We start from the raw sequence: 72,089 nt of genomic DNA on the forward strand, positions 1-72,089 counted from the left end.
AAAACGCGCCCAGATTCAGTCTCAGACTTTGGATTCTTTCTTTGCTGACAAAGAAGACCAAAACATACAGCCTAAAGAAGACAACAAAGTCATAGAGCCTACAACCAAAGCCTCCAAGAAAAACATGAACTGGCCCCAGACCATAGAAGAACTCAAAAAGGATTTGGAAAAGCAAGTTAGAGAAGTAGAGGAAAAATTGGGAAGAGAAATAAGAAGGATGCGAGAAAACCATGAAAAACAAGTCAATGACTTGCTAAAGGAGACCCAAAAAAATACTGAAAAATACACTGAAGAAAACAACACCTTATAAAATAGACTAACTCAAATGGCAAAAGAGCTCCAAAAAGCCAATGAGGAGAAGAATTCCTTGAAAGGCAGAATTAGCCAAATGGAAAAGGAGGTCCAAAAGACCACTGAAGAAAATACTACTTTAAAAATTAGATTGGAGCAAGTGGAAGCTAGTGACTTTATGAGAAATCAGGATATTATAAAACAGAACCAGAGGAATGAAAAAATGGAAGACAATGTGAAATATCTCCTTGGAAAAACCACTGACCTGGAAAATAGATCCAGGAGAGAGAATTTAAAAATTATTGGACTACCTGAAAGCCATGATCAAAAAAAGAGCCTAGATACCATCTTACAGGAAATTATCAAGGAGAACTGCCCTGATATTCTAGAGCCACAGGGCAAAATAGAAATTGAAAGAATCCATCGATCGCCTCTGCAAATAGATCCCAAAAAGAAATCTCCTAGGAATATTGTTGCCAAATTCCAGAGCTCCCAGATCAAGGAGAAAATACTGCAAGCAGCCAGAAAGAAACAATTTGAGTATTGTGGAAACCCAATCAGAATAACCCAAGATCTGGCAGCTTCTACATTAAGAGATCGAAGGGCTTGGAATGCGATATTCCGGAGGTCAACGGAGCTAGGATTAAAACCTAGAATCACCTACCCAGCAAAACTGAGTATCATGTTCCAAGGCAAAATATGGATTTTCAATAAAATAGAGGACTTTCAAGCTTTCTCAGTGAAAAGACCAGAACTGAATAGAAAATTTGACTTTCAAACACAAGAATCAAGAGAAGCATGAAAAGGTAATCAAGAAACGGAAATTGCAAGGGACTTACTAAAGTTGAACTGTTTTGTTTACATTCCTACATGGAAAGATGATGAGTATGATTCATGAGACCTCAGTATTAGGGTAGTTGAAGGGAATATGCATATATATATATGCATATATATATATATGTTTAAGTATATATATAAGTGAATGTGTATGTATGTATGTATCTATGTGTATATGTATGTATGTGTATGTATGTGTATATATATATGTAAAAGAGAGAGAGCAGACACAGGGTGAGTTGAGGATGAAGGGAAGATATCTAAAAGAAATAAAATGAAATTAAGGGATGAGAGAGTAACATACTGAGAGAGGGAGATAGGGAGAGATAGAATGGGGTGGATTATCTCGCATAAAGGTGGCAAGAGGAAGCAGTTCTATGGGAGGAGGGGAGAGGGCAGGTGAGGGGGGAATGAGTGAACCTTGCTCTCATCAGATTTGGCCTGAGGGGGAATACCATACATACTCAGTTGGGTATCTTACCCCACAGGAAAGAAGAGGGAGGAAGATAAAAAAAAAATAAAAGGTGGGGGGATGATGGAGTGGAGGACAGATGGGGGTGGAGGTAATCAAAACAAACACTTTGGAAAGGGGACAGGGTCAAGGGACAAAATTCAATAAAGCGGGATGGGTTGGGAAGGAGCAAAATGTAGTTAGCCTTTCACAACATGAGTATTGTGGAAGGGTTATACATAATAATACATGTGTGGCCTAGGTTGAATTGCTCAACTTCTTAGGGAGGGTGGGTGGGAAGGGAAGAGGGAAGGGAATTTGGAACTCAAAGTTTTAAAATCAGATGTTCAAAAACAAAAAAACTTTTTGTATGCAACTAAAAAATAAGATACACAGGCAATGGGGCGTAGAAATTTATCTTGCCCTACAAGAAAGGAAGGGAAAAGGGGATGAGAGGGGAGGGGGGTGATAGAGGGGAGGGCTGACTGGGGAACAGGGCAACCAGATTATACGCCATCTTGGAGTGGGGGGGGAGGGCAGAAATGGGGAGAAAATTTGTAATTCAAACTGTTGTGAAAATCAATGCTGAAAACCAAATATGTTAAAGAAATAAATTGCATTAAAAAAAAAAAAAAGAAAACAAAAAAAAAAATTATGGGCAAAATGCTCTCAGAAAAACATAGAAAGACTTACATGAACTGATGGAAAGTGAAATGAGAAGAATGAGAAGATTATTGTATACATTAACAGTAATATTGTATGATGATCTACTATGTATAACTTAGCTATTCTCCGCAATACAATAATCCTAAACAATCCTGTAAGACTTATGATGGAAGGTGCTGTCCATCTCTAAAGAAAGAACTGATAAAGCCTGAAGGCAGATCAAAGGTACTGTTTCTTTACTTTATTTTTCTTGGGGGTTTTCCTCTGTGTTTCCTTTCACAGAATGACTTACATGAAAATGTGTTTCACATGAATCCATATGTATAACCTACGTCAAATGGCTTGCTTTCTCAATGAAGGGGAGGAAGGGAGGGAATTTGAAACTCAAAACATAAAAAATTTAAATTGTTTTTACATTTAATTGGAAAAAAATAAAATATTAAATAAAAAAAGGAAAAGAAATATGTCCTCCAGTTGCTGCAATTACTTGTTTTAACATGATTTGGCAATGAGTTTACAAGATTCTGATATATATTCTTTAATTTATCATGAAACTTTACTTTTATCTGGATATTAATTGGATTTTATTGGATTAACTGGATATTAATTGCCACTTTGATTAACAGACCATTTTTCTAAGATTTGATTAGAGCCCATTAATTTTTCTGTGGAGTTTAAATGAGGCAAGTTCCTAGGGCACTGAAGTATGTGTATCTCTTTCTCTTAAATAAATATCTTAACCTTTCCTGATACGTGGCATGATGCAAGGGTGTGGTAATACTCCATATTCAGTTGGGAATTTCTAAAATTCCAAAATTATTCTGCTTTTTAGTATACCAATATATTTGTCAGAGTTATCATTCTGTAAAAGACTTCCAAGCCATTCGAAGTAAAAAAAATCCCTTAAACAGTTTTGGGGAAACATTGTTTTAGAGTCTAAAGAAGATGCCCACATCTTACAGGTTTACCTGGACTTCTGACAATGTGTTTGGTATAACTGTGAATGAAAAAGTGACTTTTGTCAACAAAAATAATCTTTTACCAATTTTCAGTATTCTGTTGTGGATTATGTTGTTTTGGATATGACAAATATTTCTGTCTTGGATATGACAAACATCTTTCCCCTTCATAGCAATAGTTAAAAGCTTTTTTAAAATAGGTTTTGTTCTTGTTCTTCCAACTTTAAGAAGAGTAAGCCTGTACAGAAAAATCAGTAATAACCCCTGTAGCCATCAAATTTTCCTGAAGGTTGTTGCTTGTTTTCTGACGATTAATTAGACAGCCTCAAAGCAATGATTTGTCAGTTCTTAGTTCTTTTTTTGTTTCAATTATCCTGTCCTTTAATCTTTGGTATGACATATTCTATTTTGTTATGTCAGTGAATGATTCCAGAAATGCATGATTTTACTATACCAAGAGCCATTCCAATAGTTCTAGTAATCATTGAAGTGCTATAACTATTGAATGTTTCACTGGAGTAAAATACATTCTTTAAAATAGCAGCATTAAAAACACACAAAAAAGAGAGAAACTAAATGCTATACTTCATATCAAACAAAATCCAAAATTCTACTGGCAGAGAACTGAACTAAAATGGGAAAACCAGTTTAAATCATGGTTATCTAGTCATGATCAAACATTCTTAGTCATTCTAGAGTGTCAATAAGATCATATACATGTGACCATTTGGCTACTACAAAATAAAATCATATCAAAATTATTCTTTTCCCAAGTGAGCTACACCACACTGAATAAAAGCTTTTTGTCTGACATCTGATGAATTGATCAATTTCAACTTGGTCTTTAGTAAGGTACTAACAGATGTGGTCACAACTGTGATATACTGGCCACATTGTTCGAATACCAAATGTACACTTTACTAAAAGAGTGTTTTATGGAGAACTCAAAGAGAACAAGCACTCACATTGTGATGAGAAGACATGATACAAGGACACTCTCAAAGTCTCTCTTAACTACTTTGGAATTGATTCCGTGACATGGGAGACACCAGCATGGTGTGCCCTCATCAGAGAATGTGCTGTGCTCTATCAGCAAAGTAGAATTAAAGTAGCTAAAAAAAAAACATATGATGCACTAATTTAGAGAATCCACCATAAATGTTGACAAGGACTATTTGTGCCCAATCTGTGATAGAACATTCTAAGCTCTTATTGGTCTGATCTACAGTTGAACACACTGAAACTTGACTCTAGCATAGTGATGTCACTTTGGTCCTCTTTGAGAATGAAGGACAACAACCAAACAACTGATATGGTAATATATGGACATTACCAATGTATTAACAGGATAAAATAAAGACCTCCAGTATATTGGGGAAATGCTATAGAAAGATATGAAAAATTCAGACAATTATCAAGCAAAATGAGAAAGCATTTAGGGTTAGTAGTTGCTAGTGGCTGCCATCTATATCAAAGTATTAACAACAAAAATTAAATCGTTGCTCTACCAAAGTATTAAATGATCAATAATAGAAGACTATTATATGTGAATAAAAATATGAAGATTCAACATATATGATGTTTCATTTTATAACTAAGTGTAACATGAAAGTTAATGTTGTTATAATCTAGTTGATCCAGTATCTAAAATTTTAAAATGTCATAGTTGGAAAAGACCTGTGTAAAGATACAATCCCTGGGGTAGCTAGGTGGTGCAGTGAGTAGAGCACCATCTCTGGAGTCAGGAGGACCTGCCGCCACCGACACTTACTAGCTGTATGACCTCGGGCAAGTCACTTAACCCCAGTAGCCCTGCCTTCCCCCCTCAAAAGAACAAAACAAAGCAAAAAAAGATACAATCCCAACTCCTGATCAATAAGCACATTCTTTTCATAATATTCCTTTGAGATTATACATCATGTCTAAACATCTCAAGTAAGCGGTACTTTCCATGAAGTCCATTCAGTGTTGGGGCACCTGAAATTTTTATAGCATTATTCCTTATGTCGAATTAAAACTTGGTTTGTACAGGACAAGTCTAATCCTTCCACAAAATGACATTCCAAGTATTTGAAGACAGATGTAATGTTCCTCCTGTAGTGCCCAACTATGTCAATAATGTTCAAAATCAAACAAATTAAAAAATAAATAGAAAAACTGGGGGACATGAGAAAGATTCTACAAGAACTTCCTATTGCCTTCTTTCCACAAAAAGATATTTATTTCTGCTGGTCTAGGGCACTATGGATATCCCTCCTTTAAGACAATGCTTTATCTGCTTCAGTGAGTTCAGGAATCTCTGCCTCAGCTTAATGTTCCCCCAAATCAAGATAAATGAGTGACCTGAGGGGTAGATGGAAGCAATGATCACACCAAAAATCACTGCAAGTTCTCTCTGTGGTAAAAAATAGTTGGATATTGCTATGAGACAGGCCAAACAGTAAATGACAAAGAGGATGAGGAAAGAAATCACAGCTTTCATGGCTCTAAAATGGATCACCGTTTTAGGATCTCTAGCATCCATAGCATTGAGCTTCATCTTCCTGATATGTTTCCACACAGAGAGGATTAACAGGAAAAATGAGATCAGGGACACGGTAAAGGGAAAGAGAGTCCCCAGACTGGGGAAAATCAGAGTGTTAAAGTAGGCAGAGTTCCTTGTATTATTTCTCTTGTTCTTTCTGCTTCCCCAGTTCTTGACATCTTCATTATATTGCTCTGTTACTGAGAGGCTAATGGATACAGATATGAGTAAAGATGCCAGTAGGATTATGAGAATCACTCTGTTCATTCTCCACTTCAGCCAGAGAAAAAGGGGGTGGGAGAAATTGGCTATCTTCAAACAATAGAATACGCTAAGGCAGGTAGCAAACCAAACACTTAACTGGCTGGTGATTGCCCAGAAGCTATCTATAATTTTCACAATGTTTTCACAGTCAAATACCTCTGGGTAAAAAATAACTATGAAGATATTTAATAGCATCATAAACAACAGGCCAATTCTTGAGATAGCTAGACTGGTAAGAATTAAATCAACCAGGTAGATTTTCCGTTTCTTGACCCAGTCAATGAAGTTCACCAGGGCAATGAATCCATTCCCCAAAATCCCCATTATGAACTCTCCAGTTATCATGATCAGAAAGAAGGTCTCCATTCCATCTAACATGTCTGCAGAGAAAAAAACTCCAATGTCCAATAGCACGGCTTTTGGATTAATTTTCAAGCAACCTGTTGAAGAGAGGTATCTATGTCATTGAGCTTTTGCAGTGATTTCTTTTTCTCTGCCTTTATTGTGTCCCCCGTCTCCAGAGAGAAAGCTTTTCCCTTCATTTTTGTACAGGGTTAAAGTCAATTTCACAAAATTTCTTTATTCTTTGCATGTACATTGAACTCAGCTTCTAGAAGGAAGCTATGTGTCCTTTTATTAGCACTGAAACTTGTGATTTTGCATGCATGGTGAGAACTGAAGGGTTGGGCTTCTATCTGTTTACATGCAAATAGGAAAAGATTCCCTTTCATCACTTTGCATATTCCTTTTGGTGATGCTTTCCATACAGTTCAGATTTATCACCAGTTTGAGCTATGAATCACATGACCCCCAAAATAATCCACATTCTTGACAATGAAACAACTCTGGAGATGGTATAATCCATCCAAATAATTCAAGCAGAAAATGGAAGATTTTCTTCAATTACAGCTATAATTTAGAAAGGAAAACATTCAAATTCTGATGCATTATGAGAATTCACATTGTCATCAATCAGTGATTATTTCCTCAACAGTGATTTTTCATTAGACATTATCCACAATAAAAATAAATCATCTAACTGAATTTGGTGTTCTTTTCACAATACAGAAGTAGTTTTCTGGTTATTATTTAATCTGCTTTCTGAGAAATATGAGACAATTTTTTTCATTTTATCATTCCTATTTCACTATCTCAGTTCTTTTTAAATGTTACTAGGCTCAAAGCTATTGTCTCCAGTTATTCAGAAAATTAATGCTTGAAGTTCCTCCAATTTTACCAGTGAATTTCATTCATTAAGAATGCCTGTACAATTCTGAAAGATTCATGATAGAAAATCCTATCCACTTCCAGAGAAGGAACAATGGATTCTGAAAGCAGATCAAAACATACTATTCTCACCTTTTTCGTTGTTTTTTTGTTTTTTCATTCTTATGATTTTTCCCTTTTGTTCTTATTGTTCTTTCACAACATGAGCAATGTGGAAATATGTGACATTGTACATGTATAATCTTTATCAGATTGCTTGCTGACTTGGGCTGGGTGGAGAGAAGCGGGGTGGGGGGGGCAGAATCTAAAACTCAAAATCTTACAAAAATGAATATTGAAAACTATCTTTACATGTATTTGGAAAAAAACTCTTAAGTGCAACAAAAAAGATTGTCTATCTCTCATACTTTACTCTGACATATGTCATATTAAAATGTTTATAATGTATGAAAATTTTCAGTTGACACCCCTCAGTGTCCACAGGGACAAAAATCCATGAAGGAAGACAGTAGTAAGTCAATCAATCAACAAACATGCATTACTGTCTGGTGATTCAAAAACAAAAATTGAAACATTCCCTGGGGAAGCTTACGGTCTAGTTTAGAGGGTAGATAACATGTGTCTAGATAAGTATTTACAAATAGATATATAATCAATACAAGGTAATGGGGAGGACTGAAAGCACTAGAAACTAGGGTGATCAGAAGAGACATTTATTCCCTTCATTTCTCACCAGGGTCTTCTTGCATGGCCCAGAAACCTTTTCATCCTGGAAAATCACTTCTGCCCCAAAATTCACTCCTGGGAAGTACTCTTAGTTCCTGAGGGCCCACTGTATGACTGCATGGTTCCTCTACTTAAGGACAATTTTTAGAATATAAGCTCCTAGGGCCCAGGGGGCGGAGACTGTTTTTTCTTTGCTCATATTTATATTCTCAAGGTTAGCACAGGGTCTGGCATGCAGTTAGCTTAATAAATGATTGTTGACTGACTAGATGGCTTTATGCAGAAAGCAGTGCTTAAGCTGAATTTTGAAGGCAAACAGGGATTCCAAGAGGTAATGGTGAAGATGAAGTACATTTCAGAGACAGGAAGCACAAAGGCAAAGAAACCTTTGATTTCTTTATTCCTACCCAAACAGATCTTTTTTTTTTCAAACTAAATTAAAAATAATTTTGTTAAAAACTATGGGAAAAATGCTTTAAGAATCACTAAATACAAATTAAAATTTGTATGTCTATTAAAAAAACCATTCCTGAGATTACCAACTGTGTATTTCTTTCTTTTTTTTTTAATTTAAATTTATTTATTTAACATATTTAGTTTTCAGCATTGATTTTCACACGAGTTTGAATTACAAATTTTCTCCCCATTTCTACCCTCCCTCCCACTCCAAGATGGCATATATTCTGGTTGCCCTGTTCCCCAGTCAGCCCGCCCCTCTGTCACCCCACTCCCTTCCCATCCCCTTTTCCCTTCCTTTCTTGTAGGGCAAGATAAATTTCTACGCCCCATAGCCTGTGTATCTTATTTTCTAGTTGCCTGCAAAAACTTTTTTTTTGTATTTGAACATCTGTTTTTAAAACTTTGAGTTCCAAATTCTCTCCCCTCTTCCCTTCCCACCCACCCCCCCTAAGAAGTCAAGCAATTCAACATAAACCACATGTGTATCATTATGTATAACCCTTCCACAATACTCATGTTGTGAAAGACTAACTATATTTTGCTCCTTCCCAACCCATCCCCCTTTATTGAATTTTCTCCCTTGACCCTGTCCCCTTTCAAAAGTGTTTGTTTTTGACTACCTCCGCCCCCATCAGCCCTCCCCTCCATCGTTCCCCCCCCCCTTTTTTAATCTTCTTCCCTCTTCTTTCCTGTGGGGTAAGATTCCCAATTGGGTATATATGGTATTCCCTCCTTAGGCCAAATATGATGAGAGCAAGTTTCACTCATTCCCCCCTCACCCGCCCCCTCTCCTCCTCCCACAGAACTGCTTCCTCTTGCCACCTTTATGCGAGATAATCCACCCCATTCTATCTCTCCCTATCTCCCTCTCTCAGTATGTTCCTCTCTCATCCATTAATTTGATTTAATTTCTTTTAGACATCTTCCCTTCATCTTCAACTCACCCTGTGTCCGTGCTCTCTCTCTCTCTTTCTCTCTCTCCATATATATATATATATATATATATATATATATATATATATACATATATATATATACACATATATATATATACATATATACACACATAGATATATACATACATACACATTCACTTTGTATATATACATAAACATATATATATATGTATATATATATACATATATATATATATGCATATTCCCTTCAGCTACCCTAATACTGAGGTCTCATTAATCATACACATCATCTTTCCATGTAGGAATGTAAACAAAACAGTTCACCTGTAGTAAGTCCTTTGCAATTTCTTTTTCTTGTTCTTTTTCTTGATTACCTTTTCATGCTTCTCTTGATTCTTGTGTTTGAAAGTCAAATTTTCTATTCAGCTCTGGTCTTTTCACTGAGAAAGCTTGAAAGTCCTCTATTTTATTGAAAATCCATATTTTGACTTGGAGCATGATACTCAGTTTTGCTGGGTAGGTGATGCAGTGGAATAGGATAGGTACACAAGTAGGAGAAATCAACAAGTTTAGCAATCTACTCTTTGATAAACCCAAAGAGGCCAGCTTCTGGGCTAATAATTCACTATTTCACAAAAACTGTTGGGAAAATTGGAAAATGGTAGGGCAGAAACTGGGCATAGACCAATATCTTACACCATATACCAAAATAAAGTCAAAATGGGTTCATCATTTAGGAGTAAAATCTGATACTATAAGTAATTTGGGAAAGCAAGGAATAGTTTACTTATCAGATTTATGGAAAAGTAAAGAATTCATGACCCAACAAGAGACAGAGAGCATTACAAAATGCAAAATGGATAATTTTGATTATGTCAAATTGAAATGTTTTTGTACAAAAAAAGCCAATGCAACAAAAATTAGAAGGGAAGCAGAAAATTGGGAGAAAATCTTTGCAACCTGTACCTCTGATAAAGGCCTCATTTCTAAAATATACAGGGAACTGAGCCAAATATATAGGAATACAAGCCATTCCCCAATTGAGAAATGGTCAAAGGATATGAACAGGCAGTTTTCAGAGGAAGAAATTAAAGCTATCTATAGGCATATGAAAAAATGCTCTGGATCACTACTGATTAGAGAAATGCAAATCAAAACAACTCTTAGATACCACATCTCTCCTGTCAGATTGGCTAAAATAACAAAACAGGAAAATGATAAATGCTGGAAAGGATGTGGGGAAATTGGAACATTATTACATTGCTGGTGGAGTTGTGAGATGATCCAGCCATTTTAGAGCAATTTGGAACTATGCCCAAAGGGCTATAAAAATGTTCATACCCTTTGACCCAGCAATACCACTTCTAGGGTTGTATCCAAAAGAAATCACACAAGTGGGAAAAGGACCCATATGTACAAGGATATTTATAGCGGCTCTTTTTGTGGTAGCCAAGAATTGGAAATCAAAGGGATGCCCATCAATTGGGGAATGGCTGAACAAGCTGTGGTATATGAAGGTAATGGAATACTATTGTGCCATAAGAAATGGGGATGATACGGACTTCGTAACAACCTGGAAAAAGCTACATGACATAATGCTGAGTGAGCGGAGCAGAGCCAGGAGAACATTGTACACAACCACAGATATATGGATTCCGTGAGGACCAACCCTGACATACTTCGCTCTTCTCAGCAACGTAAGGTGCAAGGACAACTCCAGGGGACTCACGATGGAGAATGCTATCTTCATCCAGAGAAAGAACTGTGAAGTTTGAATGCAGATTGAGGCGCATTTCATGCTCGCCTTTTTTCTTCTCTTTTGTTTTTGCTTTTGGGTTTTTTTTTTTTGGTTCTGTCTCTTCTTTCTCATGATTCACTCCATTGGTCATAATTCTTCTCCACAACTTGACTAGTGTATAAATTAATTCAATGTGAAGATATACATGGTAGTTATATGAGATTCCATGCCATCTTGGGGAGGGAGGGGGGAGGAAGGGGAGAAAATCTGGATCTCAAAATTATGTAGAACCGTGTGTTGTAAACTAAAAATAAAAAAAAATTAAAAAAAAAAGAAAGTCAAATTTTCTATTCAGCTCTGGTCTTTTCACTGAGAAAGCTTGAAAGTCCTCTATTTTATTGAAAATCCAAATTTTGCCTTGGAGCATGATACTCAGTTTTGCTGGGTAGGTGTTTCTAGGTTTTAATCCTAGCTCCATTGACCTCCGGAATGTTGTATTCCAAGCCCTTCGATCTCTTAATGTAGAGGCTGCCAGATCTGCGGTTATTCTGATTGTTTTGCCACAATACTCAAATTGTTTCTTTCTGGCTGGTTGTAGTATTTTCTCCTTGATCTGGGAGCTCTGGAACTTGGTGACAATATTCCTGGGAGATTTTTTTTTGAGATCTATTTGAGGAGGCTATCGATGGATTCTTTCAATTTCTATTTTTCCCTGTGGCTCTACAATATCAGGGCAGTTCCCCTTGATAATTTCTTGAAAGATGATATCTAAGCTCTTTTTTTGATCTTGGCTTTCAGGTAGTCCAATAATTTTTAAATTATCTCTCCTGGATCTATTTTCCAGGACAGTGGTTTTTCCAATGAGATATTTCACATTGTCTTCCATTTTTTTCATTCCTTTGGTTCTGTTTTATAATATCTTGATTTCTCATAAAGTCACTAGCTTCCACTTGCTCCAATCTAATTTTTAAAGTAGTATTTTCTTCAGTGGTCTTTTGGACCTCCTTTTCCATTTGGCTAATTCTGCCTTTCAAGGAATTCTTCTCCTCATTGGCTTTGTGGAGCTCTTTTACCATTTGAGTTAGTCTGTTTTTTAAGGTGTTGTTTTCTTCAGTGTATTTTTCAGTATTTTTTTTGGGTGTCCTTTAGCAAGTCATTGACTTGTTTTTCATGGTTTTCTCGCATCCTTCTCATTTCTCTTCCCAATTTTTCCTCTACTTCTCTAACTTGCTTTTCCAAATCCTTTTTGAGCCATGGCCTGGGACCAGTTTATGTTTTTCTTGGAGGTTTCTGTTGTAGGCTTTTTGACTTTGTTAACTTCTTCTCTCTGTATGTTTTGGTCTTCTTTGTCACCAAAGAAAGAATCCAAAGTCTGAGACTGAATCTGGGTGCGTTTTTTCTGCCTGGCAGTATTCCCAACCAACTAACTTGACCCTTGAGTTTTTCAGTGGGGTATGACTGCTTGTAGACTAGAGAGTTCTACGTTCCAAGTTTGGCGGGGATGTGCCGGCTCTGCCACACCAGCACTCCTCCTTCTCCAAGAACCCCCAACCCGGACTGGGCTTAGATCTTCAGCAGGCTGTGCACTCCTGCTCTGATCTGCCACTTAATTGCTCCCACCAGGTGGGTCTAGGGCCAGAAGCAGCTGCAGCTGTAGCTGCCCCACCTCCGCTGCCCCTCGGGCTGGTAGCCTAACCGTGAACTCCTTCCACTCCCGCAGCTTTTCCCACTAACCTTCTCCGCTGTCTTTGGTGTTTGTGGGTTGAGAAGTCTGGCAACTGCCGCAGCTCACTGATTCAGGGTGCTAGGGCCCCCTCCGCCCGGCTCCTGGCCTGGTTGGTCCACGCCGCTCAGGCTGGACTCTGCTCCACTCCGTTCCCAGCTCCCAGCTCCCAGCTCCGAGCTCTGTGTGGGATAGACCTCACCCAGAGACCATCCAGGCTGTCCTGGGCTGGAGCCCTGCTTCCCTCTGCTGTTTTGTGGGTTCTGCCATTCTAGAATTGGTTCAGACCCATTTTTTATAGGTTTTTGGAGGGACTAGGCAGGGAGCTCACGCTAGTCCCTGCTTTCCAGCTGCCATCTTGGCTCTGCCCCCGCACCAACTGTGTATTTCTAACAGTTCCATTTACATACACTGAAAACAATGAAGTTAGTATAACCTGTACATTAGTTTAATTTAAGCTTGATCAAAATCTTACATTTGAAAATCACTCATATTTGAAAAATTCCTATGCCTTTGAATAAAACAAAAACAAAATTTAGGTAACTGCCAAATTATATGGTGGCTAGCTAAATGATAAACACAAATCAGTATTTAAAATGGCAAGAAACCATAGTTGTTTTGTCTAAAAAGTGTTGCTACATTTGTTTGGCTGCATAAAAAATTCCGGTCTTGATAATAGTATAATGGAGCTCAGGTACTTCTGATTACAAAGGTCTGCTGACTTCATGTCACATTTTGTCCCAATTTATATTTTGTTTTTAAAATAAAGAGGCAAGATCTCATGAAATATTTCATATTTTAAAAGGTAAAAATGCATTAACAATTATTTGAAATTACATCTTTAAAAGGAAAGGAACATGGCCCTTTCATTTTCTCAAGATTCACCCAATAAATAGCAGCCTAAGCATATAGCTAAGTCTGTGAAACCAGTACTGCTACTATTGACTAATGACACATAAATGATTTGTGAGCAGACACACAAAAGTCCTTTCCAGTTAGCCATTTTGTAAATGCTTTAACTCTGGTTCCAAGTCCATAAACATAAATAACCTAAACTATAATGAAAAATTTTTAATGCAACAATTATTTTGCTGTATGGCTGACCACACACTCCTTAACAAAAAGAGATTTTGCAAATGAATAGGAGATTTTCCCTAAATAGAGTTTGTGTCATACAGAGGCAAATGGATCTAAGTTGCTGTTTTCTGTGTTCAGTTTTATCCCAGGCAAGTTTTGGGTCACTGTAGTCAAGGAAAAGAGGCTTGGGCAGACCTGGCTAGGAATGAAGTGAGCTGAATCCATTTTGCACCATTGACACATCTCCATGTTGAACATCATGATTAGAATTCAAAACAAGTCAATCCCCAAACCAGAAATATGCAGCCAAAAAATTATTCAACTTTTAGGTGTTCCTATGTGATGAAACTGTTTTTTTTTCTTTACAGTTTTAATCCTAGCCCCATGATTCAGAAATACTGTAATAAAACTATTCTTGGCCAAGCCAAACTCAGCTTTCATGATCACATTTTCTATAGATTCATGTACAGAATGTCAGTTTAAAATATATATCACTTTTTAAAGAATAGCCTGCAGAAAATATAAAAATACTATAGGTTTAACAAAGCGTGTACATTAAAACTTGTCTGAATAAAGGTGTAATACTAATGTATTAGAAAAATTTGCTTACTGTGAAACATTAGCAAATATAGGAATACACAAAATACTTTGGGAGACATCTGGTTATAGTATATGACAGATCAGTGGTTCTCAAAGAGGTTCTTGCAATTTTCAGTGGAGTTATGAGGGGGTTTCAGGATGTATATCTGTTCTTCTGAGGAGTGCTGCAAAGGTCTTTGATGCTGCTATATTAGCTGACAGAAACGTTCCCTTTGGTCCTTAAAGCCCCCCTTTTTCTCCCACATAATTATGATGGGATTTTTGTTCTATATGAAAAAAAGTTTAAGAACTACTAGTAAAAGCAGAAAAAATATACCTTATATGCTACAAACTTCTCTAAAGTATGAAATCAAGATATTTAAATTCTACTGTTTTGCATTTAATTTTACACCTTAGCAAACATTAGAATCAGTAACTTGTCAATTTGTTTTAATAAAAATTAGAAAAGAGTATAAAATTTGATATCACCTATTTTCAATAAGTACATACACAGTATGTATGACTGTTAAGCAGGTGAATAAGAATGTCATATAAATTACATTAACAAAAATAGAACTTTTTTTACATTGTCCACATTAAATAAACTAACCATATTTAAGATTTCTCAACAAATTAAATGTTAGTCCTAAATTGATAACACTTACACATTCAAAAGCAGCATTTTCATAACTAAACTTAAGTATGTAAGCTCCATGGGGGCAGGGATGGTATTTTCTCTCAAGTTTTCATCTCTCCCAGTGCTTGGCATAGTGCTTGGCACAGTTAGTGCTTAATAAATGTTTGTCAAATGAACAAAAACCCTAATCCATAAGTAGTTTTGTTTTCCTCATGGGTATAACATCCAACTACTAAGCACTGATATTTCTGACTAGTCTGTGTAAGATCTACTCTTGTGACCCTGTGTTTACCCTTTCACATTAATGAGCATCAGTAAGGTCTTTGGCTAATGTGGTTTTGCAATGAATTGTAAATTAAGAAAACATGAGGCATAACAACCTTTATTTATCATATATAAAAATATCCCAAATACTTAAATATAAAAAAATTCATTTTCTAAGATGGGATTTATGCAAAAAACAAACAAAAAGAACCATGACATTTATCTTTAGACCTATATCCTGAATATTTAGTTGAGGTAACCTCTGCAAGACACAGATCCGCACTTGCACACAGTTCTGACCCTCCTTTTGGCTGGGCTGAGGTCAATAGACTCTGAAGACATATCTCCAGAACTTTTCATCTGATAATCAAAAGTAAGCTCTTCTCCAGGATGTATCATTCTTGTGGAAAACAGTGCTATTCGAGGAAGGCGAGTATCAAGGTTATCAATGAAGACATTGAACACCTGAAGATTTGGGTCACAACTATGATTCACAAAATGAGACACATTTCCATATTGAGCTGCATCCACTGTGAATTCATCAGATTCATAGTCCAGATCAAAGAGATACGTGATTCCTTTATTATCATAGAGTTGCCCCCGTCTCTCAGCTTCTTCACTTGTGATAACCTCTCCAACATACTGCATGACAAAACTCATTCTTTTGATTTTCACAAGGGTTTTCACTCCCCAGCCATGGCCATTGCTAGTTCTGAAGATGCAAAGGGAATATGGTGTACCTTTCTGAACAATCCTATTGGGGTAATCAGGCCCACACTTACACTGTGAGTTGCACTCATAGATTGGCATGCCCGGTTGGATTTTTATCTGCCTTTTTTTATTGTAAGCCAAATGAACTCCAGCTTCTGCAGGGCAGCACTTCTCAAAGAAGCAATCTGTGCACATACAACCAACTATGGCTTCATTTGTTAAATTGATTCCAGGAGCAGGTTTGTATTCATTAATGTAATAAAAGTCTAAAGGTGGACCTTCCAGATCAACAGTATTTTCAACAAAGATCATTCCTTTATGGTTCTTCTTTCTGTTAAGCTCTTCTTGCCATCTCTGCAGAGCTACCCTTTGCTTAGCTTCTTTACAACATACTCGGCAACAGTAGGCTTCAAATTTTTGATATCATTTTTCAACATCACTGATTTTCCTTGCTTCAACTGAGACACATAATCACGCTGGTCACTATAAAACTGTTCAAGAAGTAATGGACATTTGAGATTTCTTGAAGGTTCCCAAGTATTTGTAGTTTCTGGCCATCCTTTCCATTTTATGAGGTAATATTCCATATCCTTTTCTATCTTGCAGTCACACAAGTATTCCACCTCATAATTATTTAGATTCCTTTTGGTGATTCCAATCGGTTTACATGTGAGCTTTTCCTTTCTACATAATTGCTGAAGGGTATCAAGTGAAGCTAGGCAAGGCACACACCAAGATCTTCGTGCTCCGGCCGCGGCCGCCGCCATCTTGTGGAACTTCATTCAAACTGGCTCACGCTCTTATCGAGCCGCTCAGGTGGAGGGCCGAGGCCCCGCGCCCTTACCCGGCTCCGAGCGCCGAGCTGGGAGCGGGGATGGAGGAGACAGGCCCACGCATCAGGGCATGACGGGCGCCGGTGGAGGAGCGCGCGGGCTCCCAGGATCCCGTGGCCGCTGCGGCTGCGGGCTTCCCCAGGGCGCGGAGGAAGGCGCCGGAGGGCGGCCGAGGCAACGCGTGCGGAGCGGCCGAGTCGCGGAGGGAAGCCCGAGCTTCTCCCCAAACAGATCTTTATTTGCTTTTAAAGACATGGATTTTGTCAGCAGAACTTTGGAGCCATTGATTGAAAGTGCGGAGCAATACTGTTTGTACAATCCAACCTGACTTCCTCTTATCACTTCATTTGGAGTCTACCTCGGTTTTTATCTGTATTACTTGTTCAAGTTTCACCTGCTAACGAATTAAATACCTATAAACCTAAATATCAAAGTCTGGAGAATATGCATTTTTCATACATTTTGTTGCTTTAGTGTAGATATTAGATCTGATGAGACTTTATAATTGCCCACAAGTAGAGACATTTGGAGGACCTCTGACATCTGCCCTGCTGCTGTCTCTCTTCTACCCACTAGGAACAGTGACCCCCTAGGACACACTTGCAGAAACCATACGCATCCTTCACCAGATCTCATATGCTCAGCTTTAGAGCTCTGTCTTTGGGATGTTCCTCCTTAGTAGATGAATACAAACTCACAACCAAACCATCTAGATGGTTTCACACCATACTGTACATGTTTTTTAGACATTTGAAGAGAAACCAAAATCAAGCCTACTTAGGCACTTGTCATCTGCCTCAGAGCTGTGTGTTGAGCCACCTCACCCTTGATCCTCTTACTTTAACAACATTAATCACATTTATACAACCATTGGTATAAAAAGGGAGTAAAAGGTGCCTGTCCCATGATTCTACTCATAATCCTGTGATTCCTCAAAGCAAAACTCTCTTCCTTAACCACTGTTCTCCTTATTACTTCCCCTATTGGAATAAAATCTCCTTGAAGACAGAGCCTGTCTTGGTTTTGGATTCGTATGCCCCAGTGCACAATCTGGCAGAAAGTAAACACTTAATATTTTTTCATTCATTCATTCACCTCACCATCAATAGGGAATATCTCCTTAATTTGGACTTCATTTTGGGCTGTCTCCATGACACCTCCATGGAAAACCATTTTGGTGAGTATATATCTCTCTGTATAATTCTTTCCTCCATTCCAATGCTCAGTGAAGAGAGTAAAGTTATCTCAGTAGTTTTATCAGTCCAGGAAGCTTGGATGAATTTGATGTATATACTCATAATCATTAACTCGGCCTCAGTCACATAGCACTTTGTCTATCTGCTGTCTATCCTTCCAGAACACTTCTAAATGAATCTTAGGATTCACTTCTACTCAGATCACTACGTCAAACATAACTGGTCTATGTTTTAATGTCAGGATAACTCTTGGTCTGTCAAAAAGTTTCCTGATGGCTTGGTTCTATGCTTTTGTTACTATATATCTTAGCTAAGTATACACTTAGCTAAGTTCCCTTTCTTGTGATGAATGAATGAATGAAGAAGGTAATGAAAACAGGTCAATAAAACATTATTCCCATAACCTCAAAAATCAAAATATATGAACCTTATGTATAAGCCAATGCCGTAATTCACAGAAGACAATATCTTCCTTTACAAGAAGCTTTACTTAAATGGGAGAGTAGAAAAGGGAAATGATAGAAAGAAACTACTGGCTTTCTCTTCTGGTTGAAGTATTTGGGTAAAATGACACACACAGAGGAATCTCCTCATTTGAGATGAAGTCATTTGTTTTCCTAGAAAAAAAAGCCATACCTTTTAGAAGATATGTGTGTTGAGGGGTGGGGTAGAGACTCCCAGGAGCCAAGATGGTGGAGTAAGCAGGAAATCTCCCATATTCACCTCCAAACAACCAGAAAATAGTGCCCCAAAACAAATCCTGGAACAGCAGAACCACTGAAAAGATGGGGTAAACCATTCTTTTAGCCCACAAACTTGGAAGTCAGCAAGAAAGATCTGTCTCATTGGGGTAAAAGAAGAGTATAGTCCAGGATAGGAAGCATTCCAGCAACCCAGCAGCAAGCCCCACCTCAGTAAATCAGCAGGAGGTCCTGAGCCACTGTGTGGTGGAGCAGGCAAATGCCAACACCACAACCACCCTTCCTCCTGTCCCTGCCCCCTGCCTCAGCATAGCCAGGGGAACAGGCAGACACCAGCTCCTAGAACCACTATGTGTTATAGCAAAGCCATGGGGAAACAGGCAGCCACTGATAGCTAGATTGTCAAGTGCTTGAGGGTAGCCCCCACAAACAAGTAGACATCAACACAGGACCCCACAGCTGCCTAACCAAACAGGCAGACACCAGTGCTTGGAGCCCCCACATAACCCAACATAGCCAGGTGAACAGGCAGCCAACACAGGGGCTGCCACATGCTTCAGTGTAGCCCTGGGCACAAATATTTCAATGCAGTGATAGCCCATGAACCTAAGCACATGCCAGACACCAGTAACTCAAGTGTCCCCTCTCAGAACTTAATAAATCCAACCAAGAAATAAACAAAAAAGACTCTGAGGAGACAGAATATTAGAGAAGTTACATAGAACTTTGGAGAAAATTTAATGGGAAAAAGAGTAAAACTTCTCAGCAGCACATGGCCCCTATAAAAAAATTGTTCATGTATTTGGGTATAAAATTTTCAAAATCAAATATAGAAAGAGAGAAAAATTAAATTTATCCTGTTTAGATCATAATGCAATAAAAATTACATTCAGCAAAGTGAGGCAGATCGATAGATTAAAATTAATTGGAAACTAAATAATCTAATCCTAAAGAATAAGTAGGTCAAAAACAAATCATAGAAATAATCAACAATTTTGACAAAGAAAATGATAACAATAAGGCAACGTGCCAAAATTTATGGTATATTATAATACTCAGGGCAAATATTATTCTCTATATTTTTACATCAAAAAAGAGAAAATCAATTAATTGGGCATGCAACTAAAAAAAAAAAAAACCTAGAAAAAGAGCAGATTAAAAATCTCCATCTGAGCACCAAATTGGAAAACCTGAAAATCAAAAGTAAGATTAATAAAATTGAAAGTAACAAAACTAGGAGCTAGTTTTATAGAAAAAAAGATCATAAGTCATTAGTTAATTTAACCTTTTTTTTAAAAAAAGGAGAAAAACAAATATCCAGTATCAAAAATGAAAAGGGTGAGATCACCAGCAATGGAAAAGAAATTAAAGCAAGCATTAGGAAATATTTTGCCCAATTACGTGCCAATAATTGTGACAATCTTAGTGAAGTTATTGCACATTTTTAAAAACATATATAACACCCAGATTAACACATGAAGAAATAAAATGTTAGATAATTCCATCTTAGAAAAAAAAATTGAACAATCCATTAAGGAATTCCCTAAGAAATAATCCCCAGGGCCAAATGGGCTCATAAGTTAATTCTACCAAACATCAAAAAAAAAAATTCCCATAATGTATAAACTATTTGGGAAAACAGGCAACAAAGGAGCCCTATCAAATTCCTTTTATGAAACAAATATGGTGTTTCTTCCCCAAACCCAGAAGAGCTAAAACAGAGGAAGAAAACTATATGCCAATTTCCCAATGAATATTGATGTAAAAAAATTGTGCTCTTTCCTTTTCCGGTTGGTATGGGAGCAGCGGCAGGAAAGCGTGACTCTGGGCCAGCCCTTGCTCTTGGGCCGAGCCCAGATGTTGATAAAAAGAACCTGTGCTTTCCCGGCAGCCCCCTGGGTCCCGGCAGCCCCCTGGGTCCCGGCAGCGGGGGAGGGATCTTACGCCCCCATCGAAGCTGCTAGCTGGGTTGTTAAAACACCTGGTATGGAAGATATAAAGTGAGGAAACTGCGATTCTGACAGTTCAAGTGACTTACTCAAGGCAATAGAGCAAGTAACAAGGCACAGAAATCAGTTGATAATGTATAATGCAGTATGAGCTCACAAAAAGACTTCTTTGGCTTTGGAATATTATTTTATGCTTATTTTGGACTATGCCACTACCTTGATATATGGGATATTCTGAGAGTTGATTTCAACCAAAACAACAAAGCCATATGGTGAATTCTTGATAACAGAGGAAATGTGAAGCTGCTACTTCCACCACCAAGCCCATTCAACAATCCTGTATAAGCTAATCTATGATGCATAGACAATGTTTTCTTGAAATTTGATAAGACTTGCCAGACACATATATTAAAAGCCAAGAATGTCTCTAAAGAAAGAAAAAAAAAACACCTGAACTATGAGTTGAATAAATCTTTCCCCTTCCATTCATTTGCATGGGAGAACAAATAATTTTTGGTTCACCAAAAAGATTTCAAATGATCAGATCCATAAATATCTTTGGTTTTCTTTTCTTTATTTTTGCTGTGACAAAATCTCCCTGAAATATTTTGAGGGCACATGACCTCTATTTAAGTACTAAATTGTAAGTTACAGTAAATGATTATACATGTATTATAGATAGATATATATCTATAATACGTGTACATGTATAATCATTTACCATACCTATTTATTATACATACTTATTAAAGTTATACTTTATTTAGTACTTGTATAAATATTTTGTTAGTATCTGTATATGTATATATATATACATATATATATATAAAACCATAAATAGTAATTTACTATTTTGAAGTCATGTGTAGATCATGTACAATACACATAGGCATATGAAAACACATATGTGTTTTTACTTATATAAAAACACACACAGGGGCAGAGCCAAGTTGGTGGCAGGAAAACAGGGACTTGCTTAAGATGTCCCCCAAATCCCTCCAAACACCTGCAAAAATTGGTCTGAATAAATTCTAGAGCTACAGAACCCACAAAATAACAGAGAGAAGCAGGTCTTATGCCCAAGATGGCCTGGATGCTTGCTAGGAAGTGTTTATCACACCATGCTAGAAGTGGAGCACAGCCCAGTGTGGGCCGCATCAGGACAGACCAGGCTCTAAGGAAATCTGGCGGAGCAAGCAGTAGGGCCCTGAATCACTGAGCTGTGGCAGCTACCAGACTTCTCAACCCAGAAATTCCAAAGACAACCTAGCAGATCAGTGGGAAAATTGCTGCATCACAGTGAGAGGAGTGCGTGCTTGGCCCCCAGCCCCAGGGGCAGCAGAGGTGGAACAGCAAGGTGGCTGCAGCAGCAGAAAGCTCCTGTGGCTGCTTCCCATCCCTGGCCTACCCAGTGGGAGGAATTAAGCAACAGATCAGAGCAGCAGTGCAGGGAGCATTTTGTGGGTGCAGAGACAGGGTTCTCTTGCTTTGCTCTTCTTGGATCTGGGTCACAGTCCTGGTTGGCTGTTCTTGCAGGAGGAGGAGTGCTGGTGTGGCAGAGCTTGCCATGTAGAAGTAGCTCCGAAAATAGCAATGCAATGCCCCTGAAGCTTGGGACAAAGCACTCCTCATTCTGAAGGCAGTCATTCCCTGACAAAAAACCTCAATGGTGAAGTAATTGGCTGGGAACATGAGTAAGCACTAAAGGAAACCCAAAAAACGCTGAAGAAAATAACACCTTAAAGAATAGACTAACTCAAATGGCAAAAGAGCTCCAAAAAGTCAATGAGGAGAAGAATGGCTTAAAAACTGGATTAACCAAATGGAAAAGGAGATCTAAAACACCACTGAAGAAAATACTACCTTAAAAATAAGAATGGAGCAAATGGAAGCTAGTGACTTTATGAGAAATCAAAAAATTATAAAACAGAACCATGTTGCATGAGAGTATGAGCCGGATTATCAGCAGCACAGTCTCAGTTCCGTCTTTCCTTGTTCCAGCAAGGGGCTCCAGGTTAGGGTTGTGTTTGACACTGAGCCTAAAGCTACTGAAACTTTGGTTTGATCTTCTGAACGCCTTCAGAGTGAGAACAAAACCATTACCCCTCTATGGGACCACCTCCAGAGAGTGAGGACCTATCTCAGATTTGATCAATGCTATCATTGCTTTGTTCTCAAATCTGGACATTCTCTTACTGGTAGGGGCATTGGCTCTACTGGGTCAGACATGGGAAAAATGACAAAGAACACTTATTGGCCCAGCAATGAAGAGAGGGTGTCAAGGGCACCCACATGAAAAACCTGAAGCTTCCCCTTGAAAAGTGGCTCACCTAAACCCTACTGCCCCCCCCACTTTCACGTTCCACTCATGGCATTTGAACCCAGCTAGCACTGGTCACCTATCCAGTATGACATCTCCCTTCAACAGGCATTTGGACTAACAGTGAGGGCCTCAAATGCTAGCAGCAGTGGCACTGAGTAGCTTAGATGCCAGGGGATGTCAGGGATTGATTAAGGACACTAAGTTTCTAACCACATCCACTTTTAATGCATGTCCAAGTCTGCTTTTAACTTTTGATTTTTGCCTATGGCCCTTGGTCTAGATCTGGTAGTTGCTGCTTCTTCTGTTGGTCATACTTCATACTGCTTCCACTTTACCTTCTCTTGCCATTTAACCCCATGCATCCCCCTGTCTTTGAGATATTTCATGTAGCTGAGGCAGCCCCAGGCCCAGGTCCCCAGTATTGAAAGGACAAGACTTCAAGCTGTGATCTGTTGGGATTAGGATGAGTGTAAGGGGCTAGCAATCCCTTCTTGGGGTCAAGGGAAGGAGATCAGAAACCTGTTTCACCTATGCAAGAGATATTGAGACAGTGAAACTGGGCACTCACTTGCAGGCTACCGTCGTGTGTTCCTTCACCTTTCTAGAATGAGGTTAGACCTACCTCCTGGTGGCTAAGAATAAGTATTTGATCACTTGGAAAGGTTAAGATAAATGCATCCAGAATACCTCCTTCCTCACTTTTCCAGAGTCTCTCCCTTTAGGATATTTTGTCCTATTCCTCCTAACTCTATCAGAAACAGGCTGTTTGGTCTATACTTTTGCTTTTGTATGAAGACAGTCATAAAGGAGAGAGACAGAGACAAAGAGAAAGAGAGACTGAGAGAGAGAGAGAGAGAGAGAGAGAGAGAGAGAGAGTTTTGTCAACAATCTTTTCTTTAAGAGATGGTTATCAAACTTTCTAACCCAGGTAAAGTTTATTTTCTTTTCTGTCTGGCCGCATTTAAAATTTTACAAGGTGGCAGACTCAGAGATTTTCACAAAGACACAGCGCAGGCAAATACAAACAGAAAACACAGATAGTGATAGCTTTTATTGCTCCTCTAGATTATATTGAGACCAGTCTCTATTACAGATTACTAGTCTCATGGGAGAGGAGCTGGGACTGAATGCCAATAAGCCTAAGGAAATTCCCTCTATAGCCACGTTCATCTCTTCAGTGATGTCCCACCAGAAAGATGAGAAAAAATTGAGTTCAGAAAGAAATCCCAGTGAAATTCCCAGAATGTCTTCTGTCTAGAAAAAATTTTCTGGCTGCCGGGGCTGTGGACGCTAGGTCCCAAGCAATTCAGTCAAGCCTTCCTAGGTGCTTGAAGGACCTCCCAGGTAAAAGAAGAGAAAAGATAGGCTTACCTTTGGTTTAGATGAAGTCTGAATCAAAGACTCTGTTCCATGTGGAGGTGGGGTGGTTCAGAGTCAGAGACTGCCCACTCATGGATGCCAAAAACTGTTGCAGTTTCGTGGTGTGTTGTGGTGGTACCATCTCAAAGATTCAGTGTCGGATCACTTCTAACCCAAGTATAGGCATTTATTGAGGACTGACACCCCTCAAAAGTGAGTTAGTTTCCAAGAGGAACCAGCAACTTCAGTGAAATCAAGATGGATTTTTATAGGGTAAAGATGAAATTACGTAACAGATATTATGAATATCAAAAAGGCAGGAAGGATTTTTAAAAGAGTAGGTAAAGGGGAGGGGTTTGCTAAGGGATTAGGTAATTGGGGAGGGGTCCCAGCCTCAGTGGAATTGTGCATGTGGTTACCCACAAGGCATACAAAAAAAAAGATTCAGGGGGCTCCTATGTATGATAATGATATTATAATAAGCCTCTCTATGTCGTAAGTTCACCTAAAGAACAGCTTTTGCTGTTACTGTGCATGTGCCTACTTAGGGAAAGTCCCTTCCATTGTTTTGGGTCCACATCATGGTTGGGTGTCCAGGTGATGCTGCTTTATGATTGGCTGACTATTATGGTCCTGTCTGAGACTAGTAAGATGTGGTTGTTGTGGTTGAGTGCATAGACACACCTGCTGTTTCTGTGAGAATTATAAAGAATAGGTCTGAGGGTAGTGGCTAGCTAGAGGCAGTAGCTGGGAGCCCATCACATGGACATGGCTGCTGTTTCTGTGAGAAATATGAATTTGTGGACACACCTGTTTTTCAGGGTTGGCAGTGAGGCAAATATGAAGAGGTTAAGATATTGAATGGGGGGAGGGAGGGAACTAGCTAGGTAGGGACAGTGGTCTTGCTGTTCAGTGGAGCCTGTGATTGAATTAGGGGCCTGTGTTGTGGTTAAAGCCAGACTGTGTGGCTAAATCTAGACATACCTGTTGTTCAGGGAGGCCCATAGGGAAGTTTGAATGTTAGGGCTGGAGGCAGCTTTGTTAAGATAGGATGGAGGGATATAAAGAGTTGGTAATTATTACCAACCAAATTTTTACAGTGACTTTCTCTGATAAGGATTTCACTCCTCAAATAATAGAAAAGTGAATCAAGTTAATAGAAATAAGTGCCATTCCTCAATTGATCAATGGTCAAAGGATATGAACAGGCAGCTCTGAGACAAAGTAATCAAAGCTATCTTTGGTCATTTGAAAAAACAATGCTCTAAATCACTATTGATGAGAGAAATGCAAATTAAAAACTACTCTGAGCTGTTATCTCACATCTGTCAGATTGGCTAATATGACAGAAAAGGAAAATGACAAATGTTGGAGGGGACATGGGAAAATTAAAACACTAATGTACTATTGGTGAAGTTGTATACTGATGCAACCATTCTGGAGAACTATGCCAGAAAAGCTATAAAACCATGCATACCCTTTGACCAAGCAATACCACTTCCAAAGAGACAAGAAGCAAAAAGGAAAAGGACCTATGTGCTCAAAAATATTTGTAGCAGCTCTTTTATTGGTGGCAAAGAATTGGAAATTGAAGGGCTGTCCATCAAATAGGCAATGGCTGAACAAGTTGTTGTATATGATTGTGATGGAATACTAGTGTGCTTTAAGAAATGATGAGCAAAATGCTCTCAGAAAAACATGGAAAGATTTACATGAACTGATGGAGAGTGAATTGAAAAGAATCAGATTACGGTATACAGTAACAGCAATATTGGATGATGATATACTATGAATAACTTAGTTCTCCTCAGCAATACAATGATCCTAGGCAATTCTGTAGGACATATGATGAAAGGTGCTGTCCATCTCCAGAAAAAGAACTGATAATGTTTGAATGGAGATCAAAGGCACTGTTTCTATACTTTATTTTTCTTGGGGGGTTTTGTGTCTGTTTTCTTTCACAGAATGACTTACATGGAAATGCATGACTCCACATGTATGAACTATGTCAAATTGCTTGCCTTCTCAATGAAGGGGAGAAAGGGAGGGAATTTGAAACTCAAAACGTGAAAAAGAATCTTTACATTGTTTTTACATTTAATTGGGAAAAATAAAATATTAAATGAGAAAAAAGGAAAAGAAATATGGCCTCTAGCTGCTGCAATTATTTATTTTAACATGATTTGACAAGGAGTTTACAAGATTCTGATATATATTCTTTAATTTGTCGTGAAACTATGCTTTTATCATACTGGATATTAAGTATCGCCTTGATTAATAGACCATTTTTCTAAGATTTGATTGGAGCCCATCAATTTTTCTGTGGAGTTTAAATGAGGCAAGTTCCCAGGCCACTGAAGTATGTGTATCTCTTTCTCTTAAATACATTTCTTAACCTTTCATGATATGTGGAATGATGCAAGGTTGTGTTGTACTACTCCATATTCACTTAGGAAGTTCTAAAATTTCAAATTTATTCTGCTTTTCAGGATACCAATATATTTGTCATAGTTTGTTATTCTAGAAAAGACTTCCAAGCCAATGCGAAGTAAAAAAAATCCCTAAAATATTTTTGGGAAAAGGTTGTTTTAGAGTCTAATGTAGATGCTTAGCTCTTACAGGTTTACCTGGATTTCTGACAATATATTGGTATATATTTGAATGAAAAGGTGACTGTCATTAGCAAAAATAACTTTTTTCCAATTTTCAGTATTCTAGTCTTTATATTGTCTTAGATATGACATTTTTCCTCTTCATAGCGATGGTTGAAAGCCATTTTTAAATAGGTTTTTTTCTTGTTCTTCCAACTTTAAGAAGAAGAAGCCTGTATAGAGAAATCAGTAATAAACCCTCTAGCCAATAAAATCTTCCTGAAGGTAGTTGCTTGTTTTCTGAGGATTAATTAACAGCCTCAAAGCAATGTTTTGCCAGTTCTTAGTTCTTTTTTTTGGTTTTAATTATCCTGTCCTTTAATCTTTGGCAAGACTGATTCTATTTTATTATGTCAGTGAATAATCCCTGAAATGCATGATTTTACTATACCAAAAGCCACTGCAATAATTTTAATAGTCACTGAAGTTCTATAACTATTGAATATTTCATTGGAGTAAAATTCATTGTTCAAAATAACAGCATTATAAACACACAAAAAAGAGAGAAACTAAATGCTATACTTCGTATCAAACAAAATCCAAAATTCTACTGGTAGAGAGCTGAACTAACGTGGGAAAACCAATTCAAATCATGTTCATCTAATCATGATCAAACATTCTTAGTCATTTAAGTGTCAATAGAATCATATACATGTGGCCATTTGACTACTAAAAATAAAATCATACCAAAATTATTCTTTTCTCAAGTGAGCCACACTATACTCTAGGTGCTGAATAAATGCTTTTTGACTGACTGTTGGATTGATCAACGTCAACTTGGTCTTTAGAAGAGTACTAACAGATATAGTCACAACTATGATGCACTGGCCACATTGTTCAACTGCCAAATGTACACTTTACTAAAAGACTATTTTATGGAGAACTCACACAGAGGAAGCACTCACATGGTGATCAGAAGAAATGATACAAGGACACTCTCAAGGTCTCTCTTAACAGCTTTGGAATTGATTGTGTGACATGGGAGACACTGGCACAGGACCACTCAGCATGGTGTACATTCATCAGAGAAGATGCTATGATCTATGAGCAAAGCAGAATTGAAGTAGCTCTAAAGAAATGTAAAATGCACAATTTAGAGAATTCACCTTAAATGTTCACATGGACCATTTGTGCCCAACCTGTGATAGAACATTCTGAGCTCATATTAGTCTGATCAGCCATAGTTGGACACACTGAAACTTGACCCTAGCATAGTGATGTCATTTTGGTCCTCTTTGAAAATGAAAGACAACAACCAATCAACTGATATGGAAACACATGGGCATCACCAATGTATTAACAGGATAAAATAAAGACCTCCAGCATATTGGGGAAATGCTATAGAAAGATATGAAAAATTCAGACAATTATCAAGCAAAATGAGAAAGCATTTAGGGTTAGTAGTTGCTAGTAGCTGCCATTTGTATCAAAGTATTAATAACAAAAATTAAATCATTCCTCTACCGAAGTATTAAATGGTCAACAATAGAGGACTATGATATATGTGAATAAAATAGGAAGATTTAGCATATATGATGTTTCATTTTATAACTAAATATAACATGAAAATTAATGCTGTTATTAATCAAGTTGATCCAGTACCTAAAATTATAAAATGCCATATTTGGAAAAGACTTGTGTGAAGATATAATCCCAACTCTTGCCCAAAAAGCAAATTCTTTTCATAATATTCCCTTGAGATTATACATCATGTCTTAACATCTGAAATAAACAGTGTTTGCCATGAAGTCCATTCAATTTTTGGACACTTGAAATTTTGCAGTATTATTCCTTATGTTGAATTAAAACTTGGTTTGTACAGGAGAAGTCTATTCCTTCCACAGATGATGTTCCAAGTATTGGAAGACAGATATAATGTCCCTCCTGCAATTCCCAGCAATTTCAATAATGTTCAAAATCAAACAAATAAAATAAATGGAAAAACTGTGAGAGGTGAGAAATATTCTACAAGAATTCCCTATTGTCTTCTTTCCACAAAAAGATATTTATTTTTGCTGCTCTAGGGAACTATGGATATCCTTCCTTTAAGACAATGTTTCATCTGCTTCAGTGAATTCAGGGATGTCTGCCTCAGCTTAATGTTCCCACAAATCAAGATAAATGAGTGGCGTGAGGGATAGATGGCAGCAATGATGTCACCAAATATCACTGCTAGTTCACTCGGTGGTAAAAAGTGGTTAGATGTTAATATGAGAAAGGCCAAACAGTAAACGACAAAGAAGATAAGGAAAGGGATCATAGTTTTCATGGCTCTAAAATGGATCTCTGTTTTGGGATCTCTGGCATCCACAGCATTGAGCTTCATTTTCCTGGTATGTTTCCACACAGAGAGGATTAACAGGTAAAAAGAGATCAGGGACACAGAAAAGGGAAAGAGAGTCCCCAGATTGAGGAAAATCAGGGTATTAAAGTAGGCAAAGCTCCTTGTATTATTTCTCTTGTTCTTTTTGCTTCCCCAGCTCTTGACATCTTCATGATATTTCTCTATTATTAGGTGGCTAATGAATACAGATATAAGTAAAGATGCCAGTAGGATTATGATAATTGCTCTGTTCATTCTCCACTGCAGCCAGAGAAAAAGGGGGTGGGAGAAATTGGCTATCTTCAAACAGTAGAATATTCTAAGGCAGGTAGCAAACCAAACACTTAACTGGTTGATGATTGTCCAGAAGCTGTCCATAATTTTCACAATGTTTTCACAGTCAAATACCTCTGGATAAAAAATTATTATGAAGATATTTGATAGCATTATAAACAACAGGCCAATTCTTGAGATAGCTAGGCTGGTAAGAATTAAATCAACCAGGTAGATTTTCTGTTTCTTGACCCAATGAAGTTCACCAGTCCCATGAATCCATTCCCCAAAATCCCCATTATGAACTCTTCAGAAAGAAGGTCTCCATTCCATCTAACATGTCTACAGAGACAAAACTCCAGTGTCCAATAGCACAGCTTTTGGATTAATTTTCGACCAACTTGCTGAAGAGAGGTATCTATGTCATTGAGTTTTTGCAGTGATTTCTTTTTCTCTGCCTTTATTGTGTCTCCCGTCTCCAGAGAGAAAGCTTTTCCCTATATTTTTGTACAGGGTTAGAGCTGATTTCACAATATTTCTCTATTCTTTACAAGTACATTGATCTATGTATGGGTTTCTAGGAGGAACTATGTGTCCTTTTACTAGCACTGAAGCTTGTGTGATTTTTGCATGCATGGTGAGAACTGAAGGGTTAGGCTTCTATCTGTTTACATGCAAACAGGAGAAGATTCCCTTTCATCATTTTGCACATTCCTTTTGATGATACTTTCCATACAGTTCAAATTCATCATCAGTTAGAGCGATGAATCAAGTGACCCCCAAAATAATCCATATTCTTGATAATGAAACAACTCTGGAGATGAATTTCATTATTGCTACCGGCAGTAAATATTCACAAAGGCTCAAAGGTCACGATTAGAAATAACTGGAACAGTGAGCATAATCCATCCACATAATTCAAGCCCAAAAGGAAGATTATCTTCAATTACATCTATAATTTAGGAAGGAAAACATTCAAATTCTAATACATCATGACAATTCACATTGTCATTAATCGGTGACTTTTTATGAAACACTACTCACAATAAAAAATAAATCATCTGAGTTTAATGTTCTTTTGACAAGATAGAAGTAAATTCCTGGTTATTACTTAATCTGCTTTCCAAGAAAGATGAGGCATTCTATTTTCATTATATCATTCTCATTTCACCATCTCGGTGCTTTTTAAATGTTACTTGGCTCAAAGTTATTGTCTCCAGTTATTCAGAAAACTAATACTTGAAGCTCCTCCAAATTTACCAATGAATTTCATTCATTAAGAATACCTATACAATTTCAAAAGACTAGGGATAGAAAATGCTATCCATATCCAGAGAAGAAACTATGGGGTCTAAAAGCAGATCAAAGCGTACTATTTTTACTTTTTTTGTTGTTATTGGTTTTTTTCTTTCTCATGGTTTTTCCCTTTTGTTGTGATTTTTCTTTCACAACATGAGTAATGTGGAAATATATGACATCGTACGTGTATAACCTTTATCAGATTACTTTCTTTCTTGGGCTGGTGGAGAAAAATCTGAAACTCAAAATCTTACAAAAATGAATGCTGAAAACTATCTTTGCATGTAAATGGAAAAAATGCCAATAAGCACAACAAAAAAGAATGTCTCTGTCTCGTACTTTACCTTGACATATAATATGTTAAAAATATGTATGATGTATGAAAATTTCCAGTCGACACCCCTCAAAGTTCACAGGGCCACAAATCCATGAAGGAAGACAGTAGTAAATCAATCAATCAACAAGCGTGCATTACTGCCTGGAATTGTACTAAGGATTGGTGATTCAAAAACAAAAAATGAGACATTCCTTTGGGAAGCTTGCAGTCTAGCTTAGAGGGTAGATAACATGTATATAGATAAGTATTTACAAATAGATATACAATCAATACAAGGTAATGGGGAGGACTGAAAGTACTAGAAACTAGGGTGATCAGAAGAGACATTTATTCCCTTTATTTCTCACCAGGCTCTTCTTTCATGCCCCAGAAACCTCTTTTTTCCTGAAAAGTCATTTCTGCCCCAAAATTCACTCCTGGGAAGTACTCTCACTTCCTGTGACTGGATGGCTTCTCCTAGAACCTCCACTTAAAAATAATTTTTAGAATATAAGCTCCTGGAGTGCAGGGGGCAGAGACTGTTTTCTCTTTGCTCATATTTATATTCTTGGTCTTTGATTGAAAAGCCATCGATTGAAAGTGCGGAGCAACATTTCCTGTACAATCCAACCTGACTTCCTCTTATCACTTCATCTGGGGCCTAACTCATTTTTTATCTGTATTACTTGTTCAAGTTTCACCTGCTAATGAATTAAATACCCATTAACCTAGATATCAAAGTCTGGAGAATATGTATTTTTCATACACTTTGTTGCTTTAGTGTAGATATTAGATCTGATGAGACTTTATAATGTTCTGAGATTTTATAAAATCATATTGCCCACAAATAGAAACATTTGGGGGAACCTCTGACATCTGCCCTGCTGCTGTCTCTCTTCTACCCACTTGGAACTGTGACCTCCCCACCCCCACCCAGGATACACTTGCAGAAATCATACCCACCCTTCACCACATCTCATTTGCTCAGTTTTTGAACTCTGTCTTTGGGCTGTTCCTCACTGGTAGGTGAATATAAACTCACAAACAAACTAGATGGTTTCAGACCATACAAAAATGTCTTTTAGACATTTGAAGACACATCAGAATCAAGACCTGCTTAGGCACCTTGTCATCTGCCTCATAGTTGTGTGTTGAGCCACCTCACCCTTGATCCTCTTACTTGGAGAACATTAATCACATTTATACAACAATTGGTACTAAAAAGAGAGCAAAAAGTGAGTGTCCCTTGACTCTACTCATAAACCCTGTGATTCCTTAAACTAAAATTCTCTTCCTTATCCACCATTCTCCTTATTACTTCCCTTATTGGAATATAAGATCCTTGAGGACAGGGCCTATCTTGGTTTTGGAGTTGTATCCCCCAGTGCACAGTCTGGCACAAAGTAAACACAATATTGTTTTCATCCTTTCAAGTCACCATCAATAGGGAATATCTCCTTAATTTGGACTTCATTTTAGGCTGTTTCCACGGCACCTCCATGGAAAACCACTTTGGTGAGTATATCTCTCTGTATAATTCTTTCCTCCATTCTAATCCCCTGTGAAAAGAGTAAAGTTATTTCAGTAGTTATAACAGTCCAGGAATCTTGGGTGAATTAGATGTATATCCTCATTATCATTCACTCAGCCTCAGTCACACAGCACTTTGTTTAGCTGGTGTCTATTCTCCCAGAACACTTCTAAATGAACCTTAGGATTTAGCTCTTATCAGATCACTATGTTAAACTTAGCTGGTCTATTTTTTAATCTCATGATAGTTCTTAGTCTGTCAGAAAATTTCCTGATGGCATGGTAGACTCTTGGTTCTATACTCCTGTTAGTGTACATTTTAGCTAAGTATACACTTAGCTAACTAAGTTCCCTTTCTTGTGATAAATGAATGAAGATGGTAATGAAGACAGGTAAATATAACATTATTCCAATAACCTCAAAAATCAGAATATATTGACCTGACGTATAAGCCAATGCCTGAATTCACAAAAGACAGTATCTTCCTTTACAAGAAACTTTACATAAAATAGGAGGGTAGACAAAGGAAATGTTTGAAAGAAACTACTGCGTTTCTTTTCTGGTTGAAGAGGAATCTTCTGATTTGAGACAAAGCCATTTGTTTTCCTAGAAAACAAAAACCATACCGTTTAGAAGATATGTGTATTTGAGGGGAGCGGGGGGAGGAGACTCCCAGGAGCCAAGATGGTGGAATAAACGGGAACTCTCCCTAACTCTCCCATATTCACCTCCAAACAACCAGAAAGCAGTTCCCCAAAACAAATCCTGCAACAGCAGAACCAGAAAAAAGATGGGATGAGCCATTCTTTTAGCCCACAAACTTAAAAGTCATCAGGAAAGGTTTGTCCCACTGGGGTAAAAGAAGAGCACAGTCCAGGAAGGGAAACATCCAGTAACCCAGCAGCAAGCCCCATCTCAGTAAACCAGCAGGAGATCTTGAGCCACAGTGTGGTGAAGCAGGCAAATGCCAACACCACAATCACCCTTCCTCCCCTACCCCACCCCCTGACTCAGCATAGACAGGGGAACAGGCAGACAACAGCTCCTAGAATCAAAATGTGTTATAGCATAGCCCTGTGAAATCAGGCAGCCACCAGCAGCTAGACTGTCAAGTGCTTCAGGGTAGCCCCAGCAAACAAGTAGACATCAACACAGGACTCCACAGGTGCCTAAGCAAACAGGCAGATACTAGTACTTGGACCCCCCCTCCCCACATACACATAATCCGGCATAGCCAGGTGAACAGGCAGTCTCCTAAAAAGGAACTGCCACATGATTCATTGTAGCCCTGGGCACAAAGATTTCAATGAAATGATACCCCATGAATCTCACCACATGCCAAAGGCCAGCAACTCAACTGTCACCTCTCAGAACTTGATAAATCTAACCAAAAAAAAAACCAATCAAGACAGAAACTAAGGAGGCAAATAGAATACTAGAAAAGTTAGATATGACAGAATTTTGGAGAAAATTTAATGGGAAAAACAAGAACAAAACTTTTCCTCAGCAGCACATGGCCCCTATACAAAAATTGGTCATGTATTAGGGCATAAAAATTTCAAAATCAAATATAGAAAGGCAAAAATAATAAATTAATCTGTTTCAGACCCTAATTCAATAAAAATTACATTCAACAAAATGTAGCAAAGTGATAGATTAAAAATTAATTGGAAACTAAATAATCTAATCCTAAAGAATAAGTAGGTCAAAGGACATATCATAGCAATAATCAATAATTTGACAAAGAAAATGATAGCAATAAGGCAACATACCAAAATTTATGTAATGCAACAATACTTAGGGGAAATATTATTCTCTACACTCTTCCATCAAAAAAGAGAAAGGGAAGATTAATCAATTAGAAATGCAACTAAAAAAACCTAGAAAAAGAACAGATTAAAAATCACTATTTGTGCACCAAATTGGAAATCCTGAAAACCAAAATAAGATTAATAAAACTGAAAGTAAGAAAACTATTGAGCTAATAAATAAAACTAGGAGCAATTTTATGGTAAAATTAAGATACATAAGTCATTAGGTAATTTAATTTTTTAAAAAAATACAGAAGAAAGCCAAATATTTGGTATCAAAAATGAAAACAGTAAGATCACCACCAATGGAGAAATTAAAGCAAGCATTAGGAAATGTTTTGCCCAATTATATGCAAATAACTGTGACAATCTGAGTGAAATTGATGAATTATTTTTAAAAATATATAATTACCCAGATTAATGCATGAAGAAATAAAATGCCTAAATAACTCCATCTTAGAAAAAGAAAAAGAAATTGAATGATCCATTAAGGAATTCCCTAAGAAATAATCCCCAGGGTCAAATGGGTTTACAAGTGAATTCTACCAAACATCTGAAAAATTAATTCCAATAGTACATAAACTATTTGGGAAAACAGGTGAAGAAGGAGTCCTACCAAATTCATTTTATGAAACAAATATGATGTTTATCCCCAAACCAGGAAGAGCTAAAACAAACAAAATTTCACCAATTTTCCTAATGAATATCAATGTAAAAAGTTTTAATTAAAAACTGGCAAGGTGATTACAGCAATATATCATAAGGATCACACACTATAACCAGATGTGGCTTATACCAGGAATGAAGGTTTGGTTCAATATTAGGAAAACTATCAACATAATTGACAATATCATTAACAAAACCAATAGAATTCATTTGATTATCTCAATAGATGCTGGAAAAGCTTTTGACAAAATACAGCACCCATTTCTTTTTAAAACACTAGAGTGCATAGGAATAAAGGGAGGAATCCTTAAAACGATAAGCAATATCTATCTAAAATTATGAGTAATCATTATCTGTAATAGGTATAAGCTAGAAGCCTTCTGATAAGATGAGGGGTAAAGCAAGGATTCCCATTATTGCCACAAGTATTCAATATAGTACTAGAGATATTAGCTATAGCAATAAGAAAAAAATCAAAGGAATTAAAATAGGCAAAGAGAAAACAAAAGTATCACTCTTTGAAGATAATATAATTATTTATAGCCAACTTAGAGAATCCTAGAGAATCAGCTAAAAAATTACTTGAAATAATTAACAACTTTAGCACAATCGCAAGATATAAGATAAATCCACACAAATCATCAGCATTTCTTTATACAACCAACAAAACCCAGCAGCAAGAGATAGAAAGAAAAAATTTCACTTAAAATAACTGTAAGCAATATAAAATACTTGAGTGTTAAAGTAGGCAGAGTTCCTTGCATTATTTCTCTTGTTCTTTCTGCTTCCCCAGCTCTTGACATCTTCATTATATTGCTCTGTTACTGGGAGGCTAGTGAATACAAATGTGAGTAAAGATGCCAATAAGATTATGAGAATCTATGTTATTGAGCTTTCTCAGTGATTTCTTTTTCTCTGCATTTATTATGTCTCCCATCTCCAAAGAGAAATCTTTCACCTATACTTTTTACGGGGTTAGAGTTGATTTCACAAAATTTCCTTATACATTGCAAGTACATTGATATATATATATGAGTTTCTGGGAGGAGACTATTTATCCTTTTATTAGCACTGCAGCTTGTGATTTTGCATGCATGGTAAGAACTGAAGGGTCGGACTTCTATTTGCTTACATTCAAATAGGAAAAGACTCTCTTTCATCATTTTGCATAACCCTTTCAATGATACTTTCCATACAGTTCAGATTCAGCAACAGTTTTATCTATGAATCAAGTGACACTCAAAATAATCCATATTCTTGACAATGAAACAACTCTGGAGATGAACTTCATTATTGCTACCAGCAGTAAATATTCATAAAGGCTCAAAGGTCACTATTAGAAGTTATTGGAAAAGTGCGCATAATCCATCCATGTAATTCAAGCCCAAAAGGGAGATTTTCTTCAATTATAGAGTCAGGAGGACTCCTGACTGGAGTCAGGAGGACCTGAGTTCAAATCCAGCCTCAGACACTTGACACACTTACTAGCTTAATAACTGTGTGACCTTGGCAAGTCACTTCACCCCAATTGCCTTGCCTTTCCACCTCCAAAAGAAAAAAAAAAAAGAATGCCTGTACAATTCCAAAAGACTTGGGATGCTATGTATTCTGAAAGCAGATCAAAGCATACTATTTTCACTTCTTTTGTAGTTGTTTTTTAGTTTTTTCTTTCTCATGGTTTTTCCATTTTGTTGCGATTCTTTTTTCACAACATGAGCAATGTGGAAATATGTGACATTGTACATGTATAACCTTGATCAGATTGCTTTCTTTCTTGGGCCGGGAGGAAGAAAAATCTGGAACTCAAAACCTTACAAAAATGAATGTTGAAAACTATCTTTGCATGTAAAAATGCTAATAAGAGCAACAAAAAAGATTGTCTATCTTTCATACTTTACTCTGACGTATGCTATATTAAAATGTTTATAATGTATGAAAATTTCCGGTTGACACCCCTCACAGTTCAAAGGGACACAAATCCATGAAGGACGACAGTAGTAAGTCAATCAATCAACAAGCATGCGTTACTACCTGGCACTGTACTGAGGATTGGTGATTCAAAAACAAAAAATGAAACATTCCCTGGGGAAGCTTGCAGTCTGGCTTAGAGGGTAGATAACATGTATGTAGAGCAGTATTTACAAATAGATATACAATCAATACAAGGTAATGGGGAAGACTGAAAGCACTAGAAACTAGGGTGATCAGAAGAGACATTTATTCCCTTCATTTCTAACCAGGCTTTTCTTCCATGCCCCACAAACCTCTTCATCCTGGAAAGTCACGTCTGCCCTAAAATTCACTCCTGGGAAGTACTCTCAGTCCTGGTAGACCCACCCTGTGACTGGATTGCTCCTCCTAGAACCTCCACCTAAGGACAATTTTTAGAATATAAGCTCCTAGAGGGCAGAGACTGTTTTCTCTTTGCTCATATTTATATTCTTGGGCTTAGCACAGGGTCTGGCATGCAGTTAGTTTGATAAATGATTGTTGACTGACTGGATGGCTTTATGCAGAAAGCAGTGCTTAAGCTGAGTTTTGAAGGAAAGTAGGAATTCTAAGAGGTGATGATGATGAAGTGCATTTCAGAGACAGGAAGTACAAAGGCAAGTAAACCTTTGATTGCTTTATTCCTACCAATAGAGACCATTTTTTTTGCTTTTCAAAACATAGATCTTCCCAGAGAAGTTCGGAGCCATTGATTGAAAGCGCAGAGCAATATTTCCTGTACAATCCAACCTAACTTCCTCTTATCACTTCATTTGGGGCCTAACTCATTTTTATCTATATTACTTATTCAAGTTTCACCTACTAATGAGTTAAATACCCATTAACCTAAATATTGAAGTCTGGAGAATATATGTTTTTCATACATTTTCTTGCTTTAGCGTAGATGATTAGATCTGATGAGATTTGATAATATCCTGAGATTTTATAAAATCATATTGCCCAGAAGTAGAAACATTTGGAGGACCTCTGACATCTGCCCTGTTGCTGTCTCTCTTCTACCCACTTGGAACAGTGAGCCCCTTCCAGGACACATTTGCAGAATCCATACCTGCCCTTCACCTCATCTAATTTGCTTGGCTTTAGAACTCTGTCTTTGGGCTGTTCCTCATTAGTGGGTGAATACAAACCCACAACCAAAACATCTAGATGGTTTCAGACTATACAATATATATCTTTTAGACATTTGAAGAGAAATCAAAATCGAAACCCACTTAGGAACCTTGTCATCTCCCTCAGAGCTGTGGGGTGAGCCACCTCACCCTTGATCCTCTTACTTGGAGAACATTAATCACATTTATACTACCATTGATACTAAAAAGGGAGCAAAGGGTGACTGTCCTATGACTCTACTCATAATCCCTGTGATTCCTCAAGCTAAAATTCTCTTTCTTACCCCCCATTCTCCTTATTAATTCCCCTATTGGAATATAAGCTCCCTGAGGACAGGGCTGATCTTGGTTTTGGATTTGTATGCCCCAGTGCTAGCATGGTCTGGCACAAAGTAAACACTTAATATTTTTTCATCTATTCGTTCACCTCACCACCAATAGGGAATACCTCCTTAATTTGGACTTCATTTTGGGCTATCTCCACGACACCTCCATGGAAAACCACTTTGGTGAGTATACTTCTCTCTGCATAATTCTTTCCTTCATGCCAGTGCTCATTGAATGAAATTATCTCAGTAGGTACATCAGCCCAGGAATCTTGGATGAATGTGATGTATGCACTCATAATCATTCACTCAAGCCTCAATCCCACAGCACTTTGTCTATCCTCCCAGAACACTTCTAAATGAACCTTCGACTTCGCCTCTTCTCAGATCACTATGTCACACTTAACTGGTCTATTTCTTTTTTTACTTAAAATTTTTCATTTTTATAACACTCAGTTCCGCATGATTTTGAGTTCCAGATTTACCTCCCCCTCCCCACCCTCCCTCCCCAGGACAGCATGGAATGCGATATATCTTCTACATATAACTTTGCATTAAACTTATTTACATAATAGTCAAGTTGTAAAGAAGGATTATGACCAATAGAATGGATCATAAGAAAGAAGAAACAAAAACAATACAAAACAAAACAAAACAAAAACAAAAGAGGAAAAAAAGGAGAGCAAATAGTTTGCCCAAATCTGCATTCAGACTCCATAGTTCTTTCTCTGGATGTAGATAGCCCTCTCCATCGTGAGTCTTTTGGAGTTGCCTTTGAACCTTGTGTTGCTGACACGAGCAAAGTCTATCAAGGTTAGTCATCACAGAATCAGTACAACTGTGGTTGTGTATAATGTTCTCCTAGTTCTGCTCCACTCACTCAAGATTATATCATGTAGGTTTTTCCAGGTTATTATGAAGTCTGTATCTTCTCCATTTCTTATAACACAATAGTATTCCATTACATTCATATACCATAACTTGTTCAGTCATTCCTCAATTGATGGTCATCCCCTTGATTTCCAATTCTTTGCTACTACAAAAAGAGTGGCTATAAATATTTTTGTGCATACAGGTCATTTTCCCACTTGTGTTATCTCTTTGGGATACAGCCCTAGAAGTGGTATTGCTGGGTCAAAGGATATGAACATTTTTATAGCCCTTTGGGCATACTTCCAAATTCCTCTCCAGAGTGGCTATATCAGTTCACAACTCCACCAGCAATGTAATAGTGTTCCAATTTTCCCACATCCTCTCCAGCATTTATCATTTTCTTGTTTTGTTATTTTAGCCCATCTGACACAGGAGAGATGTGGTACCTAAGAGCTGTTTTGATTTGCATTTCTCTAATCAGTAGTGGTTTCGAGCATTTTTTCATATGCCTATAGATAGCTTTAATTTCTTCCTCTGAAAACTGCCTGTTCATATCCTTTGACCATTTCTCAATTGGGGAATGACTTGCATTCCTATAAATTTGGCTCAGATCCCTGTATATTTTAGAGATGAGGCCTTTATCAGAGACACTAGTTATAAAGATTTTCTCCCAATTTTCTGCTTCCCTCCTAATCGTTGCTGCATTGGCTTTTTTAATACAAAACCTTTTCAATTTAACATAATCAAAATTATCCATTTTGCATTCTATAATGCTCTCTATCTCTTGTTGGGTCATGAATTCTTTGCTTTCCCATAAATCTGAGAGGTAAACTATTCCTTACTCTCACAAATTGCTTATAGTATCAGCCTTTATTCCTAAATCATGAACCCATTTTGACTTTATTTAGGTATATGGTGTAAAATATTGGTCTATGCCCAGTTTCTGCCCTACCATTTTCTAATTTTCCCAGCAGTTTTTGTGAAATGGTGAATTCTTAGCCCAGAAGTTGGATTCTTTGGGTCTATCAAAGAGTAGATTGCTATAGTCGTTGACTACTGCATCTTGTGTACCTATCCTATTCCACTGATCCACCACTCTGTTTCTTAGTCAGTACCAAGTAGTTTTGATGACTGCTGTTTTATAGTACAGTTTAATATCTGATATGGCTAGGCCACCTCCCTAGCATTTCTTTTCACTAATTCCCTAGATATTCTAGACCTCTTGCTCATCAAGATGAATTTTGTTACTATTTTATCCAGCTCTGTAAAATAATTTTTGGTAGTTCAATTGGTATGGTGCTGAGTAAAAAAATTAATTTAGATAAAATTTATTTTTATTATATTAGCTCTGCCTAACCATGAGCAACTGATATTTTTTCATTTATTTAGATCTGACTTTATTTGTGTGAAAAGTGTTTCATAATTATGTTCATATAGGCCCTGGGTTTGTCTTGGCAGGTGGACTCCCAAATAGTTTATAGTGTCTGCAGTAACTTTAGATGAAATTTCTCTTTCTATCTCTTGCTGTTGGACTTTGTTACTAATGTATAGGAATGTCAAGGATTTATGTGGGTTTATTTTATATCCTGCAACTTTGCTAAAGTTGTTTATTATTTCAAGTAGTTTTTTACTTGATTCTCTAGGATTCTCTAAGTAGATCATCATATCATTTGCAAAAAGTGATAATTTAATTTCTTCTTTGCCTATTCTAATTCCTTCAATTTCTTTTTCTTCTTTTATTGATACAGCTAACATTTCTAGTACCAAATTGAATAATAGGGGTGATAATGGGCATCCTTGCTTCACCCCTGATCTTATTGGGAATGCATCTAGCTTATCCCCATTACAAATAATGCTTGTTGATGGTTTTAAGTAGATGCTACTTATAATTTTAAGGAAGACTTCATTTATTCCTATGCTTTCTTGTGTTTTTAATAGGAATGGGTGCTGTATTTTGTCAAAGGCTTTTCCTGCATCTATTGAGATGATCACATGGTTTCTGCTAATTTTGTTGTTGATATGATTAATTATGCTGATAGTTTTTCTAATATTGAACCAGCCTTGCATTCCTGGAATAAATCCTACTCGGTCATAGTGTATTATTCTCCTGATAAGTTGCTGCAATCTTTTTGTTAATATTTTATTTAAAATTTTTGCATCAATATTCATTAGGGAAATAGGTCTATAATTTTCTTTCTCTGTTTTGATTCTTCCTGGTTTGGGTATTAGTACCATATTTGTGCCATAAAAAGAATTTGGTAGGACTCCTTCTTCACCTATTTTTCCAAATAATCTACAAAGTATTGGAATTAATTCTTCTTTAAATGTTTGATAGAATTCACATGTAAAGCCATCTGGCCCTGGAGATTTTTTCCTAGGGAATTCATTGATGGCTTGCTCAATTTCTTTTTCTGAAATGGCGTTATTTAGGTATTTTACTTCCTTTTCTGTTAATCTGGACAATTTAAATTTTTGTAAATATTCATCCATGTCCCTAAGGTTGTCAAATTTATTGTCATACAATTGGGCAAAATAATTCCTAATTATTGTTTTAATTTCCTCTTCATTGGAGGTGAATTCACCCTTTTCATTTTTGATGCTGATATTTTGATTTTCTTCTTTCTTTTTTTCAACCAAATTGACCAAAGGTTTAGCAATTTTGTTGGTTTTTTCATAAAACCAGGACTTGGTTTTATTTATTAATATAATAGTTTTCTTGATTTCAATTTTATTAATCTCTCCTTTGATTTTCAGTATTTCTAGTCTGGTATTCAATTGGGGATTTTCAATTTGTCCTTTTTCTAGCTTTTTTGGTTGCATACCCAATTCATTGATCTCCTTTTTCTCTATTTTATTCATGTAAGCATTTAGAGATATGAAACGTCCCATAAGAACTGCTTTTGCTGCATCCCATAAGTTTTGGTATGTTGTCTCATTATTGTCATTCTCTTGAATAAAGTTATTAATTGTTTCCATGATTTGTTCTTTGGCCCACTCATTCTTCAGAATTAGATTGTTTAGTTTCCAATTAATTTTTAGCTTATTTATCCATGGTTCTGTGTTACAAATAATTTTTATTGCATCATGATCTGAAAAGGATGCATTGACTACTTCTGCTTTTCTGCACTAGATTGTGAGGTTTTTATGCCCTAGTACATGGTCAATTTTTGTGTGTGCAACATGTCCCACTGAGAAAAAAATTTATTCTTTTTTATCCCCATTCAATTTTCTCCAGAGATCTATCATATCTATCTTTTCTAAAATTCTATTCACTGTGACAAGCGGGGTGGAGCCAAGATGGCAGAAGGAAAGCAGGGAATAGTGTGAGCTCCCCACTGAGTCCCTCCAAAAACCTATAAAAAATGGCTCTGTACCAATTCTAGAACTGCAGAACCCACAAGACAGCAGAGGGAAGCAGGGCTCCAGCCCAGGGCAGCTTGGACGGTCTCTGGGTGAGGTCTACCCCACATGGAGCTGGGAGCAGAGCAGAGCCCTGTGTGAGCAGTGTGGACCAACCAGACCAGGAGCCAGGCACAGTGTGCCCTAGCGCCCTGAATCAGTGAGCTGCAGCAGTTACCAGACTTCCCAACCCACAAACACCAAAGACAACAGAGAAGGTTAGTGGAAAAAGCTGCAGGAGTGGAAGGAGTTCGCGGTTCAGCTACTGCCCCGGGGGCAGTGGAGGTGGGGCAGCTACAGAAGTACAGCTGCAGTTGTGTCTGGCCCCAGGCCCACCTGGTGGGAGGAATTAAGTGGTGGATCAGAGCAGGAGTGCACGGCCTGCTGAAGATCTAAGTCCAGTCCAGGTTGGGGGTTCTTAGGGAAGGAAGAGTGCTGGTCTGGCAGAGCTGGTGCATCCCCCCAAGCATGGAACATAGTTCTCTTAACTCCACAAGCAGTCATACCCCACTGAAAAACTCAAGGGTCAAGTTAGTAGGCTGGGAATATGGCCAGGCAACGAAAATGCACCCAGATTCAGTCTCAGACTTTGCATTCTTTCTTTGGTGACAAAGAAGATCAAAACATACAGACAGAAGAAGTTAACAAAGTCAAAAAGCCTACAACAAAAGCCTCCAAGAAAAACATGAACTGGTCCCAGGCCATGGAAGAGCTCAAAAAGGATTTGGAAAAGCAAGTTAGAGAAGTAGAGGAAAAATTGGGAAGAGAAATGAGAAGGATGCGAAAAAACCATGAAAAACAAGTCAATGACTTGCTAAAGGAGACCCAGAAAAATACTGAAAAATACACTGAAGAAAACAACACCTTAAAAAATAGACTAACTCAAATGGTAAAAGAGCTCCAAAAAGGCAATGAGGAGAAGAATGCCTTGAAAGGCAGAATTAGCCAAATGGAAAAGGAGGTCCAAAAGACCACTGAAGAAAATACTACCGTAAAAATGAGATTGGAGCAAGTGGAAGCTAGTGACTTTATGAGAAATCAAGATATTATAAAACAGAACCAAAGGAATGAAAAAATGGAAGACAACGTGAAATATCTCATTGGAAAAACCACTGACCTAGAAAATAGATCCAGGAGAGATAACTGAAAAATTATTGGACTACCTGAAAGCCGTGATCAAAAAAAGAGCCTAGACATCATCTTTCATGAAATTATCGTGGAGAACTGCCCTGATATCCTAGAGCCACAGGGCAAAATAGAAATTGAAAGAATCCATCGATTGCCTCCTCAAAAAGAAATCTCCTAGGAATATTGTCGCCAAATTCCAGAGCTCCCAGATGAGGGAGAAAATACTGCAAGCAGCCAGAAAGAAACAATTTGAGTATTGTGGAAACACAATCAGAATAACCCAAGATCTGGCAGCTTCTACATTAAGAGATCGAAGGGCTTGGAATATGATATTCCGGAGGTCAATGGAGCTAGGATTAAAACCTAGAATCACCTACCCAGCAAAACTGAGTATCATGCTCCAAGGCAAAATATGGATTTTCAATAAAATAGAGGACTTTCAAGGTTTCTCAGTGAAAAGACCAGAGCTGAATAGAAAATTTGACTTTCAAACACAAGAATCAAGAGAAGCATGAAAAGGTAATCAAGAAAAAGAACAAGAAAAAGAAATTGCAAGGGACTTACTAAAGTTCAACTGTTTTGTTTACATTCCTACATGGAAAGATGATGTGTATGATTCATGAGACCTCAGTATTAGGGTAGCTGAAGGGAATATGCATATATATATATATATATATATATGTGAATGTGTATGTATGTATATACGTATGTGTGTATACATATATATATGTATATATATAGAAAGAGAGAGAGAGAGAGAGAACACAGGGTGAGTTGAAGATGATGAAGGGAAGATATCTAAAAGAAATAAAATCAAATTAAGGGATGAGAGAGGAATATATTGAGAGAGGGAGAAAGGGAGAGATAGAATGGGGTGGATTATCTCACATAAAGGTGGCAAGAGGAAGCAGTTCTGTGGGAGGAGGGGAGAAGGCAGGTGAGGGGGGGAATGAGTGAATCTTGCTCTCATCAGATTTGACCTGAGGAGGGAATACCATACATACTCAATTCGGTATCTTACCCCACAGGAAAGAAGAGGGAAGAAGATAAAAAAAAGGGGGATGATGGAGGGGAGGGCAGATGGGGGTGGAGGTAATCAAAAACAAACACTTTTGAAAGTGGACAGGGTCAAGGGAGAAAATTCAATAAATGAGGATGGGTTGGGAAGGGGCAAAACATAGTTAATCTTTCACAACATGAGTATTGTGGAAGGGTTATATGTAATGATACGCATGTGGCCTATGCTGAATTAGGAAGGGTGGGTGGGAAGGGAAGAGGGGAGAGAATTTGGAACTCAAAGTTTTAAAAACAGATGTACAAAAACAAAAAAAATTTTTGCATGCAGCTAGAAAATAGGGTGTAGAAAAATGGGGTGTAGAAATTTATCTAGCCCTACAAGAAAGGAAGGGAAAAGGGGATGGGAGGGGAGTGGGGTGACAGAAGGGAGGGCTGACTGGGGAAAAGGGCAACCAGAATATATGCCATCTTTCAGTGGGGGGGAGGGTAGAAATGGGGAGAAAATTTGTAACTCAAAGTCTTTTGAAAATCAATGCTGAAAACTAAATATATTTAATAAATAAATTTAAAAAATAAATAAAATAAAATTATATTCACCTCCTTAACTTCTTTCTTTTTTTTGAAGTTAGATTTATGTTTGGGGTGGGGGTTGAGGTCCCCCATTATTATAGTTTTGCTGTCTATTTCTTCCTGTAACTCCCTTAACCTCTCCTCTAAGAATTTGCATGCTATACCACTTGGTGAATATATGTTAAATAATGATATTGCTTCATTGTTTATGGTACCTTTTCTCAGGATATAGTGTCCTTCCTTATCTATTTAATTAGATCTATCTTTGCTTTTGCTTTGTCTGAGGTTAGGATTGCTACCCCTGCTTTTTATTTACTTTAGCTGAAGCACAATATATTCTACTCCAGCCTTTTACCTTTACCCTGTGTGTATCCCCCTGTTTCAAATGCATTTCTTGTAAACAGCATATTGTAGGATTATGGTTTTTAATTCATTCTGCTATCAGCTTCCTTTTTATAGGAGAGTTCATCCCATTCACATTCACAGTTATGATTACAAGCTGTGTCTTTTTCTCCATCCTACTTTCCCCCCGTTTATGCTTTTATTTCTCCATTTTCCCTTCCACTCCTCAACAGAGTTTTGCTTTTGACTGCTGCCTTCCTCAGTTTACCCTCCTCTTGATTTCCCACCATTATCTTACTTTTTTCTCCTTGCTACTTCTTCTCTCCCCTATGACCATCCCCCTCCCTTTTCTTTCTCCTTTCCCCTCCTACTGCCTGTAGGACAAGTTGGATTTCTATACTTAACTGGGTATGTTATTCCCTTCTTGAACCAAATCTGATGAGAGTAAAGCTCAAATACTGCTCTTCTCCCTCCCTTCTTTTCCTCTACTATAATATGTTTTTGTGCCTCTTCATGTGATGTAATTTACCCTTTTCTACTACCCCATTACCTCTCCTCCCAAACCATCCCTTTTTTATCTCTTAATTATATTTTTATCATTATATCAGTTATTTTATACTGACACCCACAGTCTATGAATGTCCCTTTCAATTGTCATAATAACTATACTATTCTCAAGATTGATATATATATATATATATATATATATATATGAATATATATATATATAAAACATATATGAAACAAAATAATCCTATATAAGGATGTAACTAATTAGCCTTATTGATTAACTAGGGTTTTTTCCCCTGTTTACCTTTTTATGTCTCTCTTGAATTTTGTATTTGGAGATCAAATTTTCCATTGAGCCAGAATCTGGCCTTCTCATCAGGAAGGTCTGGAATTCCCTTATTTCATTGAATGTCCATCTCCTTGCCTGGAAAAGTATGCTCGTTTTTGCTGGGTAGTTGATCCTTGGTTTTAGTCCAAGCTCCTTTGCCTTTCAGAATATCATATTCCAATTTCTCTTATCATTTAATGTAGAAGCTGAAAGATCCTGAGTGAGCTTGACTGGAGTTCCGTGATATTTGAATTGTTTCTTTCTAGCTGCTTGCAGCATTTTCTCCTTGACCTGGTAGTTCTGGAATTTGGCTGTAATATTTCTTGGAGTTTTCAATTTGGGATCTCTTTTGGTGGTTGATTGGTGGATTCTCTCGATGACAATTTTATGCTCTGGTTCTAGGACCTCTGGGCAATTTTCCTTAGGGATTTCATGGAAGATACTGTCCAGGTTCTTTTTTTCAACATAGCTTTCAGGTAGACCAATAATTCTTAGATTATCTCTCCTAGACCTATTTTCCAGGTCAGTTGTTTTTCCAATCAGATATTTCATGTTTTCTTCTGTTTTTTTATTCTTTAGATTTTGTTTGACTGATTCTTGATGACTCATAGAGTCATTAGCTTCTACTTGCCCAGTTCTAATTTTTAATGTATTGTTTTCTTCCTTTAGCTTCTCTGTCTCCTTTTCCATTTGGTTGATTTTACTTTTCAATGAGACATTTTCTCAATTTATATTCTGATTCTCCTTAACCATTTCACTGATTCTACTTTTTAAAGATTTGTTTTCCTCAGTGATTTTTTTCCATTTTTTCTTTTACCTCTCTAATTTGGTTTTTAAAGTCCTCCATGAGTTCTTCCAGGAATGTTTTTTGGTCTGGAGACCAGTTCACGTTCCCTTTTGAGGTTTCAAATGTGGGTGTAGTGTCCATGCTGTCCTCTCTTCTGAACTGGTATTTTGATCTTCCCTGTCTATATAATATGAGTCAATGGTCTTTGGCTTTTTAGTTTGTTTTTTCAGGGTGTTTTTTTTTCCTCCTGGCTTCTAAAGTGGCTCTCTGTTTCTGAGGCTCAGGGGGCTCTGTCCCCAGTTACTTGTGTTGGAATCTGTGGGCCTGCTCACTGGTTTTATGTTCTATGGCCTCTGGTTTCATGAGGTGTGGGGGCGGGGTGGTCTGGTTGCAGGGAGTCTCCTCTTCCCCAGGACTGCTCTAGAGGAGGGGTGGTCTCAGCTGTTGTCTGTGTTGGTGTCTGCCACTTCCCCTGGCTGTGCTAAGCCAAGTCTGGTGTCCTGGCATTGAAGTTTGTTAGCTCAACCCTCTGGAGTTCAGTTACTCTCATTGTTCTGCTGAGGTGGGGGCTGCTGCTACATAGCTCTTCCTGCACTGGTCTCCTTCCACCACCACAAGAAGGGCACTCTCCCTAACTTCTCTCACTACTGAGGCCCCCTTTCTGGCTTCTCTGTTTCTCCTGAGGTAAAATTCTCAGGATTTATTCAAGGGAGGGATGAGAACCATTTTACCTGGACATCATGGCTCCCAGAAGTTCAAGAAGGCAAGTTTCAAACCTTTAGACTATGGGTTGGAGGCCTCCAGGCTAGGTGCTCCCCGCCACAGACTCTGAGCTCTGACAGACTCCTGTTCTGGGCTGAGAGGCCTGGGGCTCGATTGCAGTAGTAGCCGGTACTTCCACCCTTGGCCTGTTCCTGCTCCAATGTTTTGTTCACCCAGAGACCTCCCAGTCCAGTGCAGTGGTTGGATTCCTCTGCTGTTCCCAATTGGTTTGGTCTGGTTGTGCGGTGCTCCTACCCCACTGAGTCTACTAGTGGCTTCTAACTCTCTCCAATCTGCTCAGATTCACTTTTTTAGATGTATCTGACAGAATTTGTGAAAGAGTTCCAGTAGTTCCTTTCACAGAGCCATCTTGGCTGTGCCCCCTAATTGGTCTATTTTTTTTAATCTTGGGATAACTCTTAGTCTGTCAGAAAGTTTCCTGATAGCATAGTAGACTTTTGGTTCTGTACTCCTGCTACTCTACATCTTAGCTAACTATATAGTTAGCTAAGTATATTCTCTTTCTTTTGATGAATGAATGAAGATAAAAACAGGTAAATATAACATTGTTCCCATAACTTCAAAAATCAGAATATATGAACCTGACGTATAAGCCAATGCCTAAATTCACAAAAGACAATATCTTCCTTTACAAGAAGTTTTATTTAAAGTAAGAGAGTAGACAAGGGAGATGTTAGAAAGAAACTATCTTTCTCTGCTAGCTTAAGTATTTGGGTAGAATGACACACACAGAGGAATCTTCTGATTTGAGACAAAGCCATTGGAAAGAGATCCCAAAATAAAAACTCCAAGGAACATTATAGCCAAATTTCAGAACTACCAGGTCAGAGAAAATATAGTGCAGGTAACCAGAAAGAGACGACTAAAATATTGGGGAGCCACAGTGAGGATTATACAGGACTTAGCAGCTGCTTTAAAGGACTAGAGGTCATGGAATATGATAGTCTGGGGGGCAAAGAAGCTAGGACTATGATCACCAATCATCTACCCAATGAAATTAAGCATAATATCTCAAGGAGAAAAAACTGCCATTCAATGAAATAGAAGGATTTCAAGCTTTCATAAGGAGAAGACAAGAATTAAACCAAAAATTTGATCTCTAATATCAAGATTCCAGGGAAGCATAAAAGCTAAAAAGGAAAAAGAAAACATAAGGGATTCAGTAGAGCTAAACTACATATATCCCTACATGGGAAGATGATACTTGTAATTCTTAACAATTGTATCACTAATAGTACAGCTAGAAGGAGTATATGAAACTGAATGTATGGGTATAAGGTGAACTTGAGAGAATTACATAAAAAAAATTAGTTAAGTACACTGGGTGTATAAGCAAGGGAGAGGGAGAATGGACTAAACTATTTCACATGAAGAGGCACAAAAGACCTATTACAGTGGAGGGGAAATGAAAGGGTGGGTTATGGGCATTGTTTGAATCTTACTCTCATCAGTATTGGCTCAAAGAGAGAATAATATACATAATCAGTTGAATACAGAAGTCTATCTTATTTGACATAGAAGTAGAAAGGGAGGATTCTAAGTGAAGGGGTGGAGGGGTGCTCACAGAAGGCAGGGCAGATCAAGGGAGGCAGTAGACAGAAACAAAACTGGTGAGGAAGGAAAGGGGAACAGAGAGGACAAACAGCAGGAAAAATAGGATGGAGAGAAATACACAGTTTGTAATCATAACTGTGAATGTGAATGGGAAGAACTCTCCCATAAAATGGAAGCAGACAGCAGAGAAGATCGAAAACCAGAATCTTATAATATGTTGTTTACAGGAAACACACTTGAAGCAGAGACACACACAGAGTAAAGGTAAGAGGCTGGAGCAGAATCTATTCTGTTTCAGCTGAAGTGAAAAAAAAAGCAGGTAACAATCTTGATCTCAACAAAGCAAAAGCAAAAATAGACCTAATTAAAAGAGATAAAGAAGGAAACTATATCTTGTTAAAAGGTACTATAGACAATGAAGCAATATGAATTGCAAAGACACATGTACCAAATGATATAGCATTCCAATTCCCTTTTTATCTTAATTTTTTATTTATATAGTATTTTATTTTTCTCCAGTTACATGTAAAAAAGAATTTTTAACATTGTTTTTAAAATTTTGCATTCCAAATTCCCTCCCTTCCTCCCTCACCACCACCCCCTCATTGAGAAGGCAAGCAGTTCAATATAAGTTATACATGTGTAGTCATGCAAAACATTTCCATAATAGTCATGTGAAAGAAAACATAGACAAAAAAATCAAGAAAAATAATGTAAAAACAAAGTACGTGCCAATCTGTATTCAAACACTATCAGTTCTTTCTCTGGGAATGGATAGCATTTTTCATCATAAGTCCTTCAGTGTTGTCTTGGATTGTTGCATTGCTGAGAATAGCTAAGTCATTCACAGCTGATCATCTTAAAATATTGGTGTTACTTTGTACACAGTACATTTCACTTTGCATCAGCCCATGCAAGTCTTTCTAGGTTTTTCTGAGAGCGTCCTGCTCATCATTTCTTATAGTACAATAGTATTCCACTGTAATCATATACCACAACTTGTTCAGCCATTCCCCGGTTGATGGGCATCACTTCAGTTTCTAATTCTTTATCCTCAGAAAAGGATACACTGGGTGTATAATCAAGGAAGAGAGAGAATGGGGTAAATTATTTCACATGAAGAGGCACAAAAGACCTGTCACTGTGGAGGGGAAATGGGAGAATGGGTGATGCAATTTTTTTTACATGTAGGTCCTTTTCCTTTTTTATCTCTTTTGGGATATAGACCTCTTAGTGGTACTGCTAGGTCAAAGGACATGCCTGGCTTTAGAGTCCTTTGGGCATAGTTAAAAATTGCTCTATAGAATGAGTAGCATCCAAATTCTTAAAGGAGAAGTTAAATGGGTTAAAGGAAGAAATAGACAGCAAAATCATACCAGTGGGGGCTTGCAACTGTCCCCTCTCAGAACTTGATAAATCCAACCAAAAAATAAATAAGAAAGAAATTAAGGAGGTAAATAGAATATTTTAAAAGTTAGATATGACAAATCTCTGGAGAAAATTTAATGGGAACAAAAAAGAATAAACCTTTTTTCAGCAGTACATGTAACCTATACAAAACTTGGCCATGTATTAGGGCATAAGAATCTCAAAATCAAATGTAGAAAGACAGAAATATTAAATATATTCTTTTCAGATCATAATGCAATAAAGTTACATTCAACAAAGGGTAGCTGAATGATAGAGTAAAAATTAGTTGGAAACTAAGCAATCTAATCCCAAAGAATAAGTAGGTCAAAGAACAAATCATAGAAATAATCAATAATTTTGACAGAGAAAATGATAACAATAAGGCAACATATCAGAATTTATGGGATACAACAGTACTTAGGGGAAAATTTATTCTCCACATTCTTATATCAACAAAATAGAGAAAGAGCAGATCAATTGATTGGGCATGGAAATTAAAAAACTAGAAAAAGAACAAATTAAAAATCTTCATTTGAGCACCAAACTGGAAATCCTGAAAACCAAAAGCAAGATTAATAAAATTGAAAGTAACAAAAATATAAGCCATTGGTTAATTTAATTTTTTTAAAAAGAAGAAAACCAAATATCCAATATCAAAAATGAAAAGGGTTAGATCACCACCAATGGAGAAGAAAGGAAAGCAATCATTAGGAAATATTTTGCTCAATTATATGCCAATAACTCTGACAATCTGAGTAAAATTAATGCATATTTTTAAAAATATATAAACTACCCAGATTAACACATGGAGAAACAAAATGCCTAAGTAAATCCATCTTAGAAAAAGAAATTTAACAGTCCATTAAGGAATTCCCTAAGAAATAATCCCCAGGGACAAATGGGTTCACAAGTGAATTCTACCAAACATCAAAAAAAAATTAATTCCAACAGTATATAAACTATTTGGGAAAACAGGTGAAGAAAGAATCCTACCAAATTCCTTTTATGACACAAATATGGTGTTTATACCTGAACCCAGAAGAGACAAAACAGAGAAAAAAAATATACACCAATTTCCCTAATGAATATCGATGCAAAAATTTTTAATAAAAAACTGGCAAGGTGATTACACCAATATATCACAAGTATCATACACTATGAGCAGATGGGGTTTATACCAGAAATGTAGGTTTGGTTCAATACTAGGAAAATTATCAGCATAATTGACCATATCAATAACAAAACCAATAGAATTCATGTGATTATCACAATAGATGCTGGAAAAGCTTTTGACAAAATACAGCACCCATTTCTATTAAAAACACATAGGAATAAAGGGAACATTCCTTAAAGGAATAAGCAGTATCTGTCTAAAATTATCCGCAATTATTTGTAATGGAGATAAACTAGAAGAGTTCCAATAAGATCAGGGGTGAAGCAAAGATTCCCATTATTACAACAAGTATTCGTTATAGTACTAGAAATGTTAGCTACAGCAATAAGAAAAAGGAATTAAAATAGGCCATGAGGAAACAAACTTATCACTCTTTGCGGATGACATGATAACTTAGAAAATCCCAGAGAACCAACTAAGAAAACTACTTGAAATAATTAACAACTTTAGCACAGTTGTAGGACATAAGATAAACCCACGTAAATCATCAGCATTTCTTTATACAATCAATGAAGCCCGGCACCAAGAGATAGAAAGAAAAATTCCATTTAAAATAACTGTAAACAATACAAAATACTTGAGGCTCTACCTGGCAAGACAAACCCAGGAACTATAGGAACATGATTACAAAACATTTTCCACCCAAATAAAGTCAGATCTAAACAATTGGAAAAGTATCAGTAGCCTATCCATGAGCCAATATAATAAAAATGATAATTCTACCTAAACTAATTTGCTTATTGAGTGCCATACCAATCAAACTACTAAAAAACTATTCAATAAAGCTAGAAAAAATAATAAAATGCGTATGGAAGAACAAGAGGTCAAGAATACCAAGAGAATTAATGAAAAAATATAAAGGAAGGTGGCCTAGCAATAGCAGATCTCAAACTATATTGTAAAGTAGTAATCACCAAAACTGTTTGGTACTGGCTAAGAAATAGAGCAATGGATCGGTGGAATATATTAGATACAAAAGACAAAGTAGTCAATGACCATAGTAACCTAATGTTTGAAAAATCTAAAGACCCCAGCCTCTGGAATGAGAACTCACAGTCTGACAAAAACTGTTGGGAAAATTGGAAAACAATAGGGCACAAATTAGATATAGAAAACATTTCATAGTATATAACAAGATAAGGTCAAAATGGGTAGGATTTAGACATAAAGGGTAATACCATAAACAAATTATAAGAGTAAGCAAGAGTCTACCTATCAGATCTATGGGGCAGGGAAGAATTCATGACAAAACAAGACAGCATTATGAAACATAAAATAGATAATTTTGATTGTATTCAGTTTAAAAGCTTCTTTCTGTACAAACAAAACCAGTGCAAACAAAATTAGAATGAAAGCTAAAAATCTGGGAAACAATCATTATAGCAAGTTTCTTTGACAAAGGTCTCGTATCTCAAATATATTGGTCACTGAACTAAATTTATAAAAAATAAGAGCTGTTCCCTAACTGATAAATGGTCAAAAGAGATGAACAGGCAGTTTTCTGATGAAGAAATCAAAGCTATCAATATTCATATGAGAAAATACTCTAAATCATTAATAATCGCAGAAATGCACATTAAAACAACTCTGAATTATCACCTAATACCCATCAGATTGGGCAACATGACAGAAAAGAAAACTGACATCTGGAGGGCATGTGAGAAGAGATACATTGATGCACATTGATGGAACTATGAATTAGATCAACTATTCTAGAGAGCAAGTTGGAACTATGCCCAAAAGGATATAAAACTGTGCATACCCTTTGACCCAGAAATACCACTACCAGGTCTGTACCACAAAGAGTTATTTTTTAAGGGAAAAGGGCCTATCTGTATGAAAATGTTTATAGTAGATCTCTTTGTGGTGGCAAAGAACTGGAAAAGGGGATGCCCATCAATTGGGGAATGGCTTGACAAATTATAGTATTTGATTGTGATAGGATATTATTGTGCTGTAAGAAATAATGAAGGGGATGGTTTCTGAAAAACCTGAGGAGACTTATATGAACTGATGCAAAGTGAAGTGGAGAGAACCAGTAGAAAAGCAAGGGAGAAAAGTTGGAACCGAAAAAGAAATAAAATTGAATTAAAATTAAAAAGAAAGGAACCATTCAGGCAAACTGCAACCCTGAGAACAAGGACTGAAAGCTTTATACCCAAGCAGACCATGTTGCATGGGAGTGTGAGCCAAATTATCAGCAACACAGTCTCAATTCTGTCTTTCATTGTTCCAGCAAATGGCTCCAAGTTAGGGTTGTGTTTGACACTGAACCTAAAGCTATTGAATCTCAGAACCACCTTGGTTAGATCTTCTGAACCCCTTCAGAATGAGAACAAAACCATTACCCCTCTATAGGACCACCTCCAGAGAGTGAGGCCCTATCTCAGGCTGTAATCAGTACTATCGTTGCTATGTTCTCAAAACTAGACATTCTCCTATTGGTAGTGGCAGTGACTCTACTGGATCAGACATGGGAAAAATGACAGACAAAGAATACTTACTGGCCCAGCAATGAAGAGAGGGTGTCAAGAGCACCACCATACAAACCTGAAGCTTCCCCTTGAAAAGTGGCTCACCTAAACCCTACTGCCCCACCCCCCACTTTCACATTCCACTCATGGTACTTGAACCTAGCTAGCACTGGTCACCTACCCAGTGTGACATCCCCCTTCAACAGGCATTTGGACTAACAGTGAGGGCCCCAAATGCTAGCAACAGTGGCACTGAGTAGCTTAGATGCCAGGGGATGTCAGGGATTGGTTAAGGACACTAAGTTTCTAACCACACCTACCTTCAATGTATCACTAAGTCTGCTTTTAATTTTTGGTTCATGCCTGTGGACTTTGGTCTAGATCTGGTAGCTGCTGCTGCTTCTGCTTTTCATACTTCATACTGCTTCCACTTTATCTTCTCCCCCCATGTCCTCTTGCCCTTTAACCCCATGCATCCTCTTGTCTTTGAGATGTTTCATGGAGCTGAGGCAGCCCAAGCCCCAGGTCCCTAGTACTGAAAGGACGAGGCTTTAAGCTGTGACCTGTTGGGATCAGGATGAGTATAAGGGGCTTGCGGCTCCTTCTTGGGGTCAAGGGGAGGCGATCAGAAACCTGTGTCACCTAACCAAGAGATACTGGGACAGTCAAATTGAGTACCCACTCCCAGGGTACTGTCTTGCATTCCTCCACCTCCCTGAGCTTAGCAAGGCAACTTGCTCTTTCTAGAATGAAGTCAGACCTTCCTCCCGGTGAATTATCATAGGTATTTGATTAACTGAAAAGGTGTTGAGATAAACCCATCCAGAAAACCTCCTCCCTCACTTCCTCCAGCATCTCTTCCTTTAGGACATTATATCTTATTCCTGCTAATTCTACCAGAAACAGGATGTTTGTATAAAGAAAATCAAAAAGTTTTGAGAGAGGGGTAGGGGGGTGGGAGAGAGAGGAGCTTTGAAAGGAGTGGTTTCAATTGAATGAGAAATCTAAGATGATGAGAATGTAGAGAATCTAAGAGACTGAAGGAATGGTAATGCACTTCATGGAAACAGGGAAGTTCTGAACAGGAGTGGGTTTGCAATTGCAGTCTATCCATGCCTGCCTTTTCTGTGCTACTCACTTTCTCATTGAAAGATGGAAAGTGTATCAGGGTTTTCTCACCAGCTACTGCACTGAGCACAGAGCCAATTACTCTGGTGTTGAGGAAGGAAGAGGGTCAAGATGTAGGGATTCTGGAGGTGTCAGTGATGGGTGGGAGATTTGATCAGTTCAGTTGCCAAAGCTTAGGTCATTACCACTTTGAGGGGCCCATGCCCAAGGTAGACAGCCTGGAGGCCAGAAACAGGAGAGGATGAAGTGGGAGAGTGTTGAAGAGGGTAGAAGAGTTGTGTTGAGCTTAATTCTGTAATTGAAAATGGCAGACAGGGAAGGCTAGGATGCAACCCATCCTCCCATCCTCCACCTGGTTAAACATATCCCCCTTGGGTTCAAGCCACAGTATTCGTTGGAGTCATCCGATTCCACTGACTTGGACAATAGACATTCTTAATCTACATAGTCTTCCTATGTGGATAGTTAGGCCAAACTCTTTGGAGTGATTGTGAATCTCTATAGGAAGCTATGCAGTATTTTAGATTTATACAATCAGCACAAAATCACATATGCAAACGAGAGCATCCTTAAAAACCTGACCATCTACGGAAAATACTTTTTTTCCATTTGGATTCAGAGCTAGACATCTCCGATCACTGTCATAAACACCTGTGAAATATAAGGAAACATAAATATTGTACATTACACAAAAGAATTATTATTAGAGTTGAGCAATTGTTTTCCTGATACTATATACAAAGGACAAAAGTATAGTCTTAATGGATTTTTATATTCTGAAAATGACTTTTGGGTGTACTTTTTTTTTCAAGCAATCTTACTTAATTTTGATCGATAAACAGAATTACCCTAAAATAAATTGTTCTCTTGTTATTCTCCAAGTGAACTTCCAACAGCTGTAGCAAGCATGTAAATTACAATTGATATTTTCAGTGCTTTTATGTCACTGGAATAGCAAACCAAGAATGCCTTCACGCTGAGCTAGAAAGCTGCTGTATCAATTACACAGAGAAATTACTTGTTAGGGAAACATTGTTAGATGGGAAACTCTGACATCTTTATCTATGTTGGGTGGGAAGCATTTTCTAAACACCATTCTTTCCATTTAATCCCTTATAAATTATGTTCCCAAGGTGCCCCATTCATTTAATCAGACCTAATCCTATGAGAAATGGAAGGGGGCCAGGTTGATCAGGATGGAATTAAAATCTGAGCATAGAGTAGTTCAGATCTGACAATGGGGCATGGAAAAAAGGCAGTTTGTCAATTTATCTGATTTCATTCTTGAGACTACATAATGAAGAGAGTAGGCAGAATAATAAACATGATGACCCTTGGCATTATTAGTCAGAGGCTATTGGTAACATCTCCATCTGTTCTTTTTCATCAGCAACTTGGAAATGGATAAACAGGGCTTTAGATTAAGCAATGAAAAGTTGATTGGTTAAATTCATGCTTTGTTTTGAAATTCTTCTATTGATTTTCTTCTTCTTCATTATTATTATTATTATTATTATTAATTACACCCTACCCACCCCACCCCCATCTCACACAGCTGGAAGTGCAAGAGATGCTGCTTACCCACTTGGTCCCGTTATTGATCATCATGGGAGCTTTGACCTTCTCCTTTTCTAACCTGGGCCAATCTACCCATCTTTAGGCAAACTGGTGTGTCACCCACCCTAGCTCAGGATGCTTACCATATTGATACAGAACTTAATGAGGGTAACTGACTGGCATAGCCTCCTGCAGCAATATAGAACTCTGAGTTCAAGATGACCACCAACCTTAGCCTCCCAAGCAGGTGGAATTATAGTCATGTGTCCCACTCCAAACTTTTCAAATTTTTTCAATTAAGTTCCACTCATTCAAGTTAATTTGGGCAGATTGTCTTTGAGAAGAGAATCTCTTACATTTATTTTTTGGTGTTTCAGGGAAACAAAACAACAGATTCACTCTCAACCACAGCCCTCTCAGTGACAGGATTGCTCTTGTCTCCATTGGAAAAGTGATGTTAATTGTTTACCCCTGAAATCAGAGTTATTTCATGGTTGTATAATAAGTCATCTAAGTACATGCCTATGTTTCTTTCCAGGTAGGTATTTTACATAAGATTAGCAGCAGGTAATTCTGGCATAGAACTATCCCTTTCCTACCCATCAGTCTTTTCATCAAATGATGCCTCATTGCAGAATGGAGATGACCAGAGGAATGTAAACTCCAATGGTTTCTTCCAAACTGGAAAGGCTTTGATTATAGTCCTATTCATAGGCCTGTCTGTCCCTTTGCTAAAGAACAATATAGCTAGGTTTGGAGAGGTTCGTCACCACATTGGCAATAGGGCAACGAACTTTCCCACCAAAGCAACTCTTGAAGACTGTCTCCCAAGTTGTAGAGGGGTCATGACCTGTCCATGTAGAAGAAATACCCATACCAATTAAAATGTGTATCCTTCGAGTACAAAAGTTAACTATGCTTATTTGATTCATTTCATTCAAGGACTCTTATGCATAGTGGTTGTCTTTTTTCATCAAATCCCTTCAAATGCATCCTCACATTCTCTTGTATCCCTTGTGCCTCATACCTCAGAACCAGGACATCCCTGCCTTACAAGGTGACCATTAGCAAATCTTTTAAGTGCAGAGGCAATAATGTGCTACTGGGAAAAGATTATATTGAATTAGCTTATTTTTTAAAAAAATACAAAATAACAAAAATGTATTAAGTATGGTAGATGTAAATGATGCAAAATGTCTCTAACATCAATTGAAATCTAATGTGGCTCTTCAAAAAATGTAGTCTAAGAATATCCCCAAAAGTTACCCCAAAGAGATCATAAAAGTGGGAAAGGGGTATGTACAAAAATATTTATAGCAGTCCTTTTGTGGTGGCAAAGAATTGGAAATCGAGGGGATGCCCATCAGTTGGGGAATGGCTGAATAAATTGTGGTATATGAATGTAATGGAATACTATCGTGCTATAAGAAATGAGGAGCAGATGGACTTCGTTACAACCTAGAAAAACCTATATGAACTGACGCTGAGTGAGGGGAGAAGAACCAGGAGATCATTATACACGACTACAGACACATGGTATCTGTAAGGACTGACTTTGATACACTTGACTCCTCTCATCAATGCAAGGTTCAAAGACAGCTCCAAAAGACTCATGATGGGAAAAGCTATGTACATCCAGAGAAAGAATTATGGAATCTGAATGCAGATGGAGGCGAACTTTTTGCTCTCCTTTTTTTCCTTCTTTTTTGGTTTCATTTCTCCTTTCTCATGATTCGTTCCATTGGTTATAATTCTTCTTTACAATTGGACTATTATGTAAATAATTTCAATGTGAAGGTATATGTAGAACTACATTGGATTACATGCCATCTTGGGGCAGGGGGGGAAGGAGAGGGAGAAAATATTTGGAACCCAAAAACTTGTGGAACTGAGTGCTGTAAACTAAAACTAAAAAATAAATTTATTTTTAAAAAGTTAGTCCTCTCCCTTACAAGGTGTCTAACTATCAATCTATAGCAACATAACTCCCATCTGGAGATTTTGCTGTATCCTAGTCCCTACTACCCTACCCTAGGATATTGGCAACAGAAGCCAAAAACAGAAGCAATGGGTGAAAGTTACGAACAGGGAAACTTGCCTGATGATGTCAGGGGAAAACTTCCTAACAGAGCTATCCCAAAGTAGAATTGGCAGCCTGTGACTCAGGAGGTAATGTGTCTTCTCTCAGGAAGCATGACTGATCTGCCTGTTAAGCCAGAGAAATATAAAGACTCAGCTCCCTGGCTCATGTCTGTCTTGATGGTGGTTATGGTTTGAACCTGTATTTTATTTCTAGCAACTCAATACAGGTTATCCATAGTGATCAAGTCCCCAGTAATATACTCAAGCTCTAGTATTCAATCATGACTTTATTTCCTCTTCCCATCTCTCTCAAAATATACTACCCTATTCTCTCCAGTTCTTTGGGACTGAAGTCCTGCCTTTCTCTCACCAGTCCTTTCAGAGACCAAAACCCTGTACTAAATACAAATCTAGTGGCTTGGTCCTTCCTTTCAAATCCTATTTCACACTTTTCTCCATTCTGTACCCTATGCTACAATCAAGTTAGACAGGTTTCTATCTCCAAATGCACCCTGAATTTTCCCCACTATTACCTGTGGCTGGACTCTTCAACTGTGTGGTGAAAAAGGTGCTGGATTTGGAGTCACTGGACCTGAGTTTGAATCCAAGCTCTCTGCTTGACCTGAGACAAATCCCTTCACCTTTCTTAAATTTCTTCATCTATAAAATGTGGAGATTGAATTAGATGGCCTCTAAGAGCTCTTCCAGCTCTAAATCTATGATCATATGATCCACCTCCCCTTGCCAGAAGATCTTTTGGCAGGAAGCAAGGAGAGAGTAGAAGAAGGAATTTATCGATCCTGAGGGTTGGGATTAATGCCAGGGACACTGAAGCCCACGGTATAGCTCCAAAGAAGGAACCATCCAATACCTGAGGTGTTGGTTAAAAGTGATCTCATTCTTTTCTGCAAAGGAGAGAGAGAAAGCAACAGTTGCGCAAGAGTTTTGGTGGACAGAATCTCTCTAGTGGCTCCCTTTTAGAAACATAAGAAATAGTCCATAGCGAATTCCTCATAATCTCAACCTCCTACAATTTGCTTGGTGAATGACTTCCTAATTCTTTACAATTCATCTGTCACAGATCACTGAAGTGCTACAGGCAGCTAGGTAGTACAACGGATAAAATACTAGACCTTGAATCTGGAAGACCTGAGTTCAAATCCAGCCTTATACATTTACTAGTTGTGTGACCTTGTTATTTAAGTTATTTAACCTCTGCTTGCCTCAGTTTCCTCAACTACAAAATGGGGAAAATAATCGTACCTACCTCCCAAGGTTGTTGTGAAGATCAAATAAGATAACATTTGTAAAGTGTTTAGCACACTGTCTGGCACATAGTAGGTGCTACATGAATGTAAAATGATGATAATAATAATAACAGGTTATATTCTCTGAAAAATATTGCCAAGCAGCTTCTATGAAAACTATCTGAGTCACCGTCCAGGAGCGCATTGGCACAAGCCTTCCCACTTATAATTCATTTCATAATAAACATGTAAAGCACGTGTATGTGGAAATGTGGACAAAGGACAAGTTGTTGTTGTTTGCCCTTTGTTTTCGAAGAGGACCAGTGACATCACAGGGTGATTTCTTGACTCTTGCATGAGTTGGATTGGTTGCACAAAGTCATCAGCCTCACTCTCTCTTCTGGAATCACTGAAGTCCAATGGCAAGGTAAAAGTCAGGACAATTGGCCCAGGATGCAGTGGATGTCTGACCAAGCTCTAATTGCTCCACAATGTCTGCTTTGTGGCTGTTGGAACAAATTTTTTCATCCACCAATTCCACCAGGGAAAGTCTTCACAAGTTTGGGGTAGATACCCCCCTAACTCTCTGGTGGGTTTGTGGCCCATCATTTCCCCCCAACCTGGTTTCACCCATCTGCCAAGACAGTTTACCAGGGTGTGTTGTGGCCGCTGCACATGCCGCAGCTTCTTAGAGCCACAGGGAAGAGTCGAATACCAACTGGACACAAAAGGTGGCAGAGTGGCCCTAAAAAGGGCTCAACAAGTCCTCACACCAGTGATACTAGTCCTCCTTGAATACCCATACAGCTTACAAAGAACAAGTAAGTCACAACTAAATGATGGAGTTCCCCAAAGCTCCGGCCTAGGTTCTCTTCTCTCCCCTAGAGAGCTTATCAGCTCCCAAAACTTCAATTATCACTATTACATAGATAATATATTTTTAGGCCTAAACCTGTGACTTCATCAGTATAGGTGGTTCAGTCCTAAATTCCAAGGCCACATCAACAACTCTACTTGGATCTCTTGTCACCAGCACAAATACAATATGTTCAAAGCTCAACTCAGTGTCTTCCCCTAAAGACATTCTTTTCTCCCAACATCCTTATTTCTTTTAGTGGAACCACTGTCTTCCTAAAGTCACTCAGACTGAAAACCTCAGCTATTTTTTATTCTTCCCTCTCCCTCATCACCTGAATCGAACCAGTTGACAAATTCCATTTTCACAGTTATCTTTTTCATCCATCCCCTCCTCCTCATTCCCACAACCTAGTTCATGCCCTTATCACCTTTCCTTTGAACCTGCATAGTGCGATGGAAAGAATGTCAGATTTGGAACTAGAATACCTGAGTTCAAGTCACAGATCTGCTCTTTACCACCTCTGTGACTTAAAGCCTCAGTTTCTTCATCTGTAAATTGAGCAAATAAAACTAGATAATCTCTAAGATATCTTCTAGTTCAAAATCTATGATGATATGAGCCTCCTAACTGGTCCCCCTGCCTCCTCTTTCCAATCCACCTTCACATCACTACCAAAATATTTTTAATGAATATTTTTAATCTTGTCACTTCCCTACTCAAAACCCTTAGCTGGCACTCTGTTTCCAGTTGAGAAATCAATCAACAAGCATTTCTCAAGTGTATGTGCTGGGCCCTGTGATAACTTCTGAGGACACAGTCCCGGCCCTCAAGGAGCTTACATTCAAATGGAGAAGACAGTATGTATGTACATAGGTGCATAGAAGATGTAGGTAGACTAGAAGGAATGTAACCCTAGAAGGGAATACTCCAGCAGCACGGGTGGAGGGAGCAGGGAAAAGCCTCATGTAGCCAGGGATTCCAAGAGACAAAGGTTCTGAGGGAGAGCATTCCTGGAGGGCAGCAACTTCAAAGGCACACACAGGATACTGTCCACATACTCAGCAATCCAGTGATGTTGGTTTTCTTTCTCTTCCTCACACAAGTCACTCCATCTCCTGACTCTGGGCATTTTCGCTGGCTGTCCCTCATATCTGGAATGTTCTCTCTCCTCATTGGTATCTCTTGGTATTCATCTCTTCAAGTCGCATCGAAGAACCCATCTCCTTCAAGAGGCTCCTCCCAATCCCCCTTACTGCTAATGCCTTCTTGCTAAGATTATTACCCATTGATCTCATCCATATCTTATTTGTACATAGTTACATTAACCTGTGAGCACCTTGAGGGGAGAGACTGGTTTTTGCCTTTGTTTCTACCCCCAGCTCAGTGCTTGGCACATGGTAGTGTTAAGAGATCCCCTGAACTTGGCTTTTTGAGTTGCAGTATTTTCCAGAAACACTGAGCCTGGAGTATATAGGAGGCCCTGGACATGTCAAGGACAAACCATGCCTCCCCCTACCCTAAGCTGACATAATTTATTTTTTGCATACCAAGCTGGATTCCCTGTGTATCCTTTGGAGTCAAGAAAGTGCATTAGACTTGACCTTGTAGATAAGCGGACCATCATGTCTTCATAGTCTAGCAGTTCCCGAGGGGAAAGAATGGTGCTTTTGCTATCTTAATTATTCATGATTTTTCTTCCCCTATCACTCCCATTTAGGCAGAGATTTCTATTTCTCCTCCTCCCTTTGCTACGATTTCATAAATATGGAAGCTAATGTTTAGATTGTGAATTCTTTGCCCTGGCTTCAGGTTCCACATGCATGTTCATTTCTTTTGTAATAAATCTAGTTGAAATACAATGTCTCATGGATTTGTGATATTGTTTTTGGTTAACAGTAAATGTAACAGTAGATACTTAATAAATGTTACCTTAGAGGTACTTGTGTTATCTCTCCTAGAATACCAACTTCAAGAGGGAAGAGACTATGTTGTTTTTCTGCCTTGTACAAAATAGGTGTCTAATAAATATTTGTTGAGTTTAATTGGATTGAATGACATTAAAGTTCTTTAGTCTAATGTCTAATGCAGGTCCACATTCTGATGGTTCTCAAAATGTGAACCTTCTAAAGAGCCTTCTAGATTGTCTTCAGGTTTATTTTTTTAATGTTTATAATTTTATATACGTTTGTTTTGGCGTGAATGGATTATTTTAAATTACATTTCATCATAAAAACCTACATCACCTCCTGCTTCTTTTGTTTTGTGTGTGAAGTAGGAGTAGGTTAGCATGGGTGTTGCATTCCTGCTTAAAGGCAAGATGAAAAACATTTAGAACTATGGAATACTGGAAAATAGCAAGAAGTTTGGGGAAACAACTGAGTTCTCTGAGTAGGTCAAGGCTAAAATGGCCTTTTATAATAATTTTGTTAAAAAAATAATCTTATATTATTTATAGAGTGCTTAGTAGCCTCCACTTGAAAACTGCCCCACATTCAAGAATCTGATAAAAAATTTGGCCAACATAAACGTGTTTAAAGGTCAAGTGGTCACTTAGCATCTTGGATTCGACACAAGACCATACAAAGACTGAGTGTTAAGTTGCCATATTTTCTATTTGTCCTTTAATAATTCCTTCTTATTTGCCTGTAAACTCCACCAGCACAGACTATGAGTTATTTGTTGAAAGACTGCCCAGAAGGCCAGGTGCATCAAATAAATTTAAAACCCCAAATGAGATACCAGATCTTGCTCCTCTCTATTCCATCTAATGGCATCATTGGAAGCTTCTTTTCCTCTGACTTCCTCCCCCGCCCCCATCAAAAAAAATGTACTGAGTCTGAGCTCTGGCCTAAATTAGGCCCTGGTATTTGAACTTCTGTAGTCATAAGTTTGCATGTTTGTGTGATGTCACCAAAGGACTTCAGAGTTCTTGGAAATTCATATACCTTTCTGCTTCAAAGTTTTATTTTCCATTTGGCATAGGATCATAAAACCTCAGAGGATTATCCAGTCCAACACTTACCTGAATTATTAATTTCTTCTATTATAACAAGGGGTAAGAGTAAATCTGGGCAATTGGGATTTCAATTAAAGCAAGGAATGAAAACACACAGAATGTTATCTCACAAGGAGAAAGCCAAATGGGCCCTTCCAGCAATTTTTGCTTTTGAACCTTGGTGCCAGTGCAAATCACATTCCAGGACAGAGAAAAGGGGTGACAGAGACTAAGTGAAAGAACAGGCAAGATTTTGTGTCTCTTTGGTTTGAAATGGATTAGAAGTATTGGCGGTACACATTTTGAAAGGTGGTCCAGGACTGTGAGTCAAGCTTGTTGCTAAATTGTTTGTGTATATTCCGGCTTGTGGAACATGCTCATGGCATGTGGAGGGTAGCACAGATAAAGCACAATTGTGTAGTGTGGAAAGCATCAGAAAAGCTTGGAAGAAGATCTGTTCATGAGGAAAGAAGCATTAGAACAATGTAACTGCTTTTCTTAATCTCTCTGATAGAAAAGGAGTTGCTAATCAGTGTGGAAGGACTTTTAAAATTCTTTCCTTGCTGACCAAACCCACTAAAATACTGAAAGGATGAGGAGAAAAGCCATACTTGTGCCATGTCTTAATATATAAAACGTGTAGTGTATGCGTCTGCTCAATCTTTGTATTACTTCCTGCATGTCCATTTGTCCTTCTGAATGTCTCTCCTTAGTCTGGTTGTGAAGATGATTAATTTTTACAGTGTTAGGAGCCAAGTCTTGGGCCTATATGAAAACATGGGAAAATAAACACCAAACATTTCTGACACGATTTAGGACCTCTACGTGCTAGATATAAGTAGGCTTTGGCATAATGTCTATAGTGACTTCCATGTAAGAAAAGGCATTAAAGATGTCATCCAGGACTTCTGTGAATGGCAAAGAAGGTAGGATGATCCTGTGGAATCCAAGATGGATAATAGATGAACAGCTCAACTTCTCACTAATTGCCACAGAATATTAAAAGACTGGAAGAGAATTGATGAAGGATTTACAGGTGGACCTAGACAAGAATTGCACTGGATGAGAAGACCCATGCTGGTGATCTGCACTATTGGAGGGAATACCCATGCTTATAAAGCTTGCAAATTCATTGAAGTATTAAAACAGTCATTTAAGAGGGAAAAGAAGGGAAGGAAAGGGAGGCAACACAGGGCAAGGCAAGGGAAGGGAAAGCTAATTTCCATTATTAAGAAAGGAAATCTATATGTTCCCTGTCCCTCTATACTCTTGAACCTGCTCAGGGGATAGCAATGATATTTTTAAATTCAATAAGTATTTATTAAGTACTTAGATGTGCCAGGCAGTGTGCTTTAGATACGAGAAGGAAAAAGACAGTCCCTTCCTTCCAAAAGCTTACAATTTAATGAGCAAACTTTAATGAAAACCAAAAGGAATCAGAATACTCTTTTTTCACCAATCAAAATTGCCCCCAATGAGTTATAAAAGGAACCCACAACATAACTTTCTAGATAACACTTTAGAGACTTGTATTTCGTAAACCAAACTTTGTTTTCCTTAAAGAGAACTGTCATTTGCTACACTTTACTAACCACTCTTCCTAAACTTCATAGAAAACTAAGCCTGAACCTTATTAAAATCCCTTCCTTTAGTCAGGGTATGGTAATACTCTCTTAAGTAAAAGATAGCCTATGGGCTTTACTGCTAAGTAAAAGATCATCAGTCGATTAAATTACTGCCTTGAGACCCTGCCCAGTTCAAAGATGCCTAAAACATCATCCATGGAAAGATCACACACACACACACACACACACACACACACACGCTCTCTTATCATCATTAATAATAGCATAGCTCTTTAAGGTTTACAAAATTTTCCTGCGCTGTATGTTGTGCAAGTATTATCATCGCCATTTCACTAATGAAGAAACTGAGTCTCAAAGAGATGAAGTTACTTCTTCTTAGTGAAGTAGAGGTCACACAGGTAGTGTCTGAGTCAAGACTCAAACCAAAGCATCCCTACTCCATTCCTGTTCCTGTTCTCATTCCACTACACCACACTACCAAAGTGACATCTCAAAGAGAATGCAGAGAAGGAGAAGACTCCAGAATGCCTTCACACACAGACAAAAAAGGGAAATCCTCTATTACAGGTAGCTAGAAAAGTATTCAAGTGTTCTATTGTCTCTCTTACAGAAAGTGTATTAGAGAATCATAAAACTTTCCAGCTGGATGGGACTTAAAGAACATTTGTCAAAGCTAGGATAGCATAGAGAGTTCATACAAATGTCAAATTACTTTTAACTTCAGAGAACATGAATGCAGGAAAATGCACGCTTCATGAAACATATCTGTGTCAGTGTCCAGGAATGTGTTTATTCCAGTCTGAAATGCCTGCCAAGTTATCCTAACCATTTAAAACTGTTGCCTTATGCAGTTCCAGATAGAAAACTGGTTGTGGGCCATAAACAGGCTTTCTTCCTTGACTTGCTTTGCCAAAGCAAAAGCTGCAGGATTATAAATCACATACACATTACACTACATAATATTTATTTTATTAAAAATACATATCTAAGTAGTATAGACAGTCATTATTTACAAACATTAATTTGTCTACTCAGATAATGCATTTTTTAGTTAAATGACCCATGCAGTTACTATGCTATTTTAAAAAATATAATATGAACAATACGTTTTGCATTAGTTCTATGGCATAGAGTATAGGCCTAAAGCAAAACAAACACTTTTTCCATTTTTCCTTAAGCTCTCTCTTCCAGATTTGTTATTTAAAATTTGAGTATGGATCAGGTATATTCATGATGTAACTGCTGTTTTCACAGACTTTGATTTGATTCAGTTCAACAAGTATCTGCTGTGTATCAGGACCATGTTCAAAACTGGTGAACAAAGACAAAAGTGTTACAGTGCCTGCCCTCCAGGAGCTCACATTTTACTGGGGAGAGGAGAGGAGAAACTGTATTTTCTTTAAAAGTCCTCATAGATTATTAAATAAAATATCTTAGAGATGTTTCCCATTATATTACACTAGATCACAAACTAAACTGAATCTTTCGCCTAGAATGCTCTCCCTTGTCATCTCCTCTTCCTAGCTTCTATAACTTCCTTCAAATCCCGGAAAAAACTGTGCTTTATGCAGGAAACCTTTCCCAATCTCTCTGGAATTTAGTGTCTTCCCTCTGTAGATTATTTCCTTTTTTCCTGTGTATAGCTTGTCTGCACATAGTTTTTTTTTCTATATTGTTCTTCCAATTAGATTGTGAACTCCTTGAGGGCAGAGATTGGCCTTTGCTTTTCTTTGTATAACCAGAGCTTAGCATAGTGCTTGGCACATAGTAGGCACTTAATAAGTATTCCTTGAACAACTGACTTATGGGACAAAGAACAAATCATAGAAACAATCGATAGTTTTATTAAGGAAGATGACAACAATGAGGCAACATGCCAAAATTTATGGGATGCAGCTAAAGAGGTACTTGGTGGGAATTTTATACGTCTAATTGTCTTACATAACTAAAATAGAAAAGAGAGCAGATCAATAAATTGGGCATGCCATCAAAAAGCTAGAAAAATAACAAATTAAAAAAACCCCAATTTAACACCAGATTAGAAATCTTGAATGACCGACTTATGCATAGTGACCATCTTTACTTTTCCAAGCCTCTAACAGCCTATGGCACAAGTTATAATAGGTCCCCATCCTGATTGCATGTAACAATTGGCTAATGGTGGATGAAATTTGAATATCACTAAGAGCAAATATCTCACAAGTACAGTTTGTCATTGTTCAGAGATTTACACTTCACAAGCAAAATCAACAACCCAGTGAGAGCATTACTACTCATATTGCAGTGTCTGCCTCAACAAGGTGATTTGGGAGAGCTCTTAGCTATAGTGAACATGGAGGCCAAAAGCTTACAGGACTGAGATCCTTGAGGGCCGGGATTGTTTGTTTGAATTTTATATCTCTTCTAGCAGCTAGAACATGCATAGGTACTAAAAAAGGACAAATTTATTTTATTGCATTAAGCTATATTTGGCATTTGAAATGGCTCTAGCAAAAAGCCCATGGAACCACATCTTCACATGTGACAAAAATCAAAACAAGAGCTTCTTATATCAATTTTGCCGAAAACTTGTAGGTAGAGAGCTCTTGACAACAAGGTGAGCAGGCAGAATAGAGAAAATATATGTTTGACAATATCTGCCCATCGAATCAATAGCAAGCATTATATCCAATAATATAAATAAAATAGCAAGCATTTATACGACATTTTATGGTTTGCAAAGTGCTTTATAAATATTATTTCATTTGATCCTTACAACAACCCTGGGAAGTAAATGCTATTATTATCCTTATTTTACAGATAAAGAAACTGAGGCAGACGGAGGTTAAGAGACATGCCCAGGGGCAGCTAGGTGATGCAGTGAGTAGAGCATCAGCCCTGGAGTCAGGAGGACCTGAGTTCAAGTCCAGCCTCAGACACTTGACACATGTACTAGCTGTGTGACCTTGGGCAAGTCATTTAACCCCAATTGCCCTGCCAAAAAAAATTTTAAAAAAGAGACATGCCCAGGATCTCACCACTGGTGTCTGAGATCAGGTTTGAACACAAGTCTTCCCGGTTCCAGGTCCAAAGCCCTATCCATTGCAACACCCAGCTGCCTAAGGTCACTTATGTCAACTCTTTCTCAACTCGGGGAAGAAGACAGTGATGCTCTATTTGTCAGTTCAAGAATGAGGACTGTAGTAGGCTCTGGTCAAAGGCTCTCTAGCCTTCAAGGGGTGCATCATTCAAAGTTCGCCAGTAAGATGTCTAGAAGGTGTAATAACAATTCACCTTGCCTGGAATTGGACAAGTTACATTTTCCACCTGGTAGTGAAGCCTCAGTGTTGTATCATATTCAGAAGAACAACAGCAACTTTATTTAGGATACTGCAGTATTTTCAAAAGTATTTGTGTCTGGCCATGCATACAAAATAAAATTAACCTTTGCCATATTAACAATAGGAAATTGTGTTCCATACTATTTTCTCGCGAGAGCACTGTGCTTTTGTCAGGCTTACAAACACTTTTATTTGCACAGGTCTATAGGAAGGGAAGTCCTGATTCCTCCAGACTCTGTCCTTCTCTATCAAAATAGAAGAGGAAGAAGAGAGAATGACTTTGAACTCTTGAGAGCCAGGTCTCAGGCGCTGCTTCACCAACAGCTTCTAGCCACATGATTCTTCTGTTGCTACCATTGCCCCTTCTTATGAAGACCTCCAGTTCCCACTCAAGGGTTGTGCTACCCTGAGTGTTGAAAGTTCTCCATATCTAGCTAACCCCAGCCTTCACACCATTTTCCTGCCAAATAATGGCTTTCCCTCACCTGCTTTCCCCCATGATGCTTTAGGAATGGGTAACAAGATTCTGTACTAAGGGTAGAGAGATACAACTGTCCACCTCAGCCTCCAGCTTTATTTCAAGGAAGACTGATTGTGTTTGCAGGGAGGTGTCAATAACATCTTTCTGTGAGAACTGTGAGGAAATTCCACAAAGCTTTGACTATCCAATCTTCCCTTCCCTCCCACTTGCTTGTTGGTTAACTAAGCTTATTACTATTTGTTCTTTTGTTATGCTCTAATTGCATTATTATTCTGACCCTTTCTTCTCATCATATAAACATCTGTGGTTGGCCCAGACGTGCACTTCCTTGTGTATGCTCTGGTCATGGTCAGAGGGTGCAACTGGGAGAAAAACTCTGACTGTTGTAACTACACAAAAGGAAACTGGTTAGAAAATTTTCCCTCCTAGTTTAGGGCAGAGATTCCATCCTCTGGTCAATGGTTAGAGGAAATAAATTTCTTCTGTAAAATTTGGGTGATGAACTATACTAATTTATTTTATATTTTATTGATAAACCTATAAAATCTCCAAAGATTAGACAAAGAGAATTCCAGGATCTGAGGCTATTGCCCCTGGACAATACTGTCTGTTGGTTTCTGTGAATGGGCATGGTAAATAAGCAAGGGTGAAGGAAGATGGGAAAAAATGAGAACACAAGGGTGTAGCCCTTGAGACAAGAAGTCTCTGTCTTTGACCCAAAGACAGGAGGGGAGATCAGATAAAAAGCAGAGGCAAAAATAGAAAGTCCTGCTCTGAGATTTCCCTAGCAGGTGGACATAGGAATGGTCTGAGAGTATTCTTTTCCCACCCCCTTACTAGTTGAGAAGGATATTGAGTTCAACCACTAGCTATCCTTTTTGCTCTGTACACCAAGAGTTAGAGGTTACAGTTTATTTACTTTTTATAACAGTTTACATTTCCATATTGCTTTTAAAGTTTACAAATTCTTTTTCTCAAACAACCCTGTGAGGTAAATATTATTGTCCCCATTTTAAAGACGAGGAAGTTGAGGCCCACAGAGAGTAAATAACTTGCTCATGGTATAATAACCTGCACATCTAATAAGTATAAGAGCCAGTAATCAAACCCAGTGCATCCAGTTATTGCTTGTTGCTACATTTTTCCATGTTTTCTACTAATCTAGTCTTATTTCACAATACATTCCCTTTCACAAGCACTCTATGCTCTAGCCACACTTCTGGTGGCCTGATCTTTTCCTGCCTCCTCCCACCTTTGTGCATATTATCCTGTTACCTGGATGCTGAAACTAGATTAGAATGTATTACTGCACTCAAAAAATCTGTAACTATTACAAGCTTTTTCATCACTCCTTTGCGGTAATGCAGAGCCATATTATTCATTCCCAACATAGCAAGATAATGTTTATTTCCTCTATTACAGAAGAAAGGACTTACAAGAACCCATGAACAAACAGAGAAACCAGAACACTCAAATAGCCTATTGGTTACCTCTTAGACTTACTGGCCCCAACTTCCCACAAGAGTAAACACATTTCAGGAGGACCAAAACAACTCTTCACATTGGCTCTGCACCATCCAAGCTATTCACAACAGTAGAGGGATTGACAAAGTTCCAATCTTTTGCCCCCACATGAGGTGGCTTCAGGCCTTCAGCTGTAGGACAATCTGCTGTTGACAGATCTCATCTTTCTCTAAGCTAAATGGGGAAATATCTCTCTAAAAGACAATTCTCATCTCTTGAATCAGGGACAGTTCCAC

General features: G+C 37.8%; 2 protein-coding genes and 1 pseudogene across 2 annotated transcripts; all 3 read right to left on the reverse strand.

The window, feature by feature from the left end:
* Positions 1-5,437: 5,437 nt before the first annotated feature.
* On the reverse strand, positions 5,438-6,370 carry LOC118845635 (taste receptor type 2 member 7-like). The gene has a single exon (XM_036753626.1). It carries the CDS (start codon positions 6,368-6,370, stop codon positions 5,438-5,440), a length of 933 nt encoding a protein of 310 aa, XP_036609521.1.
* A 9,215-nt stretch (positions 6,371-15,585) lies between these two features.
* On the reverse strand, positions 15,586-16,817 carry LOC118849002 (histone-lysine N-methyltransferase SUV39H2-like). Its single transcript, XM_036758071.1, is given in 2 exon segments — positions 15,586-16,427; positions 16,430-16,817. Coding segments are annotated over 2 exon segments (1,230 nt in total).
* Positions 16,818-29,082: 12,265 nt separating this feature from the next.
* On the reverse strand, positions 29,083-31,781 carry LOC118845850 (annotated as a pseudogene).
* Positions 31,782-72,089: the final 40,308 nt, after the last annotated feature.

Source organism: Trichosurus vulpecula, chromosome 4 (assembly GCF_011100635.1).
Source record: "Trichosurus vulpecula isolate mTriVul1 chromosome 4, mTriVul1.pri, whole genome shotgun sequence".
NCBI classification, from domain to species: domain Eukaryota; kingdom Metazoa; phylum Chordata; class Mammalia; order Diprotodontia; family Phalangeridae; genus Trichosurus; species Trichosurus vulpecula.

Bases quoted from the DNA above. Each gene is read 5' to 3' on its own strand.
- LOC118845635 (XM_036753626.1), bottom strand. From the start codon at position 6,370: ATGTTAGATGGAATGGAGACCTTCTTTCTGATCATGATAACTGGAGAG.